The sequence below is a fragment of the Sus scrofa genome, unplaced genomic scaffold (genome assembly GCF_000003025.6).
Source record: "Sus scrofa isolate TJ Tabasco breed Duroc unplaced genomic scaffold, Sscrofa11.1 Contig1537, whole genome shotgun sequence".
Classification (NCBI taxonomy): Eukaryota; Metazoa; Chordata; class Mammalia; order Artiodactyla; family Suidae; genus Sus; species Sus scrofa.
In genome coordinates this window covers 998,910-1,050,296 of record NW_018084901.1, presented here as the reverse complement: position 1 = coordinate 1,050,296, position 51,387 = coordinate 998,910, and the positions used below count along the sequence as shown (strand labels likewise).

Below are 51,387 nucleotides of genomic sequence, written 5' to 3'. Positions count from 1 at the left end.
CAGGTTGGTGTTGACAGGTGGCATTTACATAAGAATGAAGCAACTGCAGAGAAAACCCCACAGGAAGCGCACCCCTCCCCCAAATCCAGGCTAACAGGCTAATTCCAGTGGTGTCTACACACCTTAAGAACTGAGAAGGGCCAGGACCAGGCTAATTCCCTCCCAGGGGACCGTGAACCCCTTCCTTAAAAAAGCTGACTTTTCTCAGGTGCTGAGTGGGCAGAGGGGCGTGTGTCCCCTTCGTGTGCTCCTCTGGGGTCACCACCTCCAGAGGGTTTTCTCCTCCCAGCTCTGGGGACAGTCTAGACGGGGCTTCTGGGGAAGCTGACCCTGAGGTGTGAATGCCGGGTACCAGGGTCATCAGGAAAGAGGAGGGGGGAGCAGGGTCTGACTCAGGCCAGCAGCACCTCCTTTGCTCAGACCCAGGGGCGCCTCCCTCCCCAGAGGCAGGTGGGGTTTAGGCCAAGACACCCAAGACCAGGGCTTATTAGGGGCACAGCACAGTCACCCGGACCTCCCAGAAATGCAGAGCTCTGGAACCTTGGGGGTGGGGGCTCTGCCTCTTGCAGGTGGGTCCGCCTTGCTGGTCAAGGTCCTGATGACTTTTTTAATGTGCACAATTTAGAAGATGAGGGTTCAGTTTGGGGGCAAAATGAGGACTGGAGCCCTGGAGGCAGCATCTCAGGAGCTCTGAGAAGCCCCTGCTAAGAGGCAGGGGGAGGGCAGTGTGTCTGTGATCTCAGGGAAGGGGGAGGGCCCTACCACCCAGCACACATTGCTGGGAAGGTCCCTGCTGGTCCCGGGGAGCAGACGTCACCATGAAGGATGAGAGTGCCATCCTAACACCAACAGAGGAGAGGCAAGACGTGGGCTTGTCGACTGAAAAAAAATCCACAACCTGAGAGTTAAGTTTCCTTTGGGGTGAAATTAGGACTGAAGCCCTGGAGACAGCATCTCAGGCACCCTGAAAAACTGCTTGCAGGCAGTGAGGGGGAGCTGGGTAATAGAGGAGGGTTTGCAACAAGGGGCAGGGAGCAGGACAAAAAGAGGCCTGGGCTCCCCGAAATCCTTCCTTTGACAGGCATCTCCTAGTGAGATTTGTCCCCCCAGGGCAAAATTTTGAAAGGATTTTTTTAAAATGTATTTCAATACCTGCATAGCTAATAAAAGAGTTCATTGTAGCTATTTTCAGGGCAATTTTTTTCTTTATTACCCAATAAACTATGTACTTGTAAACCTGCCTGAGGTGTTTGTTGGAGGCTGGTTTTCTGACACCTGCCCCTCGTTGTTTTGTTTGAATTTGAATCTGTCAGGGATAAAATCTACTGGGGCCCTTGTGTGGTGGGCCAGGGCTGCTTGAGAGCCTAACTCCTCTAGGTTTGCCCAGGGTTGTTTTAGACCCCTCTTACGTGTCTCGGGTCTCCCAGGGGCACCTAGGACACCCCCACGGGTGCTCAGATGGGCCATACGGCCATTTCTTATTGAGTCCTCCTCTGAGCAGGTTTGAATGAAGGAGTGGCTTTCCCTGTGGGGCCACTGCAGGGCCTGAGGACACTTCCACCACCCCGTTAAATTTCTCAAGCACCTGAGAAAACCAGAGCCAGCCCAGGGAGTCTTGTCCCTTTTCTTGGGAGCAAAGGCTCTCATGTAAGCCTTCACCTTTATCCTGACAACGTCCATGAAGGCAGCTGAGCTGAGAAAAACCATCAGGTCAGCCTCTTACCTGAACACTCAGTCCAGACCCCTGTTTCTTTCAACTGAGCCAAAAGCAACAGCTTGTAATTGAGCCCCAGTGTCTCCACTGGTGGGGTATATATTTCCCAGTATTTTTGAACTGAACCCACCCTCAGCTTCCTTCCTTTGACAGGCACCTCCACTCTCAGGGCAGGATCCTGAGTGTGCACAGCCTGCAGGACTCACCTGCTCTCACCCCTGGAGGTGACTGATTCCCAGATGATCCTGACATTCTTCATCCTTAGCTACAGACCTGGGGAAATACCACCCAAGGAGGAAAAGGGGGAACAGCAGGATGTGATCAAGTGGAGAGGGAGGGCCTGAAGCCAGGCACACACATTCCAGAGAAGTTTGTGGCTGGTCTCCTGAAGGTCACGACCAGTCCCAAGGAGCAGACATCACCATGAAGGAGTTTAGTGTTTTTCGAGATAGGAAGAGATGCAAGAATGGGGCACATAAAGTCTTCTCCTAGTAATATCTGACTCTCTGAAGCCTCTTCTTCCAGTTTTCCCAGAGCTCAGAGTCCTCACTCTTGGTCTCCACCCTGAGCCCCTTTCAGGAGTGTTGGGGGATGGGCAGCTGCAGTGGCTCAGGGCTCAGTCCCTTTAGAGGCAGGTGGCATGTGCCCCTCTGGGGTTCTCAGTTCCCCTTTGAAACTACAATGAGAAGAGGGAGCAGAGGCACCCCGCTGGGCCCCGACATTCCTGAGGGTTTATCTCAAGGCCAGTCCCCATGGATTTGTCCCCTCAATTCATATGCTGAAGCCCTAACCCCCTGAGGAGCTGTTTTGGTGGCAGAGAAGCAATTAGTGTGCAATGAGGTTATAAGCAGGAAGCTCTGATCCGATGCAATTAGGAAGAGGAAACACCACCTCTCTCTCCCCTGACCCCGCCCTGGACACAGGGAGAAGGGGGCAGCTGCATGCCAACAAGAGAGCCTCACCAGGAACGCAATATCCCCCCGCTGTGAACATGGACTCCCAGCCTCCAGGAGAGTGGGGTAGAAATTTCCACAGTTGGAGCCGCCCAGGCCTGGGGGTTCTGTTTCAGCCACCTCCGCTCACCAACACCCATGTCTGCGTGTCCTCATATCATAAAGCTGGAGTCCCCTGGCAGCCTAGAGGTTACAGATCTGGCATTGTCACTGCAGCGGCTCAGGTCACTGTTGGGATGAGGCTTCCATGCCTGGCGAGGGAACTTCCACATGCCTCAGGTGCGAGCAAAAAAATAAAAAATAAAAATGATTATAAAGCTTATTGTAATAAGCTGAGATCCCTGGACCCAAAGGAGAATCATACGGATTGATGACAGAGCACAGAGATATTGATAAGATGCTATCTTATGAATTGTATACGTTTCACTTAGAATGAAAGCACCTGTGTCCTTCCCGCAGATCACGCCCCGTCCAGCCCCGAGATTTCTCTGCCTCTGTCTCTCGTCCCACCATAAACCCCTGACACATGGACACACACACACTCCCCTCATTACACGCCAGTAAAACTGCTTTTTAAAAGGACTGTGCTCCGCATTCTGGGATTTTGCTCACTAGCATTTTCTGCAATGCTCTTCCTTTAATCCTTAATCCCATTGTCTTTGGACCAGACAAAATCCTTGCTCTTTGCAAGGCTCATGTGGATGTTTGGCATGAAAATCCCAGATGTGTCTTTCTGCTAAATCCTGAGCCTGGCCTGCTCATAGCACTGTCACACACCAGCCCCCAGCAGCTCCCCACGCTTTCTGACGCACCCTCCTGGCCCCCCAAGAATGTCACTTGCAGAGCTGTCTTCCCCCACCTCCCACGGCTTCTGCATAACCACTGGACCACGGAGAGTCTCACTGCTCTTCCTCAGCTTTTCGGAGAGGCACTGTGGGCCCCAGCAGCCTGCAGGAAGGCTCAGTGGTGATGGAGAAGGCCCCTCTCTCAGTGCGGGGAAAGGGGAGCCTCCTACACGGCTGGGGCGGGGTGGCGGTCAGTTGTGCAGCCAGTATGGAGAACAGTATGGAGGGCCCTTTACTAATGTAAACTTGAGCTCTCCTATGACCCAGCAAGCCCACTCCTGGACATCTATCCAGAAAAAATGAAAACCTTACTTGGAAAAGATCCATGCACCCCGGTGTTCGCAGCAGCCCCATTTATAATAACCAAGACATGGCAGCAACCTAGATGTCCATCGACGGAGGAACGGATTAGGAAGATGTGGTCCATACACACAATGGAATACTACTCCCCCATAAAAAGAAGGAAATCGTGCCATTTGCAGCAACATGGATGGACCTAGAGATTCTAAGAAAAGTCAGTCAGACAGAAGACGACAAACACCACATGAGATCAATTCTAGGTGGAATCTGAAATATGGCACAAATGAACCTGCCTACAGAACACAAACAGATGCCCAGACGCAGAGACCAGACTTATGGTTGCCAAGGGGGAGAGGGCAGGAGTGGGCTGGACGGGGAGTGTGGGGTTTGTATATGCAAACTAGGACATTGAGAATGGATCAGCCATGAGGTCCTGCTGTGCAGCACAGGGAACTCTATCCCGTCTCTTGGGACAGACCAGGATGGAAGAGAATATGAGAAAGGGAATGTGTATATACATGTATGAGTTGGTTGCTTTGCTGTACAGCAGAAATGGACACAACACTCTAAGTCAACTATAATAGCACATTTTAAAGAATGTGGTATAGATAGACACACACACACACAATGGATTACTGCTTAGCCATAAAAAGGAACGAAACAATGGCTTTTGCAAGACATGGGTGGATCAAGGGATTATTCAACTAAATCCAGTCGGATAAGGACAAATACATGATATCACTTATGTGTGGAATCTCAAAAATAAGACAAAGGAGTCTATACAGTAAACAAACCGACTCACAGAGAGAGAGAACAGACCTGGGGTTACCGAGGCGGGGAGGGATAAGATAGGATTAACGGATACTCACCACTATCCATAGACAGACAGGCAACAGGGATTTCCTGCAGAGCACAGGAGACTCTATTTGATATTTCAGAATAACCTACCATGGAACATAATCTGAAAAAGAATATAGATGTATATATCTGAATTACTGTACTGTATAATAACGGGAGCTATTTCATTACTCTGTTAATACACTATGATGGAAAATAATCTGCAAAAATTAACAGAGCCACTGCTCTGTACACCTGAAGCTAAGGCAATTCTGTAAGTCAACTCTGGTTCAAGAAGAAGGACCCCCTCGGCGTTCATGCTGTGGCTCAGCGGGTTAAGAACCTGACATAGTGTCTGTGAGGATGCAGCTTCCATCCCTGGTTAAGGATCCAGCCTTGCTACAGCTGCAGCTCTGCTTCGATCCCTAGCCTGTGAACTTCCATGAGCCTCAGGTGCAGTCCTGAAAAGGAAAAAGAAAGGAAAAAAGATCCCCTCCCTGTGACACGAGGGGCCACGTAGCCACAAAACTTACTGCCTCTCACCACTGGCATCTCATGGTGCCAGCAAAACACCCTGAAATGAACGTCTTCCAGGATTAGGGGTTCTCCCAGATCTGCATCCGGCAGGCCCCTGCAAGGACCACACCATCTCAGAGGGGCAGTGAAGCCTGGTGGCATTGGGCTGACCCCTCCCACGTCCAGCTAGACTCTGACAATGGCTTCACGGTCACTGTCCCAGGGGGCTTTCCGGGAGGCAAGGCTGGAAGCTTTTCTCTCATGTATCGGGATGGTCAACCTGGGGTGAGGGATAAAGAGGGCCCGCGGCCAAAGACCTCCTTTGTTTGCTGGCTCGATGCGGGGCCAGTGCTGGAAAAATGGGCACTTTAGCATTAATTGGATTTTTGCAATACTCTTCAAAAGCTTTCTCGGGCATCCCTCACAATAAGCCAGCACCTTCGATACAGATGCTTAATCCCCAGGGTTTCCACCTGGGGGCCTGGATGGCCACCGTCCAGGTCTGCCCTTCAAGGCCACTGCTTTGATCCCTTCCAACCTAGATTAAAAGCAAATCAGATTATGGAAATGGCCGAGCCGCCTTCAGGGCAGTTAGGATGCAGGGTCTGGCATGTGTACAGGGATGGGGAGGAGGCGGCCGTGGGCTGGGTCTGTGCAGCTTGCAAGCGGCATCAGGATCAGGGCTGGCAGGAACAGAAACCCTAAAACAATCCTGATCAAGAGCGATGCACGTGCCAGCGTCTCTCATGAAAGGGGACCCCGAGGGATGCAGTCTGACGCTGGTGTCAATCCTAAGAACCAGGACCCTGCATCTCCCACCCCCAGTTATGAGACCTGTCCTCATGGACCAGAAGGACGGCTCCCCACATCAGGGGGCAGGCAGAAAGAGGAGAAGAGGACGGGAGCCGAGGGCAGAGCGTGTCTGCCTTTGAAGGAACGTTTCTGGCACATGGGAAGGTCATGGGCAGACAGGGGAGGTACTGGGTTTGAGTGACTGTGCCATCCATTATTAGCTCTGTGACCTTGGCTGAGGCTCAACTTGAAGACAGCGATGACGGTGATGGTGATTCCGGAGACTGTGGTGATGGGAGCAGGTGGTAATGATGGTGCTGAGGGGCCTGATCATGACGCTGTGATGGAAGATGACGATGATGACGGTGATGACAGTGACGGTGGTGGTGGTGACGGTGGTGGTGGTGGTGATGAAGATGATGACTAGATGGTGACGGCGGTGGTGATGAGGAAGGGGATGACGATGATGAGGATGATGGTGACGATGCTGATGGTGGGGATGGTGATGCAATAATGGCAGTGGTGATGATGGTGATGGTGGTGATGAGGAAGAGGATGCTGATGGTGACCATGCTGATGGTGGTGAAGCCAATGACAGTGATGGTGGTGGTGATGACATGGTGGTCAGACAGCAGATGAGGACGACAGCGACATGTTGGTGATGGAGGTAATTACAGAGAAGGCAACCATGTTTACGGTGGAGATGACGGTGGGGAAAGTTATGACGGTGGAAGGATGACGGGGGTGAGGGTCCTGATCATGACGGTGGTGATGGAAGATGACAATACTGATGGTGACGGCCGTGGTGATGGTGGGACGATGACGGCGGTGAAAGAGACTGATGGTGACGACGACAGTGATGATGATGACAACGTGATGGTGACAGTGGGGGAGGACGTGATGGTGACAGTGGGGGACGACGTGATGAAGACAGTGGGGGAGGACGTGATGACGAAAGTGGGGGAGGACGGGATGGTGACAGTGGGGGAGGACGTGATGACGACGGTGGGGGAGGACATGATGGTGACAGTGGGGGAGGACATGATGGCGACGGTGGGGGAGGACGGGATGGTGACAGTGGGGGAGGATGTGACGGTGACAGTGGGGGAGGACGTGACGATGACAGTGGGGGAGGACGTGATGGTGACAGCGGGGGAGGACGCGACGGTGACGGTGGGGGAGGACGCGATGGTGACAGTGGGGGAGGACGCGATGGTGACAGTGGGGGAGGACGTGATGGTGACAGTGGGGGAGGACGTGATGACGACGGTGGGGGAGGACAGGATGGTGACAGTGGGGGAGGACGTGATGGTGACAGTGGGGGAGGACGTGATGGTGACAGTGGGGGAGGACGTGATGACGACGGTGGGGAGGACATGATGGTGACAGTGGGGGAGGACGTGATGGTGACAGTGGGGGAGGACGTGATGGCGACAGTGGGGGAGGACGTGATGACGACAGTGGGGGAGGACGGGATGGTGACAGTGGGGGAGGACGGGATGGTGAGAGTGGGGGAGGACGTGATGGTGACAGTGGGGAGGACGTGATGGTGACAGTGGGGGAGGACGTGAGGGTGACAGTGGGGGAGGACGTGATGGTGACAGTGGGGGAGGACGTGATGGTAACAATGACGTTGAGGACGATGGGGATGAAGCCGTGATGATGATGGTGGTTTGTGATGAGGGTGACAGTGATGAAGATGAAGGCGAAGATTATGTTTTGGGGTTTTTGTTGTTTTCATTGTCCTTTTAGGGCCTCATGTGCAACATATGGATGTTCCCAGGCTAGAGGTCGAATTGGAGCTGCAGCTGCCGGCCTACACCACAGCCACAGCAGTGCCAGATCTGAGCTGTGTCTAGCACCTACATCACAGCTCATGGCAACGCCAGATCCTTAACCCACTGAATGAGGCCAGGGATCGAACCTGAGTCCTCATGGACACTAGTCGGGTTCATTACTGCTGAGCCGCCACGGGAACTCCCGGAAGAGTGTTGATGGTGACGATGTGACCTGCCTTAGGACTGTCACAAGGGACACATGAGCTAAATTAAATAGTCCCTTGAAAATTATAATATGTTGTACACATGGCAATTGTATGGGTGATCCACTTCTGATGAATGTCTTTATTTTCTTGGAGGCTCACATTGCAAAACACGCTACTTCAGTGAATTACCTGGAACTATTCATTATTTATGTGTTTATGTTCATACATATGTGTGTGTATATATACAGACATGTGTACACACGTGTATATGTATATACGTGTATATATGTATGCACATATAATGTATATCGAGAGAGATAAAGTATATACACACTGATTTTACATAAAGACGGACAGTCCACAGCACTACTCAGCAGGTACATTAATGAAGTCAGAACACCCCCTCACACCACAAAAATAAACTCAAGACGGCTTAAAACCTTAAATATAAGACATGACACCATAAAGCCATAGAAGAGAACCTAAGCAAAACATATTCTGACATAAATTGTAGCCAAGTTTTCTTAGGCCAGTCTCCCAAGGCAAAAGAAATAAAAGCAAAAATAAAGAAATGGGACCCAATCAAACCTGTAAGTTATTTTTTACAGCAAAGGAAGCCATACACTAAATGAAAAGACAACTTACAAAGTGGGAGAAAATATGTGCAAACAAACCGACCAGCAAGGGATTAATCTCCAAAACATGCAAACATCTCGTACAGCTTTATATTAAAAAACCCAAATAACCCAATCAGAAAATGAGAAGACTGAGAAAGACATTACTCCAGCGACAAAAGACGGTCAACAGGCCCGTGAAATGATGCTGGACATTAGTAATTATTAGAAAAATGCGGGTCAAACCTACAGTGAGGTTCCGCCTCACACCAGTCAGAACGGCCATCGTTACTGAGTCCACAGGTAACAAAGGCTGGAGAGGGTGTGGAGAAAAGGGAACCCTCCCGCACTGTTGGGGGGAATGTAAATTGGTGCAGCCACGATGGAGGAACGTGTGGAGGCTCTTTAAAAACCTAAAAGTAGAACTGCCCTATGATCCAGAAATCCCCCTCCAGGGGGTATATCCAGAGAAAACTACAGTTTGAAAAGATCCACGCACCCTTATGTTTATAGCAGCTCTATGCACAACAGCCAAGACCTGGAAACAACCTACATGTCCATCGATAGATGAACAGATAAAGAGGTGGTACAAGTACCCAATGGACTATTAGCCATAAAAAAGAACAAAATAATGCCAACATGGACGGACCTAGAGCTATCTTACTAAATGAAGTCAAACACAGAAAGACACATATTGTATGATATCACCCACAGGTAGAGTTTAAAATATAACACAGATGAGCTTATTTACAAAATGGAAACAGACCCACAGAAAAGAGACTTGTGGTTCCTAAAGGGGAAAGCAAGGGAGGGATACACTGGCTCTTTGCGATGAACAGACACACAGCACTGCGTATAAAATAGATAAGTAACCCTTGTATGTGGAATCTAAACCGTGGCACAAGTGAACTTTTCTACGAAACAGAAACAGACTCACAGACATGGAGAACAGACTCTGGTTGCCAAGGGGGAGAGAGAAAAATTAGGAGTTTAGGAATAACATGGACACACGACTGTACATAAAATAGATAAACCACGAGGGCCTACTGTACAGCGCAGGGAACTCTACTCAGTACCCTATAATAGCCCAGGATGGAAAAAATCCGAAAAAGAACATAAATATGTGTATGGCCGAATCACTTTGATGCACACCTGACATTGGCACAATATTGTCCATCAACTCTACTTCAGTGAAAAAGCCCACAACTCAGGAAAGACCAGCAAGTCTTCTTGCCCCAAAGCTGTCTCCCCCTCAGACAGCCTCGCTGCAGTTTTACACGGCATCCAGATGACCTGCTCCACGTGTCCACCACACCTGCGGCGGGGAGTCCTCATTCTGCCTCCGCGGCACCTGGCCACGAGCCACACACCTGCAGGGTGCTCCACAAAAGCCTCGAGCCGCATTCAATCCCCCTGTTCTGTTTCTCTTTTTATTAAAGTACGGTCGACTTACAATGTTGTGCCAACTTCTGCTGCACAGCAAGGTAACCCTGTCATACATACATATACATATTTTTCTTACATTATCTTCCATCCTGGTCTATCCCAAGAGACTGGATAGGGTTCCCTGTGCTGCACAGCACAGCCTCATGGCTGATCCATTCTCAGTGTCAGGGTTTGCATCTACGAACCCCAAACTCTCTGTCCACCCCACTCCCTCCCCCTTGGCAACCACAAGTGTGTTCTCTGTGTCTGTGAGTCTGTTTCTGTTCTGTAGACAAGCTCTGCCCTATTTTAGATTCCACACAGAAGTGAGGTCATAATGTATTTGTCTTCGTCTAATTTCACGTAGCAGGATCATCTCCATGGCCACCCATCCTGCTGCAAAAGGCATTAGCTCACTCATTTTTTATGGCTGAGTAGTATTCCATTCTGTACATGAGCCAGGTCGAGGTGCCGGGTGTGGGGAGAGCTGGAGACACAAGGTGAGGGAGTGAGAAGGAAGAACAGTGAGGAATGGAACTGCATCCACAACCACACGGAGTCCATCAGCTGGTCAGCACATCCCCGTAAGCCTGCCTGTCACCTCCCACCTCTGTCTCCAGGCTGGTACCTCGATGCCACCCTCTTCCCCGATGGACAACCACAGCATCCTGGACCAGCTGCCCCACTCTCTCATCACAGTCTGTCCTCAGTGCAGCCATGGGAGGGATTCTGCTCATGCTCAGGTCACAGGCTCACCCGGCCACCTCCCCAAGCAGAGCCTGGGTTGAGGGTTGGATGCAGGGAGGACCAGGGGCTCCAGGAGGGGGACGGGGAAGTGACACAAGGAAGGAAACTGGTCAAGGGGGAGGGGAATTGCTGAGCGGGCTACATTGCCGGGACTGATCTTAGTAAGAATTATGGAGCAGCTACATCACAGTTCTGGATAGACTATCATGGTGACGCTCTGGGCAACAGCCTGAAGCCCCCTCTGGGAATGTCCTGGCTCAGCGGTGTGGGAGCTGGAGTATTTATGCGCCCTGTCCATTAGTAACTGGCGGGTTAGGTGACGTTCCCGAATTCCCAGCTTGTGGCCCCAGTGGACAACGTGTGTTCACCGATCCGGGTAGCCCTTCAACAAAGACACAGGGCTTGCACTGCAAGGCAGGTCGCTATTCACAGAAATGACAGGGGACTGCTAGGGTCATGGCTGGACCACCGCCAGCATCAGGACCATGTGAGAAAAATCCCCATCAGCCCCCACTTCACCTGTGATAAACCGCACAGTCGAAATAAGGTGACACGGGCCCTGTCCCTGCGTCTCTGCCCTCGTCCTCCTGCACGCATGGCTGCTCAGCCGCATCCAGCCAGGCTGGACCCTCCCTCTTCCACTGTCCACACAGTCTGCTCCCGGGTGGGGCACAGCTGTCCTGTCCTCCTGTCACCACCTCCAGGTCTGTGACAGACGCCACCCCCCAGTGAAGCTCGCTCCGGCCACGATGCCACACGGGCCCCTCTGGTCACCCTGTCTTGTCCTCACTCTTGCTCAGATCACGCTCTGCTGGGGTGTGAAACCACGCCGTGCCTTTCACCTAGGCATCATCCCTCAGCATGTCCTGCTCCCCCCAGATGGACAGTGAGCTGGCAGCTGACCTGGCTCGTTGGCTGGAAGCAGCGTGGTGACTGTCTCCGAGGATCCTCTGATCGATAAGTCGTTGTCCAACGAATACATGAAGCAGTGGAACTGAGAAAGACTGTGTTCCAGCAGGCAGACAGTTAGGGATGATCAGAGAAAGGGGGTCCCCAGACCAGATGGCGGGAAACCACACATCACGCCAACAGCAGGGTCTGCGGGCAGAGAAAGAAATGCCGGAACCTCCAGACTGACCAGAATCCACACACGCTGACAGGTGCCCTGGAGGCAGAGGAGAGAAGGGACATCCAGTGTCTGAAGGTGACCCGCTGCTCATCACGCCCCCGTTACAATAAAAAGGTCACACAAGTAGCTATGCAGGTAAGAAATGCCCATCATGCACCGAGGCCACGACACTTCCCGTCCCAGCTAAATAAGGGCAGAAATCCCTCCCCCCTTCGGGAAGGTGGAGCCGGGATGAAAATTAAGGGTCGCTCCCTTCCTGGTGAATATTCCACCCAGGCAGGAAGCCCGCTGTAACCAGCAAGGCAGGGCGCTGCTGGCCCTCTGCCCGCCTCTCTCTAAGAGGCGTCTCTCTCACTTCGGTCAATCCTCACTCTTCTTTCTCAATTTCCGTCCCATTTCTGAATTCCTTCTCCACAAGAACCGCCCTTCGGGAACAGCAGGAAGAAGGTCCGCGGGTCCTCAGGACTAAGGAAGGGGATTCCGCCGAGCGGCGGCTTGGACTTGGTGGCAGGTGGGTGTGGACCCTTGGTTCCCGGAACCCTGCTCCCCAGGTGATCACAGAAGACATCTGGCGTCTTCCAGGTGAAGCGAAGATGCCCAGACCCGTGGTGGGACCTTGACCTGATGACTTACCGAGTCCAAGTGCCTGCCGCCGCAGTGCTGCGAGGGTTGGACGCGCCCGCTGGTGCGCGGGGGACACTTCACCCACACGGGGTTTCATCCCTGTCGCGACCCTGGTCATTCCCGCCTTGCCCAGCGACTCAGGGCTGGAAGGGGGCTGGGGGAGGGGTCCTCTCACGCTGCTTTCTAAGAGGGGCTCTGGCGACTGGCCACGCAACCCACAGAGCCAGCAGGGAGCGCGCCCGCTGCGGGGGACAGCGGCTTCTCTGCTGGCTTTGGGCGCCGAGCATCACGCCGCCGACTTCTGGGTGTGAGTCAGCTGGATCCAGGCAGGGGTCCCTCCCTCCTTTCCGCAGCCCCTCAGTGGTTAAGGCACACGGCAGCAGCAACAGCTCTGGAGCCATCAGAAATCCGGGCAGGATTTCCCACCAGCCGTGAGATCCCGGCGGGCCGACCCCACCAGAAACGCTGCCAACGCTCACCTGCCCCAACACACCCAGCCTCCCAAGCCTCCCGCTGAAACGACTTCCCGTGAACACTGATACATCTGTATCTGGACTTTTTTTCATATTTCTCACCACAAGCGTTTTAATCGCCACGTACATTCTATCATCTGTAATAAAGCTGGATTATAACACATCTTTACAGACACAAGTGAGCATACTAATCCTTTGTTATAATTCCTATAATAAAAGTGTATTTATCTCTGCGTATCTAGGTAAATTTAATAAAAACTTTTAAATAATTATTTGACTGTTAGTAGAAAGCTACTTACAGACCCTCTAAAGAATTCTAAGGATTATTTTGTGTCTAATTTAGTACTATGTATACCTGTAATACATATAACCGGTTTCTCCTTACATTTAAAGTTATTACAATATGTATACTTTAAAATCAATTCTTTTACATTCTATCAGGCAGGCACATACCCTCATATGTACAGGATATTGCCTTCTGCTAAGATAGTTAGGTTGGGTATTTGTTTCCTGGGTCTGCCGTAATAGGATACTCCAAACTGGGTGGCGGATTTATTCTACCTCAGCTTTGGAGAAAGGGCTGGAGTCATACAGATATACTGCAGTCACATATATTTAATCTTAGTTTTAGAAGTCATATATATATATATTACATTAAATATATTCATAAGTATATAAATATATATACACAGTTCCCATAAAATAGTAGCTAGTATAATTTAGTTATAGTAATAGCTAATACACATTAATTTTTTTTTCTCCTTTTGCCTTTTCTAGGGCCGCTCCGGCAGCATATGGAGAGTCCCAAGCTAGGGGTCTAATCGGAGCTGTAACCGCCAGCCTACACCACAGCCAAGTCACAGCAATTCCAGATCTGAGCTGCATCTGTGACCTACACCACAAATCACTGCAACACCGGATCCTTAACACGGAGCAAGGCCAGGGATCGAACCCGCAAACTCATGGTTCCTAGTTGGATTTGCTAACCACTGAGCCATGACAGGGAACTCCTACATTAATTTTCTTTTTATCTTTTTAGGGCCGCAACCAGAGCATTTGGAAGTTCCCAGGCTAGGGGTTGAATCAGAGCTGCATGCTCCAGTCTACACCACAGCCACAGGAACGCCAGATTAGAGCTGTGTCTGTGACCCACACCAGCGCTCATGGCAACGCTGGATCCTTAATTCACTGAGCAGGACCTGGGATCGAACTCGCATCCTCATGGATACTAGTTGGGTTTGTTACCGCTGAGCCATGGAACTCAGCATTAATTTTCATGTGTCTTATGAAATCTAGAGGAAGAGCAACCAGGATAAACTTTAGGGTTGAGTCATCTGTGCCAGATCCATGGGCTCAGCGCTCTGGGCATCAGCCACAGCCTGGTACACTTAAACCAAGATTGATTTCCACACAGTCCACCAAATTCTGATGGCATTACTTCTCCTCCTTTGAGGGCAGTCACGGTCCTGCGCCATCGGCTGAGGACCGGAAAAAAAAGCACAATGTAGGGAGAGAGGGAGACGGCGGAAGAGGAGGCCACCTCCTCCCACAAACCCATCAGGATCCGTCTGCAAATGGACAGTCCTCACAGGTCATGGACTGAACCCCGGCTGCAGGACTCACCACGGCAAGGACAGGAGGAGTCTCCACGTAACTGTGCAGGACGAAAGAGCAGGAAGAGGCAGAAGGGGGTTGGAACCTGCTCCCCACGTGGGAGCTGAGGGAGAGGAGAGGGGGCTGCGCCTGGGGAAGACCCCTCACTGTGGAGACACGGGACAGGAAGGGAGCTGCAGAGGCTCGGAGGAAGGCACAAAAACTGGTGTGTGGCAGGAAGGACAGGGCGAGACAGGCACAGAGGGACGTGGAAGCCCCTGTGCGCCCCAGCCTGAGACACACAACTGCCGATACAGGTGGGGGCCGAGTGCTGGAGCAAGGAGCTTGGGGAACGGGCCTGGGGATTAGATGGCTGCTGACTGTGCAGACAGCCTGGGGAGCAGGAGGGCAGAGCAGGAGGCTAAGAAATATTCAGCCACCATGGAGGCGAAGCAGCCTTGTTCAGGGGGTGTGAGGGGTGGGGCCAGCATGGCAGCCTCTGCCCCGCACAGGTCCCTGACTCAGTGAGGTCTGGGAGAGGTTCCTGGCTGAGCTGGACTGCGCCCCTGTCACAGCCCCAGCCCCTCCCACCCAGAACAGGCCAGTGCATCCCTGAGGGCCACCCAGACCCCGCACACTGGAAAGGGCCCTGTGCCCCCATCCTAGACCTCATGTGCTCTGATCACAACCCCACCTTCTGTGCACCTGCACCTCCAAAGCACTCACCCCACCCCCACCCACCCCCATGCACCTGCTGTTCCAAAGCACTCACCTCACCCCACCCCCATGCACCTGCTGTTCCAAAGCACTCACCCCACCCCAACCCCTGTGCACTTGCTGCTGCAAAGTCCTCACCCCACCCCAACCACCCCCTGTGCACCTGCTGATCCAAAGCTCTCATGGCCCCACCCCCTCTGCACTTGCAGCTCCAAAGCACCCCACCCCACCCCCAGTACACCTGCACCTCCAAAGCACTCACCCCCCCCACACACCTGCTGCCCCAGGAGCAGTGTTTGCTGGGTTGCTCACATATAGAGGTGGGGATGAAACCATAGCTGAGCCCTGGGGGCCCCCGTGACTAAGAAGGAAGAGCCGAAACCTCGCCCCAGCTGCACAAACTGCCAACTGACACCTCCACCACGAGCCTAACACATTCAGTGCTGGTGGAACATCTGAACGGACAATGGGTGCTCCCGCAGCTGAGAGGGGTCTGGCTTGAGCAGCTGTGGGCTTTGTGGGCACATACATGGAGGCAGGGGGACTAGACTTGGCCAGGATCTGAGCTGACTCCGTAATACCCACAGTCGGTTGAGATGTGTGACTGGTGCAGCCTTGGGTCCTGACCTCGGTGCATCTGCACTGGTGAAAACAACGCCTGAGAGACACCAGGGCCAGTTGCCAACATGTTCATGGGGAAGGTGGGGCCGAGATCGGTGCCAACAACCATGTGCCCTGTGAGCCTGCACAACAGGTGAAAGGTGACTGGCAGAGCACACTGACAGGTGCACAGCTCCTCTCTTACTAGAATGCTGCTTCCTTGCACCACAGGCCAGAAACATAGCTCGGAAGTTCCTGTTGTGGGAACTCATGCAGTAATGAACTCAACTAGCATCCAGGAGGATGTGGGTTAGATCCCTGGCCTTGCTCAGTGGGCTGAGGATCCAATGTTGCCATGACCTGTGCTGTAGGTCACAGAGGTAGCTCGGATCCTGCATTGCTGTGGCTGTGGTGTAGGCTGGCAGCTGTAGATCCAGTTCGACCCCTAGCCTGGGAACTGCCATATGCTTCAGGAGCAGCCCTAAAAAGACCAAAAAAAAAAAAAAAAGCAGGAACACAGCTCAGAAACAGATCTGGGGGCTCCTACCCTAACAACTAGGGAGAAAACCCTGCCCTGGGCAGTGACAACCACAGAGCAAAGAGGAGGCCCCGCTCAACAGCCAGTGTGGGCTCTGGTCACCACATCATGTCCCATCTCCTACCCCGAGGATAACAACCAGCACACACAGAGGAAAGAGCCAGCAGACCTCAAAACTAAAAACAGCCTTGGGAGTTCCCCTTGTGGTGCAACGGAAATGAATCCGACTAGTATCCATGAGGATGTGGGTTCAACCCCCTGGCCTCACCCAGTGGGTTAAGGATCCAGCATTGTTGTCAGCGGTGGTGCAGGTTGCAGACGTGGCTTGGATCCCGCATTGTAGTGGCTGTGGCATGGGCCAGCAGCTATAGCTCTGATTCAACCCATAGCCTGGGAAGTTCCTTATGCTGAGGGTGCAGCCCTAAAAAGCCAAAACAAAACAAAACAAAACAAAAAAACAGCAACAAGAAAAAAACAGCCTTCAGACCAAAAAAATACCAGACCCACACAGGCTGCCTGAAGTCACACGAAGCCCACGACCACCTCTACACACACCCCTTGACAAGGCCCTGACCACCAGCTGCACCCACCAGTGGGCAGACACCACTCCCTCCCACCAGGAAACCCTCACAAGCCCTCAAGCAACATGACCCAGCAGAGGGCAGACACCAGAAGCAAGACGAACCACAACCCTACAGCCTGCAGAAAAGAGATGAAAAAACATAGAAAGAGAGACACAAGGAGATGACAGAGAAAGAGGTTTCCAATGAAGGAATGAGATAAAAAGTCACAAAAACAGCTAAATGAAGAGGTGAGGCAACCAACCCAAAAAAGAATTCAGAGTAACCACAGTAAGGATGAGCCCTATCTCAGGAGAAAATGAATGCCCAGGTCGAGAAGTTACAAGAAATGTTTAACAACGAGCTGGAAGGCTCAAAGAGCAAGCAAAGGAAGGTCGACAAAACAGCATCTGAAATGAAGAGAATGCTGAAGGACTCAAGAGCAGGAAAACAGAGGCAGAAGAACAAACTGGGGAGGTGGAAGACAGAGCAGTAGAAGTCACTGCCACAGAAAAGAATAAGAAAGGAAAGAATGAAACCAAGTGAGGACAATCTAAGAGACCCCCTGGGACAACAGTGAAAGTACCAACAGTTCCAGAAGAGAGACAGAAAGGGCCTGAGAAAATACCTGAAGAGACCTACAGCCAAAAATGTTCCCTAAGATGGGAAAGGAAACACTCCCTCAGGTGGAGAAAGTGCAGAAAGTCCCATACAGGATAAACCAAGAAGAAACACGCAGAGACACATACTACTCAAACTGACCAAAATTAAATACAAAGAAAGACATTAAAAGCAACAAGAGGACAGCAGCACATAACATACGAGGGAACCCCCCTAAGGCTGGCAGATGATATTTTAGCAGAAACTCTGCCAGCTGGAAGAGAGGGGCACGTAGATCAAGTGATGAAAGGGAGAAGCCTTCAACCCAGAACACCCTACCCAGCAAGCCTCTCACTCAGAATTGACAGAGAAACCAAAAGCCTCACAGCCCAGCAAAAGCTAAGAGGATTCAGTGGCACCAAACCAGCTTTCCAACAAACGCTAAAGGAGCTTCTGCAGGTTGAAAAGAAAAGGCCACAGCTAGAAACAACAAAATTAAACGTGCAAAAAGCTCACCAGGAAAGCCAAACATAAAAGAGGAAAATCATCCTCAGACAAATGTGATATCAAAACCAGCAATAGCGAGGAGAGAAGAACGCAGAATTTTGAAAATGCGTTTGCAAGTAAGAGACCAGCACTTAAAACACTTCTGCATATATATATATATATATATATATATATATATATATAGAGAGAGAGAGAGAGAGAGAGAGAGATCAGTCTAGAGCAGCTAGAGAAAGAAGAACAAACAAGTTAGCAGAAGGAAAGAAAACATAAAGATCAGAGCAGAAATAAATGAGATAAGAGACCAAAAAAATAGAAACGATCAATGAAACCAAAAGCTGGTTCTTTGGAAAGATGAACACCTTTGATAAACCCTTAGCCAACTCATCAAGAAAACAAGGGAGACGGCTCACATCAATATAATTAGAAACAAAAAAGAAATAACACACCCTCATATCATGAGCAAAAATAAACTCAAAATGGCTTAAAGACTTAAATGTAAGACAAGACACCATCAAACTCCTGGAAGAGAACATAGGCAAAACATTCTCGGACATCAGCCTTTCAAATATTTTCTCAGGTCAGTCTCCCAAGGCAACAGAAATAAGCGAAACAATAAACCAATGGGACCTCATCAAACGGACAAGCTTTTGCACAGCAAAGGAAACCAAAAAGAAATTAAAAAGACCACTTACAGAATGGGAGAAAATAGTTTCAAATGATACAACGGACGAGGGCTTAATCTCTAAAATATACAAACAACTTATTCAACTCAACAGCAAAAAAACCAACAACCCAGTGGAAAAATGGGCAAAAGACCTGAATAGACATTTCTCCAAAGAAGATATACAGATGGCCAGCAAACACATGAAAAAAATGATCCACATCCCTGATTATAAGATAAATGCAAATCAAAGCTACTATGAGGTGCCAACTTGCACCAATCAGAATGACCATCATTAATAAGTCCACAAAGAACAAGCACTGGAGGGGTGTGGAGAAAAGCGAACCCTCCTGCACTGTTGCTGGGAATGGAAGCGGGTACAACCACTATGGAGTGAAGTAAGTCAGAAAGAAAAAGACAAATACCATATGATATCACTTATATCTGGAATCTAATATAGAGCTCACAAGAACCTTTCCACAGAAAAGAAAATCATAGACTTGGAGAATAGACTTGTGGCTGCCTGGGGAAAGAGGAAGGGAGTGGGAGGGATTGGGAGCTTGGGGTTAACGGATGCAAACTATTGCTTTTGGAATGGATTTAGAATGAGATCCTGCTGTGTAGCACTGAGAACTGTCTAGTTACTTACTTTGGAGCAGGACAATGGGAGAAAAAAGTACGTACACATGTATGTGTAACTGGGTCCCCATGCTGCACAGTGGAAAAAAAAAATGCTGTTGGGGGAAATAACAATAAAAGAATAAAATAAATAAATTACAGTGGACATTACAAAAATACAAATGATCATAAGAGACTGCTACGTGTAACAATAGGCCAATAAAATGGACAACCAGAAGAAAATGGACCAATTCTTAGAAAGGTACAATCTTCCAAGAAGAAATACAAAGTAAAAGAGACCAATTACAAGTACTGAAATTTAAACTGTGACTTTAAAACTTGGAAAAAACAAAAGTCCAGGACCAGATGGCTTCACACACAAATGCTATCAAAACTTCAGAGGAGAGTTAACATCTGTCCTTCTGAAACTCTTCAAAAAATGCAGAGGAAGGAGCATTCCCATGCACATTCTACGAGGCCACCATCACCCTGATACTGAAAGCAGACAAAGATACTACAAAAAAAAAAAAGGAAAATTAGAGGCCCATATCAGTGATGAACACAGATACAAAACCCTCAAGAAAATATCAGCAAACCGAATCTGACAATATATTAAAACGGTCCTACCCCATGATCAAGTGGGATTTATCCCAGGGATGCAAAGATTCATCAATATCCACAAATCAATCAGTGAAGAATCACATCAACACACTGAAGAATCAGAACCATACAGTCACCGTGACAGACGCAGAAAAAGCTTCTGACAAAACTCAACATTTATGATAAAAACTCTCCAGAGAGTGGGCATAGAGAGAACCTACCTCAACATAACAAAGGCCATATATGACAAACCCATAGCTGTCATCACTCTCAATGGTGAAAAGCTGAAAGCATTTCCACTAAGATCGGAGCAAGACAAGGATGTCCATTCTTACCACTTATTATTCAACACAGTTTTGGAAGTCCTAGCTGCATCAGTGAAAGAAGAAGAAGAAATAAAAGGATCCAAATTGGAAAAGACGTAAAAGTGTCACTCTTTGCAGATGACATGATACTATGCATAAAAAATCCTAAAGATGCTACCAGAAAACTGCTAAAGCTCATCAATGAATTTGGTAAAGTTGAAGGATATGAAATTAAAATAGAAACCTCCTGCATTCCTGTCCACTAACAACTAGAGATCAGAAAAAGAAAGGAAGGAAACCATCCCACTCACCATCACCTCCAAGAGAATCAAATGCCTGGGAAGAAGCCTACCTAAAGAGGAAAAAGACTGTACTCTGAAAACTCTAAGATGGTGGAGAAAGAAATCAAAGATGACACAAATGAAAGCTACACCACGCTCTTGGGTTGGAAGAATCAATACTGTCGAAAGACTAGACTACCTAAGGCAAACTACAGATTCAATACAGTCCTTATCAAATTACCAACGGCATATTTCACAGAACTAGAACAAAAAATGTTACTGGAGGGGAGGTCCTGTCGTGGCTCAGAGGGTCACAGACCCGACGTTGTCTGTGATGATACGGGTTTGATCCCTGGCCTAGTTCAGTGGGTTAAGAATCTAGCATTGCTGCAAGATGCAGTGTAGGTCACAGAGGTGGCTCGCATCCAGTGTTGCTATGGTGTTGGTGGGCAGGTGCAGCTGCAATTCGATGCCTAGCCTGGGAACTTACATATGCTGCAGGTGTGGCCATTTAAAACAGAAGAAAAAAGAAAAATGGAGCTGGAGGAATCAAGACGCCTGACTTCAGACTATACTACAAAGCTTCACGCATCAAAACAGTATGGTACTGGTACCCAAACCAGAAATACAGATCAATGGAACAGGATAGAAAGGTTAGAAATAAACCCAGGCATCTACTGTCAATTCATCTATGACAGGGAGGCAACAATATACAATGGAGAAAGAACAGACTCTCCAATAAGTGGTGCTGGAAAAACTGGACAGCTCCATGCAAAAGAATGAAATTAGAACAGTCTCTAAAAAAGACAACTTACAGATTGGGAGAAAATAGTTTCAAATGATGCAACCGACAAGGGCTTAATCTCTAGAATATATAAGCAACTTATACAACCCAACAGCAAAAAAAACCAATCAATCAATGGAAAAATGGGCAAAAGACCTGAATAGACTGTTCTCCAAAGAAGATATACAGATGGCCAACAAACACATGAAAAAATGCTCAACATCGCTGATTATAAGAGAAATGCAAATCAAAACTACCATGAGATATCACCTCACACCAGTCAGAGCCACTATGGAGAACAGTTTGGAGATACCTTAGAAATCTATACATAGAACTTCCATATGACTCTGCAATCCCACTCTTGGGCATCTATCCGGACAAAGCTCTACTTAAAAGAGACACTTGCACCCGCATGTTCATTGCAGCACTATTCACAATAGCCAAGACATGGAAACAATCCAAATGTCCATCGACAGATGACTGGATTCGGAAGAGGTGGTATATATACACAATGGAATACTATTCAGCCATAAAAAAGGATGACATAATGCCATTTGCAGCAACATGGATGGAACTAGAGAATCTCATACTGAGTGAAATGAGCCAGAAAGACAAAGACAAATACCATATGATATCACTTATAACTGGAATCTAATATCCAGCACCAATGAACATCTCCTCAGAAAAGAAAATCATGGACTTGGAGAAGAGACTTGTGGCTGCCTGATGGGAGGGGGAGGGAGTGGGAGGGATCGGGAGCTTGGGCTTATCAGACACAACTTAGAATAGATTTACAAGGAGATCCTGCTGAACAGTATTGAGAACTTTGTCTAGATACTCATGTTGCAACAGAACAAAGGGTAGGGAAAAAAATGTAATTGTAATGTATATGTGTAAGGATAACTTGATCCCCTTGCTGTACAGTGGGGGAAAAAAAAAGAACATTCTCTAAGACCATACACAAAAATAAACTGAAAAAGGATTAAAGACCTAAACAAAAGGCTGGATATTACAAAATTCTTAGAGGAAAACACAGGCAGAACACACTTTGACATAAATCATATACCAATATCTTTTTGGATCCACCTCCTAGAGTGATAAAAATGAAAACAAAAATAAACAAATGGGACCTAATTAAACTTCAAAACTTTTACACAGCAAAGGAAATCATTTTTAAGAAAATGAAAAGACAGCCCATAGAATGGGAGAAAATCTTTGAAAACAAAGAAACCAACAAGGGAATAATCTCCAAAATATACAAACATCTCATACAGCTTTACATAAAAAGGAAACAAGGAATCCAAATTGGAAAGGAAAGGAAGTAAAAATATCCCTATTTGCAGATGACATGATACTGTACCTAGAAACCCTAAAGAGGCTACCAGAAAACTGTCAGAGCTCATCAATGATTTTGGCAAAGTCACAGGATACAAAATCAATTCACAGAAATTGACTGCATTTGCATATACTAACAATGAAAATCAGAAAGACAAATTAGGGAAGCAACCCTGTTTACCATTGGAAGCATCCAAAATAATCAAAGACTTAGGAATAAACCTACCTAGAGAGACAAAAGACCTGTACTCTGAAAAGTATAAGACGCTGATGAAAGAAACCAAAGATGACACAAAGAGATGGAAAGACATACCATACTCTTGGATTTGAAGAGTCAGTGTTATCAAAACGACTCTACTACCCAAGGCAATTGACAGAGTCAATGCAATCTCTGTCAAAGTACCAAGGACATTTTTCACAGAACTAGAAAAAAATATCTTAAAAGTTTATTTGGAAGCACAAAAGACCCAGAATAGGCAAAGCAATCCTGAAAAAGAAAAGTGGAGCTGGAGGAATCAGGCTCCCTGACTTCAGACTACGCTACAAAGCAACAGTCATCAAAACCGCATGGTACTGGTCCAAAGACAGAAATGGAGCTCAGGGGAACAAGACAGAAAGCCCAGAATAAAACCCACGTGCCTACAGTCAACTCATCTCTGACAAAGGAGGCAAGAGTATACAAGGGAGAAAAGACAGTCCCTTCCATAAGTGGTGCTGGGAAAACTGGACAGCCACTGTCACAGAATGCAATTAGAACACTTCCAAGCACCATACACGCATAAACTCAAAATGGATTAAAGGCCTAGATATAAGACCACATACTCTAAAACTCTTAGAGGAAAACACTAAACACACTATGACATAAACCACAGCAACATCTTCTCAGATCCACCTTCTAGAATAATGACAATAAAAACAATAATAAACAAATGGGACTTAATTAAACTTAAAAGTTTCTGCACAGCAAAGGGAACCCTAAACAAAGTGAAAAGACAACTCACAGAATGGGAGAAAATCTTTGCAAATGAATCGACTGACAAGGGATTCATCTCCAAAATTTATGAACACCTGCTATGCTCAATACCAAAAAACCAAACGACCCCATCAAAAAATGGGCAGAAGATCTATAACAGACAGTTCTCCAAAGAAGACATGTGCATGGCCAAAAAACACATGAAAAGATGCTCAACATCACTCATTATTAGAGAGATGCAAATCAAAACCACGACGAGGTACCACCTTACACCAGCCAGAATGGCCATCATCCAAAAGTCTACAAACAGTAAGGGCTGGAGAGGATGTGGAGAAAAAGAACCCTAGTACACTGTTGGTGGGATTGTAAATTGGTGCAACCACTGTGGAAACAGTATGGAGATGCCTCAGAAAACTAAACATAGAACTACCATTTGATCCAGCAATCCCACTCCTGGGCATCTCTCCAGGCAAAACTCTCGAAAAGACACATGTACGCCAATGTTCACTGCAGCACTCTATACAATTGTCAAGACATGGAAACAACCTCAATGTCCATCGACAGAGGAGTAGATAAAGAAGATGTGGTTCATACACACAATCGAATATGACTCAGCCATTAAAAGGAAAGAAATAATGGCAATTGCAGCCACATGGATGAACCTAGAAATTATCATGCTAAGTGAAGTCAGTCAGACAGTGAGACACCAACATCAAATGCTATCACTTACATGTGGAATCTAAAAAAAGGACACAATGAACTTCTTTGCAGAACAGATGCTGACTCACAGACTTTGAAAAACTTATGGTTTCCAAAGGAGACAGGTTGGGGGGTGGGAGGATGCACGGAGGGTTTGGGATGGACATGCAGTAAAAATTTGGTTGTGATGATTGTTGCACACCTACAAATGTAGTAAAATTAATTAAGAAAAAAGTGTGTGTGTGTGTGTATATATATATATATGAGAGACTGGGTCACTTTGCTGTACAGCAGAAATTGACACAACACTGTAAATAAACTATAATTTAAACATTTAAGAAAAAGAACATAAAGGAAGATAATATGAGAAAAATGTATGTATGTGTGTATACACACACACACACACACACACACAGACGAATGGGTCACGTTGCTGTACAGCAGAAATTGACACAACACCATAAGTCAACTCTACTTTGCACTAAAAATATTTAAATAAAAGAACCTGCCCTGGATTTGCTGGATCAGAATCTGGATTCTACGCAAGATCCCCTGGGGATCATGTTCACAGTAAAATTTGAGACTCCTGAGGTGGTCTCTGATCTCTTTTGCCTTGTTTATGCAAAAATGAGCTGTGGAGGAAAGAGATGTTTTTGCCACACAATGCATGAGGGTGCCATCGTATTTTTCAGACTTTGAGGAAGGTCGGACCTTAGGATAAAGAACAGGTGGTGATGTTTGTATCTTTAATAAAACTCCAGGCCAATGAGGCAGAAGACGTGAGAATTTCACCAAATCAGGCACTTGGCTTGGCCAAGAATTTGTTGTCAATGAGGCCTCCCTGGTCAGGTGTGGAATCTCAGTGATGATGTTTTGTTTCTTTCTTTATCTTTTTCTGTCTTTTTACAGCTGCACCTGTGGCCCATGGAAGTTCCCAGCCTAGGGATGGAATTGGAGCTACAGCTGCTGGTCTACACCATGGCTCAGGCAATACTGGATCCTTAATCTACTGAGTGAGGCCAGGGATCAAACTTGTGTCCTCACGGCAACTAGTCGAATTCTTAACTTGCTGAGCCCCAGCGGGAACTCCGTGGTGTTTCTGCTCAAGAGGTTCTGGAGCCCGTCCCTGGCTCCTGCCCCCAGCCAGGTCTTTAGTCAGTGTGTCAGGGCTTCTTCTCTCTCTCCCTGAATGGGGAGTATATCTGTGATGGCTGAGATTATGGGTCCGCCGGAGACACAGTGGCCAGATTTATAGTCAAACGTGATTTTTGGAGGCTTCCCTGAGGATGTTTTTAGTATGAGATTAGCATTTACCCTGGTGAACTCTGAGTAAGGCAGACTGCCCTCCCCAGCGTGGGTGGGCCTCATATCATCAGTTGACGGCTTTAAGAGCATAAAGACTGACCCCTCCTAAGGAAGAAGGAATTCCACCAGCAGATGGTCTCTGAGCTTTGGCTGCAACATCAGCTCTTTCCTGGGCCTGCTGGTCTACCCTGAAGATTTGGACCTGCCAGCTCTCACTGCTGCATGAGCCAGTTCCTTAAAAATAATCTCTCTTTCTTGGTAGATAGATAGATGCCTAGATGATCCACAGATATACATACGTAAATAAATGAGACACAGAGAGGTAGGTACAGACAGATGGAGGGACAGAGATGATAGATACACAGATGAGAGATACATACCAATAGATGAGAGATAGATGTGAGATAAATAGGTGGGTACAGACAGAGGACAAGTAGGCAGAGAGGTGCTTAGATGATAGGTGGATAAATGATAGAGAAGATGATGGATAAATGATAGAGAAGATGGATGGATGGGTGGATGGAAAGAGATGGGTGGGTGGGTGGATAGACAGACAGATGACATATGCATATAAATAGATGAGAGGGAGGTAGGAAGAGGCTTAGATGATGGGTGGATGGATGGATATGCGAGATGGACGTATCGAATGTAGGGACGCAGGGATGGACAGATAACGTGGTTCGATATGATGGGCGCATAGATGAGAGTTACACACAGATAAACAGATGACGGATGGAGGGATGGTTAGATAAGTAGGTGGGTAGAGACAGACACATAACTGGTAGACAGACACACAGATTACAGATAAATGAATGGATGACAGACAGACAGACAGACAGGTAGAGCTCGTATTGATCCTGCCTCCCTGGAGACCCTCCTAACACAAGACCTGAGTCCACTTAGAGCTGATGTGAGACGAAGAAGGTGACAGGTGACCCAGCTGTCGGGACTCCAGGCCAGAGAACCTCCCAGGTGCCGCCAGAAACTCGACAACTGTCACCCGAAGGGTTAAGACGAAAGGACTATTTCCCACAGGCGCTCAGCCATGGGTGAGGGTGCCCTGCCTTCTTCTCCAGGGCCAGCTTCCGTCCTGCCAGCTGTCCTCCTCCATGCCCCAGGGTCTCCCCACCTCCCCGCCCCCAGGCCCTGCCCTGAACCTGCTGGGACGCAGCCTGAAATCCAGGTTCTTTCCCCCTGGACCCCCCTGCCGCCCTGCACCTGTTGGCGGCTCCTTCGGGGGTCGGCCGTCTCTGGAGAGCCTTCCCTCATCCCTGAGCACAGGGGACTGTACCTGAGGCCACCTGGACCGTAGTTTAAGCTGAAAAGTCCGTCTACTGACAGGTCACTTTCCTGAAATTTTAAGGCAAACACACCAAAAAAGAGAAGCAAATGAATCCATCCAGGCCCAGCAGCCTGTGCGGGATGGGAATTGAAAGCTCTCAACATGAGGCATGCATGTGCTCCTCCGTCTCACTTTCTCCAGGATTCACTTTTCTCCGCGATTAGAGAGGAAACTGCAGAGAAAATCCATGGTGGCTAATTTCACGTCTCAACGTGACAAGGCACAGGCTTCCTGGAGACGGGGTGAGAGGTCCCTCTGGGGGTGAGGCCGAAAGGCGTGTTGCTTGCATCCCTGGGGGCTGCAGGAAGGAACCAGGGTATAGAGAGGACGGCATCGCCCTGGAAGTGCTTCCAAAGGCAAGACTCTGGCCCTTTAGGGGACGTGCGACAGTTCACTGCTGCCTGCTGAACACCCCCGCTTCTGCTCTGTGGGAACAAAAAGAAGAGCAGGCTTTCCGATCTTGTCTGGGAAAACATGCATGATAAATATTTTGAAATACACTGGGACAGGTTGTACAGTGAGTAGATGGAAAGTATACTGTTTTTGTTTTGTTTTGTTTTGTTTTTCTTCCCTTTTTAGGGCCACACCTGCAGCACATGGCAGTCCCCAGGCTGGGGTGGAATTGGAACTGCAGCTGCCAACCTACACCACAGCCACACCAGCTCTGAGCTGCATCTGTGACCTACACCACAGCTCACGGCAACGCCGGATCCTTAACCCACTGAGTGAGGCCAGGGCTTGAACCCGCATCCTCATGGATACTAGTCGGATTCCTTTCCACCGAGCCACAATGGGAACTCCTATTTATGCTTTTAATAAGGTATCAGCGACAAAGTGTGTGGGTATCTGTGTGTGTCTGTGTAAGCCCATGTGTGTGTATGTGCTGGGTGTATGTATGTGTGGGAACGTGTATGGTTGCAGATGTCTGTGTTTGTTATAAATGCACATAGAACTAAGGGTTCTGGGCATCGTGTACGGGCCAAATCCAAGCGGAGGCGTCACTGAGATGTTCTCGGCATTGAAAGGGCTCAGATATCGTCACCACATACAGCACGGAGCCAGCGTGGGCTGTGGCTTTTCCACATGTAAGTGGAGCCCCCCAAAGTCTCTCCCAGGTCAGACCACCTGTCATCCAGCTGGGAACCCGAGACCAGATTTAAGTCCTAATCATCCTGCATCAGGAAGACGTCTCACTTAGGAGGCGGCTCGCAGAGCACGCAAGGCAGGGCTATGCCAAGATCAGACACCTCTCAGCAGGTGCCATGGCAGGGGGAAGGTCACCCATGACCAGGCTGCTTGCACAGCTGGGTACCACTTTGCGATGCAAAGCTGTGTCCCATCAGTTTAAAAGACAAGATCTGATCCCAGAGACTCGGGGAACAGCCCTGTTGCTGTAGCGCAGCCTCATGCTGCAAAGCTCCCTGGGGCTCCCTGACTGTGGCCACAGTGGCCACCAGATCTGGCCAGACATGCAAAGGTGCACCAAGACCCCATCTGGGGCAGAGTCCATTCCAGACAGGGCACAGCTTTCTTGTGAGGTCTCCTGCCTCTGGAGACAGGGAAGGGAACAGCATTTAGTTTCACCACTTTCTCAGTGGTTCATCCTAATCCTTGGATTCAAATAGGTCTGTCCCAGTGAAAAACCCTCCAGACTTCGCTCCTGCAGAAACCCCAAGGACAGAGACCCTCCTGTCACCTGTAATCTAGAAGCCAGCTCCCGCCCCATCGCCCCCCGGCATGCATGCCCTCACTTGGAGAATTCTTTGAGGACAGGAAGAAAGCCCCCTTAGGGGCTATTTGGGGGGTTTGTCTCAGGTTTTTTAAAGTGCCTTGTTATTCATTCTCTCTCCCAAGCCTGGCAGAGAGGAGAAGATGCAGGGCTGAGACTCTGCCGGGTACGAGCTGTGAGAGCGTGGACAGGTCACTCAGCCTCGAAGAGGACATGACAGGTCACATATTAACTCAAGGGGAGGATGGACAGATGGATGGATGGATGGATGGATGGATGGATGGATGGATCGATGGATCGATGGATGGATGGATCAGTGATAGAACAGATATGACGGATGGATCAGTGATAGAACAGATATGACGGATGGATGGATAGATGATGACAGAATAGACATGACGGGTGGGTGGGTGGATGGATGGATAAATGACAGAACAGATATGATGGATGGGTAGATGGATAAATGATACAACAGATATGGATGGATGGATAAATGATAAATAGATACAATGGACAGATGGATGGATAAATGTATAACGGATATGATGGGTAGATGGATAGACGATAAGTGATAGAACATATATGATGGATGGATGGATGGATGGATGGATGGGTAAATGACAGACGGACAGGATGGATGGATAGATGGATAAAAGAGAGAATGCATATAATGGATGGATCAATGATGGATAAATAACAGAACAAATGTGATGGATGGATGGATAGAGATATGACAGATGATAGCTAAGTAGACAGATGCTTCAATGATGGATGACACATAAATTACTGACACATGAGAGATACATATAAAGAGATGACAGATAGATGTACGGTTAGATAAGGAGGTATGTAGACAGATACAATGAGTAGATGAGAGCCAAGTAGGTAGATGATAGATACTATGGACAGATATAATAGACAAGTAGAGAGACTGAGAGATACACATAAAGAGATGACAGGTGTATAGGCAGGTAAGGAGGTGGGTATGTGGGCAGACAGAGACAGCTGCTCAGAGGAAGTGACAGGCTGCACCCAAGTCAGGGGGAGGGTGGAGGTGTTCCAACAGCATCATGGCCCTCGGCAGGTCTCCACGCCGGGCTGCTGGGAGAGGTGCTGGTCTGCAGCTACTGCACAAGCACGAGGACTACGCTGAGGAGTATTAGTGTAATTACCATAATTATGATTCTTACGGCCACAATGGTCACATGACTGCAACAGTGTAGCATGTGCTACCACTACCACGACCACTGCTGCTGCTCCAGTTGTGACTCTGCTCCAGCGACTCCAGAAATTAGTACTATGGCCACTTACTATTACCCTTACAAGCACAGCAATCACTGTGACTCCTACTACAATTACTGCTACAGCTACTATTACTATAACTAGTATGACTGTGATACTACAACTACACCAACTACTGTTACTATCCTGACTGCTACAATTATTGCTATGCTGTGATACCGTTATGCTACAACTATTTCTATCACAACTTCTTCTTTTTTTTTTAGGGCTGCAGCATATCATATGGAAGTTTCCAGGCTAAGAGCTGAATGGAGCTGCATCTACAGGCCTACACCACAGCCACAGCAACACGGGATCCAGGGTGCATCTGTGACCTACACCACAGCTCACGGCAATGCTGGATCCTCAGCGCACTGACTGAGGCCAGGGATCGAACCCGCGTCCTCATGGTTACTAGTCAGATTTGTTTCCACTGAGCCACGATGGGAACTCCCATTATCACAACTTCTTTGACTGCCATAACTAGTACAACTGCCACTGCTGCAAAAACTGCAACCACGACTACCGCAAACTTCTACAATTATACCAGTGCTACGACTACAATGAGTTCTACTGCCACCCCCACCACAACCTTTCCATGCGGTACTACAGTTATCTCACAACTCCTCTTACTACAAACACTACAACAATTACTACTAGTGGTACGACTGCAATTATTATAATTAGAACTACTAGACCCACCACAAGAACTACTTAACTCTACGCTTACAGCACTTAATCTGCTACTAAGACAAACACTACTCTAGTGCCACAACTACAGTTATTACACCAATTAGTACTCCTACCACCACAGCTCTTGCAGTTATCACTACAGCTCTCACTTACACAACATCTGCTACAAAGTATCACTAGTATCCTACGAGTATTGCTAGTGCTACAATGAGTCCAATGATTAGTCCCACAGTCACCATCACACAACCACTAGTAACATTTACTACAGTTATAGTCATGACCACCAGCATGGGCACCCCCATCACAGCTGCCACCATGGTACAACTGCCATGACTACAACCAGTTCTACTACAATGACTGTCACCTCACCTGCTGCTATTACCGCTGCTAAACGGCTACCATGATGATGGCTACTACTCCTACCAAAACCCCTGGTACTACTTCAACTACTACCACCACAACTGGTTTTACAAGTATTCTGACTGCAACATCTACAACTAGTGCTGTAATAAATACCGTTGGTACCACAACGACTACCAGAGCAACGGCTACACAACAACGACTTCCACTGTTGCTACTACGGCTACTCCCCTGACTATGCCTATTCCAATTACTGCTACAACAACAACTGCTACTATTACTACTGCTGTTATTAAAGAAAAAATAGAGTATGGAAAAAGTTAAAGTGGTAAAGGCAGATTTCATTTGGGACGATTGCAATATGGGAAAAGCAACCCGTATACAGAGCCAGACTCAACTCCACAGAGGTGACCAAGAGGGGGTTTGTTGCCAAGGAGTAGGTGGGATCTGTGGACAGAAGACGACTAAGAGGAACATCAGGGGTGAGAGGATTCCAGCTAAACCAAGTCCTGCTGAAGGCAGAGCAGGGGGACATCACCTGGGGATGGTGGAGAATGAGGACCCAATCGGATATGGAGGTGAGTGGATGTGGAAGTGATCAGATATGGAGGTGACCAGACAGATCAGATGGGGAGGTGATCACACAGGAGGTGACCAGACATGGAGGTGATCACATATGGAGGGGACTGGATAACGAGATGATCAGACGTGGAGGTGATCAGATTTAGAGGGGAATAGATGTGGAGGTGATCAGACATGGAGCTGACCAGATAAGGAGATGATAAGACATGGAAGTGATCAGATATGGAGGTAACCAGGCGTGGAGAAGAACAGATGTGGAGGTGACCAGATGTGGAGGTGATCAGACATGGAGGTGACCACACATGGAGGTGACCACACATGGAGGTCATCAGACATGCAAGTGATCAGATTCAGAGGTGACCAGATGTGGAGGTGAACAGGCACGGAAGTGATTAGATACAGAGGTGACTACATTCAGAGGTGAGCGTATATGGAGGGCTGGGGGACCTGGTTCATCTGGACAGGGTTCTTGCTAAAAGTGGACCATGCAGAAATGAACGTGGAAGTCCAAAAACCAGAGGTCACTGAAGACGCATTTAGGGGAGGCTGGTTGAGGAGACCGTCTGTGACACTACAACTACTCCTTCTCTAACTTCTGCTGCCATCACAGGAATGGCTACTCAGTGGAAGACCCAAGAGTCACCATCAGGGAGGTGAGAAGACAGCTGCTACACAGGAGAAGCCGATGACTCCCCAGCAAGGATCTGGGCATTTCTGTCCTAGAAGGCACTTCTGCCCTTCCACCTCAAAAATTCTAGACCTTACGAGTTTTCCAAAGGTTGTGACCATATTTTGAAATTAATCATCAGCCCCCCAGCACTTAAATACAAGTCATTTCCTTCCCCCACGCCCTGCATCCAGACCTTCCACATTTGCTAATTGGGGGATCTTGAGGTGCATTCTCAAACATCCTGCCTCAAACTTCTCATTTAGGAGAATCGGCCAGAAGAGTCCATACCTTCCTTCACAGGCTGTTGTGGAGATGGAGAGAGTGAAGATGTGTGCTGTGCTGGGAGCAGGGCTTAAGTCCTACACACGCTGGTCCACGATTTGCTTGTATCCTCTTCTCCTTTTGTGTCTGACTTTCCCTTGTAATTCACGCCCAGCAAAGGTGCCATGCCATGGACCGGATGAACGGCTCTCAACTCGGCTATGGCTCAGAGCCAAAGGGACCACAGGTGGCCGTGCTGTCTCGTCCGCTCCCTCCTTGTCCCAGGCGGACCCAAGCACATGCCTTAATGGAAATCCTAAGTTGAATCTCCATCTCTGAAGACCCACTGCAGACAGCAGTCAACACAATCAATATGGCAGAAGATACCTACCTAATCCCCCCAACACCTGTAGGGCAAGGTCAGTGTTAAGAATGACGTTCTACTAAGCATCTCATGGAAGGCACACACACACAAGTACACTCACCAGGAACGGATTCATCGATTCTACAAACGGCATGGGAATTCGATCCTGGGGACCCGGACCAGCCACTTCCGTTTTCTACGTATTAAATAGGGTGCTCCGTAAAGTCAAGGGACTCTCTGGCATTTCTGCAATTAGGAAAAAGACGTTTTAGCAGACTCATGGATGCCTGGCTCTAAAAATATCCTGTCTTGGGTAGATCTCTTTCCCAAACAATTGTAATTTTTTTCTTCAAAGCTCATGCCAGTCGAGGGGATTTTAGCAAGTACTTTAATCCTGTAAAAGGTTTTCACTTCCAAATTTTCACATGGGAAGATTTATCCCCCTTTTTAAGGAGCACTAATCTTCAGAGGAAAATATCAAACACATTACCATCAGCTCATTTTGGTTTTCTCCCTCACCGAAGAATATGCAAATTATTTAGTCATCGTTAGAAAATCCTACTAAAGACCTTTTGTCCCTGCTCCACAGATTGATAGGTTTGCAGACAAGGATGACCTGGCAGTGCCCTAATTTTCGCAAAACTTTGCAAAGCCATCATCTGTTTTGCTCTCTGGTTTTTGATGTCTTTCTGAAGTGTGGATTAAGCCTCAAACCCTCTTTACACTTCCTGACTGCTCTGATGCAAATAATCTGCGTGACGCAAAAAATGTCCCATTTAGGGGGTAAATCCACTTGGCTGCAGGATTCCTTTGCTTCCTTAGAATGGAGTTTCTCTCCCCCCCAGGGTCCTGAGTGGAATGCAGTCAACTGTATTAGCAATATCGATAATTATTTTAGCACTGTGTTGGGGGGAAGAGAATTTTACAATGGCTTCATTGTGGAATTTTTTTGGGGGGGAGCCACCCCTGCAGCATATGGAGGTTCCCAGGCTAGGGGTCAAATCACAGCTGTAGCCACCAGCCTACACCACAGCCACAGCAACACCATATCTGATCAGCATCTGCAACCTACACCACAGCTGAGAGCAACACCAGAGCCTCAACCCACTGAGCGAGGCCAGGGATCGAACCTGCATCCCCGTGGATGCTAGTCAGACTCGTTTCCGCTGCGCCACAACGGGAACTCCCAATTGTGGAATTTTTCATAGTGATTTCTTTTTTCCCTCACCAGTGCTTGGCGGTTTGATACCATGGCATCCTTTCTTGTGGCTGAGATGAGATGAAGCCACACCAGAGCTGGCTCTTCTGTGATTTTTCTCTCTCCATGAGCATGCACTGAGTTTTGAGTGTCTTGTATGAATGCTGCTGGAACATGTCTGGAGCTGGTTCTCTTCCAAAGCTTCACTGAGAGCTCAGCATGCAGACATCTTTCTGCTCCCTTGGCTGACACCTCTCTTCCGCCCTTCCTGTAATTAGCGCTTCTGACCCATGATCCCACCCTCCTTTGCAGGAAATCCTATTTGTCACAAGTTGGCTTTGGTGACTCTTCTCAACGTCTCTAAACTGATTTGTTTTGCCCCATAAGCATTTTAAACTTTCCTCTGCGTGCTGGGAACATTTTTTCCTTGTCAGTGTTCTACTTTCCCCAAATTTGATTTCTCCCAGCGCCAAGGAACTGCATCAGGACTTGACCATCAGCAGTTATGTTTTTCTATTTCCTACAGACCCTTTCTCTCGTTTGTTTATTTCTTCGCATCAAACACCCCAACGTCCTCTGAATCTTGTACGTCTTTCAAATCGTATTTTTCTAACGAAAATCTTTTCCGTCGTTTTCAATTACTCTCATTTGTGTTGTGTGGTTTCATCATAAGCAACTTGCCCAGCTAATCTCCTTCTGTGTTGGTGGTATATGAGTGCCACTGATCTGTCTGGCAGGCAGGCCACTGCTTTCTCCCTCTTAGAACCCCTCTGTCGGGGTTTTGTTTGGTTTTGTCTTTTTAGGGCCACACCCTCAGTACAGCCCCCACCCCCCAGGCTAGGGGTCAAATCCGAGCTGTAGCCACTGGCCACAGCCACAGCAATGCAGGATCCGAGCTGCATCTGTGACCTACACTGCAGCTCACAGCAACCCTTTAAACCACTGAGTGAGGCCAAGGACTGAACCCGCATCCTCATGGATACTGCTCTGGCTCATTACTCTTGAGCCACAATGGGAACTCTTTAATTGGAGAGGTTTTTTTTTTTTTCCTTCTGTCTTTTTTAGGGCTGCACCCACAGCATATGGAGGTTCCCAGGATAGGGGTCAAATTGGAGCTGCAGCTGCTGGTCTACACCACAGCCACAGCAACACAGGATCCGAGCCATGTCTGTGACCTACACCACAGCTCATGGCAACAGCAGATCCTTAACCCACTGAGTGAGGCCAGGGATCGAACCCGCATCCTCATGGATGCCAGTTGGCTTCATTAACCACTGAGCCCGACAGGAACTCCCTTGATTGGCGTTTTGACGTGACAGAAGAAGTCACTGTCCTGACAAGAACCTGCTGCTCTGCACAGTGGCTGCAGTGGGAGGGACTGACATATACATGTTACTACATACGAAACACAGGGGTTACAAGGACCTACCGTCCGGCGAAGGGAAATCTGCTGAGACTGTGTCACCACCTACGCAGGAGAAGAATCTGAAAAAGAAGGGATAGATGTCTATGTGTCACCGAGTCGCTTTGCTGTACACCTGAAACTCACACAACTCTGTACGTCAACTCTACTCCCCAAAATTTAAAGAAGAATCTGCCCTAGGGATCAGCCTTGGGGGATGGGCAGTTCTCATGGGGGGAGAAGAGGGCAGAAGCCATCGTGCGGGGAGGAGATTCTGCTCTAGGGACGGGAGGCAAGTGAGAACAGCCATCCTCTCTCCCCATCGAGCACATCTGCTCACTTGTGAGGCAGGTCCCAGCGGCGTGGAGAGTCTCCCAGTGGAGACACCTGCTGCCCCCACAGAACCGCTATTCTAAGAGGAGGGATAAACGGTGAATAAAAAAGGAATGAAGGGTCGAATCACGTGAGATGCGTCTAGAGGAGGCAAACCGAGCGCGAGAGAGGTCCCTGTACACGGAACCCCCGGGGATCGTCTCTCTGGGGAGGTGACACGCATCTCGAGGCTTCCGAGAAAGAACGAGCCCCTCAAGGAAAGAAGCCAATGAGACCTGTGGGGTCAAGGGACAGAGAAGCTTGGTGTGCCTGAGCTGAGTGGGGAGGTGGGCGTGGGGGAGATCAGAGCCTGCGTCTCTTGGGGGAGACGGTGGGGGAGGGGGAGTTGTCCAGAGGCCGTGGCCTGGAGCTGAGGCCGCGCAGTTGGGGAGGCTCCTTGGAGAGTGAGCTGGAGAAAGGAAAGAGAGGGCAGGGCTTAGACGGGGACGTGCTCCAGGCCAGTGATGGTGGCGGCATCTGGGTGGGGGGCCGCCATCATGGGGTAACGGGACAGATGGGACTACGTGCCCTGGAGGGACCGGGCACAGCAGGAAAAGGCAGTGAATGTGCAGGAGGAGGAAGTCAAGCTTCCGTTTTGGTTTCAGCAACGGAATGATGCCATTTACAAGGACCAGGAGACTGAGTTGCGTGGAGTGGGTTCTGTCCTCGCCCCAAATCTGCAGGTTGAAGCCCTGACCCCTCGTGGGGCAGTGTTTGGAGGGAGCGGCTTGGGGAGGGGATTGGGTCAGATGAGGTCTTGCGGGTGGGCCCCGTGATGGGATTAGGTCCTTTTCAAGAAGAGGAAGAGACCCCAGATCTCTTTCTCTCCACCCTGTGAGGACACGGCGAGAAGGCAGCCCTCTGTGAGCCAGGAAGGAAGCCTCACCAGGACCTGAGCCTGCCCCCGAAAGATCTCAGATTCCAGCTTCCAGAACTGCTGCTGAAGACATTCCTGCTGTATAAGGCCCCACCCTCCAGCATTTGCTTGTGGCATCTTGAACTGATTAAGACACAGTGTGGCGGACTTTTGTTGTTTTTGCCTTTCGAAAGGCAGAGCCGCTGCTTTTCTGCTGGGGAGCTACCCTATTTGTCTCCCTGCAAAGGGTTCTTCCACCATGGATAAGGGGAGTCACGGATGATTTATAGTTAACAATGCATGTCTTCTCAACATCTTTTGATTGGGCCATGGGGTTGGGACCATCTGTGCCAGGTAAGTCTGTCTAAGTCTATTTTTAAAAAGTCACACCATGTGTTGGTAGGACCCTTGGGGGCTGATGCTCCTCTTAATGCCCAGAAAACAAGTAAGGACGATGGCCAGTCACAGAGGTCAAGGGACAGGACAATGGTTCATCGCCAGCAGACCCCACCAGGTGGGAAGGCGGGAGATTGCTAAAGATGCCTAACTGCACCTGCATTCACCGTGGGACCCACCTGCATCTGAATTGCAATACTGCTTTTGGCTTTTTGCTTTTTTTTAGCAAAAAAAAGCACCTGCAGCATATGGAATCTCCCAACCCAGGAGCTGAATCAGAGCCACCGCTGCAGTGACACCACAGTCACAGCAATGCCAGGTCCTCAAGTCCATCTGCAACCTACATCACATCTCACAGCAATGCCAGATCCTGTGACCCACTGAGCAGGGTCAGGGATCAAACACGCGTGCTCATGGATACTAGTCAGGTTCGTTCTCGCTAAGCCACAACGGGAACTCCCTGAATTTCCATATTTCAATATACGAGTCAACCATCAGGACCCGCTCAGGAGGCCACTCTCCCTCACCCAAAAGGGCAACACCTGCTTTGTGGACAGGCTATGGTGTGAAACCTCAATATTCCTCCACTGTGAAATATTCCTGCCCTGAGACAGATCCATGATCTCAGAGGGGGATAACCATGCACCCTTTGCTCCAGCCCCGTGAGGTCTGCACGCCACACGGTGGGGGAGAAATAATTATTCTTCTGTGCTCACCTGCCAGCTTGTTATATTGGCAACTCATCCTCATACATGCCGGGGGACTCAGATCTCCACGCGAGCATATCAGATGTCTCACCTCCTGGCTACTGGGGTGGAACCCCCTTGAGCAGAGGTGATCACCCACAATATTTTCAACAGTTGTCAAGGACTGGATTCACTTCCTCAGGGCTGCTGTAACAATATACCAAACTGGGGGGCTTTCGAGCACAGGAACTGACTCTAATTTCTGGAGACTAAAGACCCAGGGTCAAGGTGTCATTACGGAGGGTTCCCTCTGGAAGCTCTGCAGGGGGATGTTTCTGACCTCTCTATGAGTTTCTGGGGGTATCTGAGCAATCCTTGGTGTTCCCTGCCACACGGATGCATGACCCCACTGTCTGCATCTGTCCCCACAGTCTTCTCCCCTGCATCTCCAAGCGACCTTCCTCCAAGGACACCAGACACACTGGCTACCCCTCCCCCATGACCCCTTAACGGTGACATCAGCGAAGACCCGCAGGTCACATTCCGGGGTTCTACGCGGACCTGAACGCCTCCAACCCAGTGTCATGCTCTCAGCTGAGACATCTGCCCTTTTCTCCCTGGTCCGTTCTTTCTCCATCATCCAGCGTCCATCACCCAGACTCTGGACTGGGCAGCAGGAAGAAACGCTCACAAGTACACACCGGGGTTTCCTTCTCCAGGTGGAGGGAAAACCGCTTCCCATTTCCCCTCAGGCTGAGTGGAAAGTCCTTCAGATTCTCTTCTGGGCTCTAACTTCCCGCTGAGACGATGTGTTCTGAGTTGAAGGAGTGTCTGTGAACCACAAGCCGTGGCTCCTGGTGGGTCACTCTTGAAGGACCTGGCAGGTGTCACTCTGGCTGGGCTCGGAGATGGCAGTGACATTCTGAGTGAGTCAGAGTAAAAGCCACAATCAGACATGGCTATATTTCCTTGTCTCATGCTTTCCTGCATGGAAGCAGGGCCTTTTCAACAGCTCAGCGGCTGTTTTACTCATTAATTTCTACCTTCTAATTGCCAAGAAATGAGTACGTTAAAAGTACAGCCTGAGGATCCACTTCCCAGCTGCTTCACCCTCCAAGGCGGACCCATGAAAGGGGCTTTTGGTCAACCCTTCATTTTTCTCCACTCGGCTCTGCCAGTCCTTAGCTGCCTACCAGTGAGCACGTGCTGGGTAACAATTTCCTCCAACTTAGCAACGTAAAACAACGCAGATGCCTTACTTCACAGTGGCTACGGGTCAGGGCTGCAGGCATGTGTGATCCAGGCCTTCTGCTCGAAGTCTCCAAAAGATGCAATCAGAGAATCAGCCATGGGTGTGTTCTCCCCTGGAGGCTGAGCTTCTCTTCCAAGTCTGTTCTTGCTGTTAGCAGAATTCACCTTCTTTCAGATATGGGGGGGGGGGTGTGCACCATGGAATATTACTCAGTCATAAAGAAGAATGAAATCATGCCATTTGCATCGACATGGATGGACCTCGAGGTTCTCATACTAAGCAAAGTCAGACAGAGGAAGTCAAACACCATATGATATCACTTCTATGTGGAATTTAAAATATGCCATAAATGAACCTATCGACAGAACAGAAAGAGACTCACAGACATAGAGAACAAACTTATGGTTACCAAAGGGAGGGGGAGAAGTTACAAGTGTGGGATTAAGAGATGCACACTGCTATATATAGATAAACAACAAGTGCCTCCTCTGTAGCACAGGGAACTATACTGAATATCTTGCAATAACCTAAAAGGGAAAAGAATCTGAAAAAGTGTGTGTGTTTGTGTGTGTGCATACACACACACATAACATATATACACTGATCACTTTGCTGTACACTTTAAGCCAACACAACACGGTAAATCAACTATACTCAATTAAACATTAAAAAATAGAAAAGTGAAAACATCAACAATAAACAATTAATATGAGGGACGACCTCACACCAGTCAGAATGGCCATCATTAGTAAGTCCACAAATAACACATGCTGGAGAGGGTGTGGAGAAAAGGGAACCTTCCTACTCTGTTGGTGGGAATGTCAGTTGGTACAACCACTATGGAAAACAGTATGGAGGTTCCTCAGAAAACTAAATATAGAACTACCATATGACCCAGAAATCCCACCCATGGGCTCATATCCAGACCAAACTTTCCTTGAAAAAGACACATGCACCTGTGTGTTCACTGCAGCACTATTCACAATAGCCAACACATGGAAACAACCCAAATGTCCATCAACAGATGAATGGATTAAGATGTGGTACATATACACAGTGGAATATTACTCAGCCATGAAAAATAATGAAATACATTTGCACCAACATGGATGCAACTAGTGATTCTTCTAAGTGAAGTCAGAAAGTGAAAGACAAACACCCTAGGATATCACTTACATGAAGAATCTAAAAAATAAAACTAGTGGGTATAACCAAAAAAGATGCAGACCCACAGATACAGAGAACAAACTAGTGGTAACCAGTGGGGAGAGGGAAGGGGGAGGGGCAAGATGGGGGAGGGGAGGAAGAGATACAAACTCCTAAGTATAAATAGATAAATACAAGAACATAGGTACAGCACAGGGAAATGTAGCTAATACTTCATAAAAACTTTCAATGGAGTATAATCTATTAGAAATTGTATCACTATGTTTCCACATGAAACTAATGCAACCAACTGTACTTCAACTAAACCTAAATAAAATTTTTGAAAGAATCACTTTTGGGAGTTCCCATCTGGCACAGGGGAAATGAATCTGATTTGGAACAATGAGGTTGCGGGTTCAATCCCTGGCCATGCTCAGTGGGTTAAGGATCCGGCATTGCAGTAAGCTGTGGAATAGGTCGCAGATGTGGGTTGGATCCGGCATTGCTGTGTCTGTGGTGCAGACCAGCAGCTGTGGCTCCAATTGTACCCCTAGCCTGGGAAACTCTATAGGCCATGGGGCAGCCCTAAAAAGCAAAAGCAAAAAAAAAGACTCAATTTTTACTTGCCAAGCAATATACCACCAATGGAACATTCTGAGAACTTTTGCCTCCATAGGCCCAGCTGACAGAAGAGGCCAGGCTGGCTGGCTGGTGAGGAGAAACCCCCAGCATGGAGCTTCCAGCCTCAATGAGGTCCAGGCGGGAAAATAACCAAGGCCCAATCTCCCTGTTTGCCTCTGAGTTCAGACTAACGGTGGCCCTGGGCGGGGACCTCCTCTCCCCCAGGAACCAGGAGGCTCTACTCCCATCTCTCCCAGTCTGTCCCAGGGGCGGGCACACCCAGGCCAGGAGCCACGCAGCTGGAGGACGTGGACGTCCTTCTGACGGGCTCAGGTCCAAGCAGGACCAGGGCACACTTTGCCTCCAGGAAGTTCCCCCCAGTTAGCCCTCAGCCTGCGTATAAACTTGTCCAGAGAATGTAAAGGAAATCAATGCAAGGAGTCTTGGGAGGGAGATGGGATTAAGGCCGCAGAATAGAAGGACTGGAGCTCAACCTCTCTCCTAAAAACAACAAAATTCACAACTAAAGGCTGAGCAATCTCCACCCAAATGGACCGGAAACCTTAAAAGATATCCAACTCCAGAAGACAAAGAGGAGGCCACATCAAGAGGTAGGAGGGGTGACTTCGTGATATAAACAACTCCATACCTCCTGGGTGGGAAGCCTCACAGACTGGAAACTAACTGGTTCACAGAGACTTACCTACAGGAGTGAGAGCTCTGAGCCCCACATCAAACTCTCACGTGTGGGAACCTGGCCCTGGGAGAACGAGCCCCTGGAGCATCTGGCACTGAAGGCCAGTGGGGCTTGTGCACAGGAACTTCATGGGACTGGGGGAAACGGAGACCCCATTTTTAAAAGGCACGCATGGACTTTCACATTCACTGAGTCCCAGGGCAGAGTGAGGTCTCCATAAGAATCTAGGTCAAACCTGACTGCAGTTCTTGGAGGACATCCTGGGAAAAGAGGGGGGAACGTGGCTTGTTGTGAGGGAAGGACATTGAAGGCAAAGCCCTCGGGAATATTCAGCAGCTGCCTTTCTCTGGAGGGGGCCATTTAGGGAAAATCTGGCCCCACCCATCAGTCAGTGCTGAGAAGCCCCAGGGCAAACAACAACCCAGGTGGGATCACAGCCCCGCCCCTCAGTAAACAGGCTGCCTAAAGACCCCTCAGGCACACAGCTGCCTCTAACCCCATCCAGAGACTAAGTCCCACCCACCAGAGGGATTAGAATTGGCTTCACCTACCAGGGGGCAGGCATCAGCCCCTCCGATCAGGAAGCCTACAGCAAGCCCCCCATACTGACTTCAGCCACAAGGGGGACATACACCAGAAATAAGAGAGGCTACAACTCTATTATCTGTAAAAAGGTCACCACACCAAAAACCTATAATAATGAAAAAATAGAGGACTATACCTCAGATGAGGGAGAAAGGAAAAACCCCAGAAAATCACCTAAGTGATGAGGAGATTCTCAGCCTCCAGGAAAAAGATTTTAGACTGTTGGATGCTGAAGATGATGCAAGACATTGGAAATAAACTGGAAGCAAAGATGGATAACTTACAGGAAACACTGAGCAAAGAGATACAAGATATAAAACTTAAACAAGAAGAGATGCAAAATACAATAACTGAAATAAAAAATTCACTAGAAGCAGCTAACAGCAGAATACAGGGGGCAGAAGAACGAATAAGTGAGGTGGAGGACAGATGAGTACAAATTACGGATGCAGAACAGAAAAGAGAAAAAAGATTGAAAACAAATGAAGAGAGTCTCGGAGAACTCTGGGACAATGTGAAATGCACCAACATCTGCATTATAGGGGTGCCAGAAGGAGAAGAGAGAGAGAAGGGGACAGAAAAAATATTCCAAGAGATAATAGCCAAAAACTTCCCTAATATGGGGAAGGAATCACTCACTCAAATCCAGGAAGCACATTGAGTATGACATAAAATAAACCCAAGGAGGAATACACCAAGACACATAGTAATCAAACTGACCAAAATTAGAGACAAAGATAAAATCTTGAAAGCAGCTAGGGAAAAGAAATAAATAACATACAAGGGAACCCCAAGACAGTTATCAGCAGATTTTTCAGCAGAAAATCTGCAGGCCAGAAGGGAGTGGCATGATATACTCAATGTTATGAAAGGAAAAAACCTCCAACCAAGATTACTTTACCCAGCAAGACTCTCATTCAGATTTGAAGGAGAAATCAAAATCTTCACAGAAAAGCAAAAGCTGAGAGAATTCAGCAACACTAAACCAGCCTTACAACAAATACTAAAGGAACTTCTCTAGGCAAAAAAGAACAAGAGAAGGAAAGAAAAAAGAGCAACAAAACCAAATCCAAAGCAATTAATAAAATGGCAATAAGAACATACATAGCAATAATTACCTTCAATGTGAATGGACTAAACGCCCCAGCCAAAAGACAGAGACTGGCTGAATGGATACAAAAACAAGACCCATACATAGGCTGTCTTCAAGAGACCCACTTCACTTCTAGGGACACATACCAATGGAAAGTGAGATGATGGAAGAAAATATTTCATGCAAACGGGGATCAAAAGAAAGCTGGAGTAGCAATACTCATAACAGACAAAATAGACTTTAAAATGAAGAATATTTTAAGGGATAAAGAAGGTCATTACATAATGATCAAAGGATCAATCAGAGAATAAGATATAATAATTTCAAATATTTATGCACCCAACATAGATTCAGCACAATATATAAGGCAACTGCTAACAACCTTAAAAGGACAAATTGACAATAATACAATCATAGTGGGGGGCGTTAACACCCCACTTACAGCAATGGACAGATCATCCAGACAGAAAATCAATAAGGAAACACGGGCCCTGAATGATGTATTATACCAGATGGACTTAATAGATATTTATAAGACATTCCATCCAAAAGCAACAGCATACACAGTCTTCTCAAGTGCACATGGAACATTCTCTAAGATTGACCATATCCTGGGCTACAAATCCAACCTCAGTAACTTTAAGAAAATTGAAATCATATCAAGCATCTTTTCCAACACAACGCTAAATGCTATTTGACTGGACATCAACAACAAGAAAAAATCTGAAAAAAACACAAACACATGGAAACAAAACAACATGCTACTCAACAACCAATGGATCACTGAAGAAATCAAAGAGGAAATTAAAAAATACCTAGAAGCAAATGAAAACAAAGATACAACACTCCATAACCTATGGGATGCAGCAAAAGCCGTTCTAAGGGGAAAGTTTATAGCAATACAAGCCCACCTCAGGAAAGAAGAAAAAACTCAAATAAACAAGCTCACTTTATAGCTAAAGCAGTTTGAGAGCGAAGAACAGACAAGACCTAAAGGTAGTAGAAGGAAAGAAATCATAAAGATCAGAGCAGAAACCGATGAAATAGAAGCAAAGAAAACCATAGAAAAGATCACTGAATGAAAAGCTGGTTCTTTGAAAAGATCAACAAAACTGATAAACCCCTAGCCAGACTTATCAAGCAAAAAAGAGAGGACTCATATCAATCAAATTAGAAATGAAAAAGGAGAAGTAACAATGGAAATCACAGAAATACAAAGGATCCTAAGAGACTACTATCTGCAACTATATGCCAATAAAATGGAAAACCTAGAAGAAATGGACAAATTCTTAGAAAAGTACACTCTTCCAAGACTAAACCAAGATGAAATAGAAAAGATGAATGGACCCATCTCAAGAACTGAAATTGAAACTGTGATTAAAAAACTTCCAACAAACAAAAGTCCAGGACCAGAAGGCTTCACAGGTGAATTCTATCAAACATTTAGAGAAGAGCTAACACCTCTCCTTCTGAAACTATTCCAAAAAATCACAGAGGAAGGGGCACTCCCAAACTCATTCTAAGAGGCCACCATCACCCTGATACCAAAACCAGAGAAAGATACCACAAAAAAAGAAAACTACAGGCCTATTTCACTGATGAACATCGATGCAAAAATCCTCAACAAAATCCTAGCAAACTGCATCCAATAATCCATTAGAAGGATTGTACATCATGATCAAGTGGGATTTATCCCAGGGATGCACGCATTCTTCAACATCCACAAATCAGTCAGTGGGATACACCACATTAACAAACTGAAGAATAAAAATCATATGGTCCTCTCAATAGATGCGGAAAAAGCCTTTGACAAAACCCATTTCTGATAAAAAACCTTTCAGAAAATGGGCATAGAGGGAACCTACCTCAACATAATAAAGGCTGAAAGAATTCCCATTGAGATCAGGAACAGGACAAGGATGTCCACTCTTGCCACTACTCTTCAACATAGTTTGGGAAGTCCTAGACACAGCAATCAGAGAAGTTAAAGAAATAAAAGGAATCTAAATGGGAAAGGAAGAAGTAAAACTATCCCTATTTGCAGATGACATGACACTATACCTAGAGAACCCTAAAGACTCTACCAGAAAACTGTTAGAGCTCATCCACGAATTTGGCAAAGTCACAGGATACAAAATTAATACAGACAAATCAATGGCATTTCTATACACTAACAATGAAAGAGCAGAAAGAGAAATTAGGGAAGCAATCCTGTTTACCATTGCATCCAAAAGAATAAAATACCTAGGAGTAAACCTACCCAAAGAGACAAAAGAACTGTACTCTGAAAACTCTTAAGATACTGATGAAAGAAATCAAAAATGACACAAATAGATGGAAAGATATACCATGCTCATGAATTGGAAGAGTCCATATTATCCAAATGACTATACTACCTAAGGCAATCTGCAGATTCAATGCAATCCCTATCAAATTACCAAGGACATTTTCCACAGAACTCCAACAAAATATTTTAAAGTTTGTTTGGAAGCACAACAGACCCAGAATAGCCAAAGACATCATGAAAAAGAAAAATGGAGCTGGAGGAATCAGGCTCCTGGACTTCAGACTATACTACAAAGCAACAGTCATCAAAACCGCATGGTACTGGCACAAAGACAGAAATATAGATCAGTGGAACAGGATAGAAAGCCCAGAATTAAACCCATGCACCTACAGAAAACTCATCTATGACAAAGGAGGCAAGAATATACAGTGGAGAAAGGACAGCTTGTTCAATAAGTGATGCTGGGAAAACTGGACAGCCACACGGAAAAGAATGAAATTAGAACACTCCCTAACACCAGACACAAAAAGAAACTCCAAATGGATTAAAGACCTAGATAGAAGACCAGACACTATAAAACTCTTAGAGGAAAACATAGGCCAAACACTCTCTGACATAAACGAAAGCAACATCTTCTCAGATCCACCTTTCAGAGTATTGACAACAAAAACAAAAATAAACAAATGGCACCTGTGGGGAGTCGAGTAGATACAGGAGGCCAAGGAAGGGAACTAGCCTGACAGCACAGTTCCGAAGGCAGGGTTCCTAACCGAAGGAAAAAAGCCTACCCGCCAGCACAGTTCCGAGGGTACGTTTAGGAATAGGGAAAAGGGCTTACCTGGTGGCACAGTTCCGAAAGCAAGTTCTAAAAATAATGAGGCTCACCTGCTAACCCAACAACAACAGCAATAATAACAAAATGAAGGCTTTGCACAATAGTGCAAGAATAAAAATTGCTTCTTGGAAAATTCAGTCTTTCCTGTTATTTACTTATTACTCAGCCTTTTCTGTTATTTGTTTGTTATTCTTCGTTATTTTTCTATATTGTTTTGTGATTCAATAAAATTGGAACAGTAATAAAATAATAAGAGCTTCACCTTGGTGAAATTCCCCCTAGTCAGATCTAATGTGAGCAAAAACCAAGTGTTCATTGGTTTGTTACAAGTAAGAATAGGTTTTAGAGTTAGGTAATTGTGGAGTGTACAATAGGTTAGAATAGGTTAGACATACATCATTCTTGATGGAAAAATATAATCTTGCTTTTAATAAGTTTTGTAGGGAGCCTTTAAGTTTTATGAAATTAAGTTGCTCTGATATAAAAAATATTTTCTCATAGTGTCCCCTGACCATAATGCTTTGAAGTTAGTACCTCAAGCTTTAATCTAAAAATGAGGTTTTGTAAATGTTAAATTCTTGTGCTTGTGACCTTTCTAGTTGTTAAAGTTTAGCTTAAAACAGTAACGGGCGGCGCTTGCTAAAAGTAACTACAAGACGTTTTTATACCAAATTGCCTTATTTTCATATAATGATTTTTCCACATAATGTTTTGTAGCCATTATAATTTTGCATGATGCATTGTATCTGTTTTGATTAAAATTTTTAGAACACATTGTATATCTACTGTACCATGTAGCCTAAAATTTAACCTTTGAGAATATGATCTAAGCACTGTGATGTATGTTACAATTAAGCTGTCTGTATAAACTGTTACCTATGTTAATAAAATTTGAGCAGTCCAGCGACCTGAAAGAAGGGACAAAGAGGCTGTCTCTGTGTGCTTCGCCGACACTGTCCATCCCCGGAGGGAATACCCTGGCTGCTGAAGCTGGACTCCGGCAGGGACCTAATCAAACTTCAAAGTTTCTGCACAGCAAAGGAAACCCTAAACAACACAAAAAGACAACCCACAGAATGGGAGAAAATTTTTGCAAGTGAATCGACTGACAAGGGATTAATCTCCAAAATTTATAAACAATTTCTGCAGCTCCATACCACAAAAAAAAAAAAAAAAAAGCCTATCAAAAAATGGGCAGAAGATCTAAACAGACAGTTCTCCAAAGAAGACATATGGATGGCCAAGAAACACATGAAAAGATGCTCAGCATCACTCATTATTAGAGAGATGCAAATCAAAACCACTATGAGGTACCACCTTACACTGGCCAGAATGGCCATCATCCAAAAGTCTACAAACAATAAGTGATGGAGAAGGTATGGAGAAAAAGGAACCCTAGTACACTGTTGGTGGGATTGTCAATTGGTGCAACCACTGTGGAAAGCAGTATGGAGATGCCTCAGAAAACTAAACATAGAACGACCATTTGATCCAGCAATCCCACTCCTGGGCATCTAGCCAGAGAAAACCACGACTCTCAAAGACACATGTACGCCGATGTTCACTGCAGCACTATTTGCAACAGCCAAGACATGGAAACAACCTAAATGTCCATCGACAGAGGAGTGGATCCAGAAGATGTGGTACATATACACAATGGAATATTACTCAGCCATCAAAAAGAACAAAATACCAGCATTTTTAGCAACATGGATGGACCTAGAAACTACCATGCTAAGTGAAGTCAGCCAGACAATGAGACACCAACATCCAATGCTTTCACTGACATGTGGAATCTGAAAAAAGGACAGACTGAACTTCTTTGCAAAACAGATGCTGACTCACAGACATTGAAAAACTTATGGTCTCCAGAGGAGACAGTTTGGGGGGTGGGGGATGTGCTTGGGCTGTGGGATGGAAATCCTGTGAAATTGGATTATGATCATTTTCCAACTACAGATGTGATACATTCATTTGAGTAATAAAAAACAAAAAGAAAAAAAAGATAAACCCGCGGGCTGGGGGAAGAAAAAAGGAAGCAGCCTTGGGAGCCTGAGATGAGTCTCTGAAACACAATCCGATTTGCAAAGCTGTTGTGGGGGAGGGGGGCAATCAGAGCAGCCAGGAGGCTGGTCGCAAGCATATTCTGCAGGGAACACAGAATCTGAGTTTACCAGACAGGTGCACAGACGAGAGGGGTCCTCCAGGGAATTCGGGAAATCCCACCAGCTCTCTGAAAACTTCCTAGTTCTGCCCTCATCCTACAGGGAACTAGAGAAATCCCTTCATAGGACAGCTGGCCTCTTTCACTAAGAAGTACCAGTGAGTTCACTTATTGGCATAACCAAAGCAAACTGTCTGAAATGGATCAACCAGCAATTCAGAACTCTTACAACGTACCACCTCCCAAGACACCCTGGATAGACACAGCAGCTTTTTCATTCTCTATAGTTTGCAGATATGTTCTCCCATCGGGCAGGAGAGGAGAAAGTGTCTCTTTGCTCCATTGTCTCATTTGCTGTGCAGAAGTTTCGTTTTGTTTTATTTCAGTGCCATCGCTTTTGCTTTTTTTTGTTTGTTTGCTTTTGCTGTCAGAGCCACTGAATCTTTGCTGACTCCTATGTCACCACCTCTTCCCCAGGTGTTTTAGGGTTTCAGATGTGAGGTTGAGGCCCTGACTGCATTTTGAGGTAATGGTTGAGCATGGTGTGAGCTAAGGATCCAGTTTACTCTCTGCCCTGTGGAGATGGCGTCTTCCTAACCCCAATGACTGAGGAGCCTCCCCTGCCCCACTGTGCGTCCTGAAGGGCCTAGCGGAAGATCAGCTGATGGAAGAGCGGGGGATCTGACACTGGGTCATTGGGAGATCATTTTCCCATGGCCCGAACCCATCTCGGCAACGGAATGCCAGCAATCTCTGCACGGCCCTTGAAGCCGTATCCACAGTTGAATCTGCTTAAGTCGCACCCACAGACGCACCCCAATTTCTCTACCCTCGTCTTTCCCGTCTGGTTCTGGGACTCCCGGGCTACCAGCTGAAAGTGCCTTTTCTCCAGCCGTTCAACAAACACAGCTGCCCGTTCACCAACTCCTGATTCTCTTTCTTGAACCCCGTCTGTCCCCACCCAGCCCAGGTCCAGGCTTTCCCAAAGCCTAGGGCGGGTCTCCCTGCTCAGCACCTGCCCAGAAAATCAATTCTCTGAAGCTCCAACAGAGCAGTGGACTTTCCAGAATATTCACCACCCCATGCCAAGAGCAGCCTGCCCCACACCTGGCCACCCCCACCCCCCTCAAAAAACCTCCCTTTTTTTGGTTTCTGTTTGTTTGGGGGTTTTTTTGTTTGTTTTTTTTTTTTCTTTTGTCTTTTTAGGGCCACATCCGCGGCACATGGAGGTTCCCAGGCTAGGGGTCTAATCGGGGCTATAGCTTCCAGCCTACACCAGAGCCACAGCAATGCCAGATCCGAGCCGCGTCTGCGACCCACACCACAGCTCACCACAACGATGGATCCTTAACCCACTGAGCGAGGCCAGGGATGGAACCCACAACCTCATGGTTCCTGGTCAGATGCGTTTCCCCTGCACCACAACAGGAACTTCAAGAACCTCCCGTTTTTGAAAGAAAGCAACAACAACAAGAGTTCCCGATCTGGCGAGGTGTAAACGCATCAGACTCTGAACCATGAGGTTTCGGGTTCAATCCCTGGCCTCATTCAGTGGCTAAGGATCCAGTGTTGCCGTGATCTGTGGTGTAGGCTGCAGACAAGACTCAGATGGCGCATTGCACTGACTGTGGTGTGAACTAGTACCTGCAGCTCCAATTCGACCTGGGAACTTCCATGTGTCCAGGGTGCGGCCCCAAAAAGCAAAAAAAAACAAAAAACAAAAAAACAACCACAACAATAAAACGTCCAGAAAATTCTCTGGTTAATTCGACTCTTAAAAGCATTTTCCCGATAATTACCTTTCTCGCATAAATGGATTCCTAAGGACCAACTTTTAGGGTGTGCCGCAGGCCTGGTGGTTTTCCTTCAGGCCCTTGGGACCTGCGATGGGGTGTCAGGAAGGAGAGAGGGAGGGAGACAGAGGGGGAAGCAACGGGGGAAAGAACGGGGAAGCCCGGGGGGAGACCTAGAGAAAGAGAAAGGAGATGGGGACAGAGAGAGAACCAGAGGAGAAAGGCAGGGGAAGGTGGGGGTGGGGCGGCGGCGAGAGAGGGAGAAAGGGCCCGAGGAGGAGCAGGAGAGAGACAGGGAGAGACCCCAGGCCAGAAGGTCGGACCCGGAACCCCAAAGAACGCCTCCCCTCACGTCGCTGCTCCCTCCAGGGCAAGGAAACAGGCGGGCAGAGCTGGCCACGCCGGGGAGCGGGCGAACCCCGCAAAAGGCAGGAACCCCACCTGCAACATCCTGGCAACAGTCCCGCTGGCTCAGCGCTGAGCGCATCCTCATCTGTCTTCCAGAAACGCAGCGGGTTCCTTCCCCCCCAACCCCTGAGCCTGTCCGCCGCCCCCAATCTGCTCGACCTGTGATGCCCGCCGGCTTTTGCGGGATGAGAAAGCCAGGCAGGGACCTGCGCTTCTGGCAGGGCACCATCTCCCTCGTGACAGCCTCGGCCTCGGGTCCTTCGCAGGATGTTCCCAAGGTCTCTCTGCACTGGAGCGACCTGCTCCCTGGCAGGGGCTAGGCCCCACTCACCTGCAAGGATCCGGAGTCTGCTCCGCGCCCTGGGAGACCGCCTGGGAGCACCCCCCACCCCAGTGTGTACTCGGCACTTGGCACTCGAGCTCTGGGCTGGGGAGCCAGCGGGGAAGACGGCGCGCATACGCGCTGCTGAGGCTCCTGGAGAATGACCAGCACCTGGGGAGCCGCGCTGGGAGGGGCGGGCCCTGCAGCCCCCACATGGCTCTACCTCAGCTCTGTGCCATGCTGGCCTGCTGTGTCCACTCAAGTCAGCTGGGCTCTGGGGGCCTGAAGGCACAGGACCCTCCAGAGCGGTATGTGGATGCCACAGAAAACCCAGGAACTTCCCTGTGGGCTGCGGAGGGCACC

The 51,387-nt window shown here is 47.7% G+C and overlaps 1 long non-coding RNA gene across 1 annotated transcript; it reads right to left on the bottom strand.

Annotated features, from left to right (window-relative positions):
* Window positions 1–11,565: 11,565 nt before the first annotated feature.
* Window positions 11,566–35,648, bottom strand: LOC110258200. Its single transcript, XR_002341038.1, has 3 exons — window positions 35,539–35,648; window positions 33,033–33,157; window positions 11,566–11,825 (listed from the first exon to the last, which is right to left on the bottom strand). It is a non-coding gene; the product is annotated as an uncharacterized LOC110258200 (long non-coding RNA).
* Between the last annotated feature and the right edge of the window lie 15,739 nt (window positions 35,649–51,387).